Genomic DNA, 72,089 nt, shown 5'->3' with positions numbered 1-72,089 from the left:
TTGGGCTTAGGCAAATAAAAACACGGCAAAAAAATGATTTGTAATTATACTCCAGCACCCTTTTTAGAAAATTTCTTAGATTTTAATTTCTAACACAATAATTTCGAAATACTAATGTCGGGTTTTTTTAGAAACCTAATCCCTAATGGAAATGTCAAAAAATTCTCGGTGTCCACCCGAATTCCGGAGTGGTGTGGGTCATAGCTGGGGAGAGCTGATAGGGCTCTAGCCTGGGAGCCCGGGCTGTGGGGGTCCCGGCGTGTCGGGTTGACCAGATAAGTGAGATAAACACACATCATAAATTAGCTTTAATAGTAAAAAAAAAGTCGCCTGTGGCGCTATTATACTTCATGGCCATGAACATTTTAAATTATATAATTGTGCAATATATTTTCTGATTATTATGTGTCGATACTCGACAGCTCCATTATTAAAGTAGGTGTATTAAAAATCGCCAATAATTCACTGTATAAGTAGATACCCTTAATTTGAACTAAAGAAACGTTGAAAAACGTTGATGTAGTGTTTCACACTGCTTTTAATCTTAGTGGTAGGTAGGGGGCCCCATCAAATATCCTAGCCTGAGGGCCCGTTTCAGGATGTGGGGGCCATGATGTAGGTACTGCGAGTGCAATAGACAAAAGACTGATAAACGAGAAATTAGGCTGTGTTGTGTTGAGTAGGTTTGTGTATAAGTTAAATGCAATAATATTTTTTTTTGTCCATTTTCTATTAATATTTTGGAACCTCAATAAAAAAACCAAAAATCGACGATAAACATTCGGCGAAAAGAACGACTACACCCACTACAGTCGGTGGTGGTGTAAATCAAAAGAACATTTTTTTTCAGTGGAATTCGGCATAAATATTGTAGCTCTCTAGACCAAGCGGGTGGCACAGCCGATATTATTTGAGGAATGTTTTACCATACTAGGCGCACATGTCCAGCATGGTCGCTGTAAGTCACTTCCAATCTGCCAGTCGCTGACGACACGCTCAACGGTTACAGCTACTATGCCTCCAATTTAATAAAAACTAGGAGAAACTGTAAAAATATACCGCCGTGTAATATGTAAAAATAATTATATGAAGAAAAAGAGCCTATGGGACTAATTTATATTCTCCTCCTTGGGCCCCCCCCCCTAATATTAAATCGTGAGTGCGCCACAGAGTGGGAATAGCCCAATATAATGGGTCGAATTTGATCTCAAGCAAATACGAATGTCAGAAAATTTGGGTTCGATGATTAAAAAACAAATACAAATATTTCTCGAGAAATCAATAAACCAATCTCATATTTTCATGAAAAGAAAATATTCTTGAATTCGAAAATTTTAGAATCTCGAGAAACTTTAATTAAATCTAATAAGAAAAGTTCTAATTGTTTTCTCAATTTCAATGGAAATAAAGGATAAAATGTAGATTTGTGGAAGAAAAATATATCCGGTAGTCTGTCTTCTAAAACCAAGGATGAAGTGTCAATGTGGGGATTAGGGAAGAGTTGTTTACGTTTTGTTATTGCCTGAAAAAAACATGAATGTAAAGCATATAATGAATCTATCATTGCAATCTTGCATCAGCGCATTGAAATAAGATTGTTTGGAATTATTATTTTTTCAAATGGTTTCCCCTGAGACTTTAGTTGTGACTCACTCATTTTAGTAATGCAAATTAACAATGTCTAATATAAAGGTTTTTGCCTTTGGTAAATTTATTTTTCAGTAGGAAATTAAATGTTTAATCACCACCGACTTCACTAATGCTTCTTATAATTTAATTAATCAAGTATTTTGTTATTAAATATTCAAGCATGTGGTAATTTTAATATTTAAAGATAACACAATCATAAAATAACATCACGATTTTCTATAGCAAAATCAATGTTTAATGACCAACAACTTTGATTTTTAGATTTTTCATATGACCATCGTCTTTAATATCGACAATAGATATATATATTTTTTTTAGAATTAGTAATAACCATGTCCTTGCTTTTTAGTACAAGGTGGTTGTTAGTAATTTTAAACAATCACAAACACCCAGGCTTTGAGAAAAACACATAAATATTGTGTCCTGACCGGAAATCAAACCCAGAACTCTCAGGTGGAAGGCCAGCGCATGACTTGAGAAGAGGTTGAGAAGAGGAAGAGGCATGATCGGTTTGGGTTAAATATCCAGTACTCCATATTGTCAAGAAATAGAATCGTAGAATAACAAATTCAATATAAATTTATGTAGAAATAAGCGATCATACACTGTCCGGCGTATCATGAATGACATATTGAAAATGTATTGTTGCATTCTAATTATTAATCACAGAAAAAAAACAATATGCTTACCGATGAATCCTCAAACTGTTTGTTTGTTTAGACATGCTGACAATGACAGATGACAGCGTATGTCAAAAGTTGAGGTTACTCTACTGCCATTTCCTAACTATCGAGTTGTAGTGTTTGATATGATAAGTTAGTATCACCCGCTGACGTCATTGGAAGATAATAGGCATGTTGGATTGCGAATGACATTATAGGACTCCTTTAACTCGCGAGTGACAAGTTGGCAACACCGCCAGAATTGCTAAATAAACTAATCCGAGAAAATCGATGTCTATGGGACGAAAACGATATTAATATATATGTTGGTTATGTTTGTGTATAATACCTATATATTCGATTGACTTAGTATAATATGACATAGTTACGTAGAAAATAACTTCATATAAATGCGAAACCATATATAATTACGTGTCGAATACGTTGATGTGAAGTCATCGTTATTCACAAAATACACGTTGCCAAATGAAGTTCTGCAGATTGGTTGAATGTGACTTTTTAGTTTGAAAAAAACATCTACTGTTGCAATCAACAAGTTGCACGCTTCTCGGGCTGCAAGTCGAAGACGCCAGGACGCATACAAACACATACGAATTGGTCATTCATATAACGCCTTACCGATCGTCGTATCCAAATATTTATACATTTCGAAGGTCACGTGTGACTGTTGCTAGGTGCAGTCTTCATATGCAACACCGGATCGACGTTCTTGGAAGGTTTCATTTCTAGCTGTGTGACAGACGAAGCGAGTTTAGATGTGAGAGACGGCTTAAAGGTGTGTGCAGCATCTGTAGTTGTTTAGGTCTGACATCGTCTTAGTAACAACTTACTGTAAATAAATCATTCAACAGTTTCACAATGGTTACGGCAAAAGTGATTTGCAGTTGTATTCGTACTGTTTGCTAGGATTGAAACAGGCATTGCAGTAAAAAATACCAATACACTTACGAATCGCTGATGATGCCACTGTAGAATGATTTCCCCGCTACCCAAGACTAAGGTTGCCACGTACCCAAGTGTGCTTAATGAAAAATCGATACAGATATTATAGCCAGCAGCTTAAAAAAATCCTCGAAATTTAATCAGATTAATAATATTGTAAACATTGGATGTATGATCACACATTTTGACAACTACTGTTGATATTGTTTTAATTAAGAAAAATCGCATAAATCTGTGTTGCAATTTAAAACCAGCGCCAGTTCGCAGTAATTTAGCGTCTCTCAATTTTAGTGGACACGTTTTACTTTGATTGACAAAAAATATCAGTCAGTGTTTGCACAGGGTTACTTTTACAAAATGTAAATAATAAATTAATATTGCATCTGCTAACAATAAAAGCACTCTCAAGTTGCCGGGCAACTTTTTATAAGGAATCAAAAATAGGAACAGATTAATTGTTAGGTATTCACTAAACCCATTAACTCATTTAGTGCTAATACCGCGACTGGCGCGTTTGGGGTCTGGCCATTAGATATAATTAACATGTCATTTAAATGTGGTATTTAAAAGGTTAGCAGTGATTGTGTTAATACCATGCCCTGTATCAAAAATTTATATTTGAGTACAGGAAAGATATCACAATGAACAGTTTGATACATATTATAAAGTTTGAATAGAGGAAGCTTAGAACTAGCGAACGAAAATATAAATTTTAATGTTCAGTGTCATTGTCACCTGTATAAGATACACAAATTTTCATACTGACTCTTCAGGTCAAGTGAATGTTTTGGTAACTCACGATCGGAGGTCGCCGACATGGACGTAGCGTGACCCACGGCAGGCAAATGTTTGTCTAAAATCTACATCCACCGTTTGAATAATTAATTAATCAAAGGGTTAATTTTGTCGATTGCGCTGATTGGCTGGTTCAAAATATTCTGATTCGATAAATTTGTAGTTGTCACACCTGTTCGAAGGACATGCATGTATTATTAAAATGACAGCCACTTGGACAAACGATAAACTTTTAATTTTTTAGGGATATCTGTTTCAAAGCGAGTCAGCTTTTTTTGGCACCTTTTATTTTGAATTTCATTACCTATTTATAAAAAAAATTAATCCGTTAATAGCAATAAAATTAGCTCAAATTAAATGTGTAGTAAAACCTCGATTATCCGGACTATTTAGGAATGATTTAGGATAATCGAAAAAATAATAAAATATCTATACTTGCAGAATAAACCTTTTTAATAGCATTTAAAAAAGCGGTGAAAACCACTTTTATTATTTATTATTATTTTAAATTGTACAGTTTTATAATAATCACACCAAACTGGTGATAAAAAAGACATCCGGATAATCGAGGTCCAGATAACTGAGGGTCTACTGTGTAACCGGGTTACCTACCAGATATTCTGTAGTTAATGTATGATGAACCCTAGGACAAATGTAGGACAATTTTATGAAAAATAAGGACAAAATAGAAGACACCATTTATATAGAATATATTATGTAACAATAATAGATACATATCTATTTATATTTAACAAAGTATGTACCTATGTGCTATAATTAATATAAAAACTACAGTAGCCAAATAATAACTATTCTTTGAAAAGAAAGAAGAGAAATGAATGGACAGACCAGAAAAAGCTCATAAGATTATTTTTATCCAATATATATATTATAATAATATGCATTCATATAGATAGAAGAAGTTTTGACCTCTAAAATTATTTAAATTAAATACAATCAGGTACAATTAAATATAAATTCGAAGTGTTCATTAAATAAACGGCTACAGCCGTGATCACCTCCATATCTACCATGCTTTATAGCGCTTCTCCACCTGCATGGATTTTCTGGCACCAATAGTGTGTTAATTAAACTACGAGTATCATCATAATAACTGTTTACATGTAAAAGTACTGACTGTCTCGCCAATCTCATTCTTTAAGTGTAAGCGAGACGCTTTATTGTCATTGTGTGGTGCTATTTGACAGGACTGGTAGTGAAAATCAGTTAATCTCAAAATGGGTCTGCGCTGTGCAGTTCGTTTTTTTTACTGGCAGGTCACCACTATTGTTTTACTGCGCAGGCGCAGATATCGAACAAATCCAACTGTCGCGTGAAAATTCAGAAACTTCTGAACTTTTTTGATTCATGCATGCAATCTTGCAACTTGCACGATGATACACGTTTACAGGTGCATTTTCTTGGTATGGCTGTGATAATACATACTATCAGCAGTAAATCCATGCACGTGTAAACGGGGTATTTCTGCGTTTTCTTTCTTCATTACTCAATAGTTGGCCGGTCATTTGGTGGCTGCATGGTAGCATTGGTGTGTACGTATTATAGGATTGCATGATTTATTAAAAAAAATATTACAGTTGATAACAAAAGTCTTTTGAACATGATTAACTAAATTAAAAGAAATCATTTTCAAAAAATCTGTCAAAAAAAAGATATAAAAGAAAACAGTGATAAAATGCTGTCATTAAAAATTAAGCGAACAAGTTTTATTTTATGTATGTGCTCATCCATCGCCATGCTAATTGCGGTGTCTACAGCAACTCCCACATCCATGGGTATCTCACAAGTGGAAATAATGCTGAAGAGAACAAATGAGGGGTATAAAAGCATAACCGCCACTATCCACAAATGCAAATTGTTCAGTATTTAAAAAAAACGATTTTAATGTTCCCTTTACACCTTTTTGAGTGATTTTGAATTGTATTCACATCCTATTAGATTTGTTCTAAGATTCGCGATTCCAAATCAAGCAATTTTAGTTCAGTTACTGCAATAAAAACAATTATTTTTTTAATAGTGGAGGTTTTGCATCTCATCTTTTCAAAGTGGCGCTTTTGTTACTGAATGTTTGTGGTAGTGGCTGATTTGCACTTCAACATACTTTTACTTAATGACTTAACCATTTCGAGACCAGAACTACGAAATAAAGCTAATATGTATGATAAATTTTGTTATTATTTTATTTTATTCATAAGGTACCTACATAAAATGAACAGGTAAAAATATTTGCAAATAATAATGATAAAATATTGTAAAATAATAGGCTATTTACAGGCTAAAAAAATTCAAAATATATGTAAATTATATAAAAAATTAAATTTTACATGTTATTGTGACAGATAAAACGCTACCTTTGCATTTCTAAAGAAACACTTTTTTTTTTAATTTAAAAAGAAAATGTCTAAAGCGGATAAAAAGGATACAAAAATTTTAAAGGATCAAAACATAATTGTAAGATAACATAATGCGGATACAATTATTGTAATAATTAAAATTTGATTATGTATAGATAATGAAATGTGAGATAGTTATAATTTATAATATATTTTGTTTAAATTAACAGTTCGCTGCCGCCCTGTATAAAATAGAATTGACGCCATGTGCCAATTCACGAAAACGTAAAAATTAGGTCAAGGTAGACGAAACCAAGTGATGACTATATTCATAATATTTTTTATTAGTCGATAATATGTAAATACGTCAGTAAAATATAATGCACCGCTCCGAGTCAGCGGCACCGCCACTTGAACTGTATTTTGTTATAAATAAGTTATGTTATAACAAGTCATAAATTATAAAAAAATTTACAGTACCCATACATTGAAAACATTATTTAAGTCGGTTTTGTGAATGTCGCACTCCAAAATATGTCAACAGTTTTTTTTATGGTTTTTTTTACGGTCTGCTCACCATGTTATGAAAACTATCAAATTTCAAAGCAGTCCATTTGAGTACCAATAATATGTAGACCAATTAATATTTTCTTTGAACAGTGGCGCGCTTGATTAAAAAACTTTTTATCTTTATAAAATCATACTGAAAAATATTCTAAATAACCCAATGCCGCCATTGCTGAACATGTGATAAGTGATAACGATAATGATAATTGGTAGGTAGGTAGTACGAGTACCTTATATAATCTTATAAAACACATGACAATAAAACACCGAAAAATGTCTATAAAAAATCAAATTGCCGGCAGCAACCAATTTGTTAAGAAAGATTCGTCAACTACACTGATTGTCCAATTTCTTCTGGGTAATAGTCACACAAAATATTTTCATCTTCAGTTTCATGATTTGCTAAAATGTTATTTCTTTCAATTATGTCTTTATAAAATTTGAGTTGTCCAACGCCAAAATCTTGTTTCCAGTTTACCCCGAAATGTTTTTCAATGAGTCTTTCAACGTCATTCAATTTCAGAGGATTCAATTTTACTTCGTATGGATTAATAACATTGGGCGTCATATTAGAAATATGTTTACCCCTCTTAACAAAAGACTTGAACTCGCCAAGTTCCACTTTGTAATTTATTTCACCTTTTAGTAATGCCCTTTCAGGATTTCCTTTAACTCTAGCAATGAAATATCTTTTGCAAGGTGCAAATTTAAAATGGTACTGATTGGGAGACTTTAATATTTCTGCTCCAGCCTTTTTCCAATCAAGTACGGGACAATCTATACCAAGCTCAATAACATTTCCATAATTTTCATATATTTGCTTGTATTCGGATGGATCTATTATTTCTTGTTTATTTTTTATCTCCTTTTCAATGAGTCCAAAGAGTCTGTCCGCTGGCATAAACGAATGACCTGGTATCGGAAACATTAACTGGATATGTTTGACTGTTCTTGGAGCTTTATTTATTAGCCAAAATGTACACATCGATATCATCACAGAATTTTTATTCTGCGAGCCACAGCCGTCAGCCATCAATCGGATAATTTTAATATTGGTTAGATCGATCTGACTGAGGCGATGGAAAACAGCTGAAGCAATCTCATTAGCTCCTTTCGCATGCCTGTCTTCTGTCCACGTGTATATAAAAACACTTTCCTTCCTAAGATCATTCTGCACATTATTTTGCACAATGGCAAAATTATTTATATAAAGCTGTCGGCTAGTGTATGCCGCTTGATCTGGTACTTTTGGAAGTACCTGGTTTTTTTGGCAATCAAAGGAAAGAGTTACCATCGCTTTATTGTTTTCTTTCAGGTATTCGAAAAAGCATTTAGCTTTTAGTTTGTGCAAATGTTTTTGCGACATTAATAACGCCTTTTCATGGTCGTCGCTTTCATTTTTAATTTTTGCTGATAGTTCAAGACACTTAGAGCAAACATCGGTACTCGGTGTCTTGAACCCGATATTATAATACCGGGTAAATATATTTCTAAAGTAACAATGCCGCACCTTAAGAATTCCATCATTACCCTGCAAATTTTGGTACATACGCCACATTTTTTTGATGTTTAAATCAGATACCATGTACTTTCTTGTTGCCGTTGCACTCCTGCAATAATGCGATTCAATGCATTTGAAAGATTCGATGAATCTCATTACTGCCGTCTTCTTTTCAGCATTTTTGCTAGATACTCTGTCTCCACCACGTTTATCTTGGAAGAGTGTTCCAGAAAGTAGAAAAGTTTTCGCAATGGATCGCAGTCTATGGACTCCAATGCCTAGAATATTTAAAAAAAACTTTTGGCATACCTGCAGTACCTGAAACGGCTGTGTGGACTTCCTCACGTACAGTCTAGTGTGCGTTTGTGGCAACGCCCTTGTATTGACTTTCGGACGGTGTCGTTGAGGCAATTTCACTTTCAAAAATTTCAAAATGAATGCATCTTGATATACTTTATCATGTTTTGCGTAGAAGGCACTGTGAAATTTTCTGATGTCTTGCGGTCCTATTTCATTGCACTTCATCTTTATGTTGTTTTCATGGCGACAAGTATTCCCAATTACTTGTAGATTCGGCAAACTCTTTGGTGCGTATCTATAAAAAAATAGTTTATTAAAAATCGATTCAGTCCTCCGACCCTTAAAGTGTTAACAAGTGACGGTTGAAAAGCAGTTTTTTAAAGTGAATAATTCTTACCTATTTCACTTTTGTACATTCCGTTTCCATTGATCCCTGTTGACTTGACGCTTTCTAGCACTAGTACTAGGCACAGGTGATACATTGAGATCCATTTTTAAAGTTAATTTCTAAATAATTAGCAAAGCGAACACAACACGTTTGTACGGCAACTGAGCACGGCGGCCATATTAGATTTACGATAAGTATGTGTTTACTGGTTCGTGATTGGTGCATTTAGGTTGTGGCGCTTTTGAACTTCACTTATAGTGTAAGAGAGGCGGTTATGCATTTGATCGCCGTTTTTGATGGCGATTTTGAAGGAGTTAGAGGCGTTTTTGCGTCGGTTTGAAGTTTATAGGGCATAGAGAGTAATAAACCGATCATTAATCAATCATTACTTGAAAAATGATAAAGTATGGATAGTGGCGGTTATGCTTTTATACCCCTCAAATCTAAGCGACACTGTTCTGCAAAATTATAGTTTAGCTGAGAGAAACTGTTTCGCACAGAAGAAGATCCGGTTTAGAGAAACATGCCAGTCGCTGGCGGCAAAGGGATCATGCGGCACAGGCCAGTGGCTAGTTTGCAGAAACCGTCTGAGCCAGAGCAGACTGAACATGATTTACCGAGGCCTATTTGCAAGGTGAAACCCTGCTCAGCGATGGATGAGGTAGGATAATATTTTCTTTTGCCTTCTTTTATACCTGAATCATTAACATTGGTACTATTCATTATCCATTCATGGTATTTGGGACTTTATATAGAGGCTATTTATTCTGTTGAAAAACGCCAAGGAAGGTTAACCTTTAGGTAGAGCAAAGCAAAGAAATTTCGGTTGTTGGATGATGTACAACGAAACTCACACTACAGTGGTATCGTTCAAACAGCCATCTCACAGTTTAATTTAACCCATCTAGTAAGTACATTATATGCTATACTCCTGATTTAGAATAAAATATTATAATACAAATATTAAGAAATCTCAATAAAATACAAAGTGAAGTTTCCTTCACTTCAAAAACTTCCTCTTCCTCTTCCGAACTCTGAGTGCACCAATTTCGAGTATAAACTCTGAGTTCCAATGCGAGTGTAAGCTCTATACAACTATTTTCAATATTCTGTAAATGAGATCTTGTTTACAAATCGACATTTTTAAAATTTTCGATTTAGATAATATATAGATACGAGTTAAGTCTTAAGATACAACACTATTTAATGGATATTATGTTCCTACCGTGACACAAGTAGCAGGGAACATATTGTTTTAATCCAAAATACGATTTCTATAAACGTCGTGTCGTATTCCGTTCCACAGTACAGGACGTCAATGGAATTCCTGTCATTTATCACGTCTCACAAAATATGACGTTTATAGACGTCATGTCCGCGAATGTGTGATTAATAAAGTTTGTAAAGTGAATGAATATTTACAATATTTGAGGACACTCGACTCGTTATTTCTGTTATGACATTTGAAAATATTTTGCAAAGACATGAAGCATGATTAAGTTGGTAAACACCACAAATATTAACATTGTTCAGTTGCCATTCCGATTTTCATACTCACACAATGGCTGCCATTTTTTATGTTCATTGTTATTATTCAAATGCAGTTATAAACGGTTTTACACAAATTTTATATAATTTTTCAACTAAATAATAATGCAGAAACGTAGTATTATTGACTGCTTATCTACTTATTGTGTTAGATCGTTTGATCAAACACCCTGCAAATTGGCAAATAACTGTCATAACAGTAGTGTTAAGTTCTCTGCAAATAAACCTTCGACGCAAAGTCACAGTCTTCATTTCTAAAATATACAGCCCCAAACCTAGGTTTATTGTTTAGCAGATCCACATTTCGTCGTTAATTTTCTACAAACACGTATCTCAATTTTTGTCAGTTTTGAGTTGTTTGATGTAATGAATTCAGAATTTGAATACGTATGTATTCCACTAACACATATCTCAAAACATACTTTACAACATAATATATTTAAGCAATAACATAAACTCATATCACAATAAAAGACTTTAATAAATATTATAAACTCGTATCTTGAGTTATGTGTTTACAGTATACAGAATACTGAACTCCAACAGATGATTGTACTGAAGCTCTTTCTCGTAAGTCAAGATACGTGTTTGCTGCAGTAATATTCACGGTAAAGTTGCAACGCATTCTCGTATCTCCGACAATATGACTGATCGGTCAAAAGTATGGTGCGATATATTGAAGAAACATAACATTTTTTTCATGAAAATATGTGTAACTATACTAAATGGATATTTCATAGAAGAAAATTTATTTCTTATTTAAAAACTGAGAGAATAAAGTTGTTATTTGCCTCTCCTGATAAGTTGTGTTTTTTGAGATACGTGTTTGTAGAAAATTACAGACGATTTGTAAGAATAATCGAAATTTAAAAAAATACATGGCTTATTGTATTTTCTTGGTAGATTTCCATTTCACAATAGGTACCCAGTTTGATATTACATTATTCTATGTATAAAAACATTCATTAACTCAACCTCCACTCCATGGAGAACATAGTAATATAATTACTTATTTGTATACTTTTTTTCTCCAAAATCAAGCAGATGTGTGTATTTTCACCAATAAAATAGTTACGTGACCGAATTTGCAGGTATGGTGGCCATCACTGGAGCGATGCATCAAGAAAACAAAGGCCAAGTCCATGGCGTGCGACGGTGAAGAATTTTATATTGGAGTAGATTTATTTGGAGACGGAGTTTGCCAGTGTGATAATTTATACGGAAGGCTAAAGGTAGTTAGTGAGTTCTGCATATTAACTTTATAATATGAAGGTGTTTTAACTTTTGAGGTTAGAAATAGAATATTTTTGATAGAAAAATTCTCCAACAAACCAATCAGGCACGGCAATAATTGGAGGAAAAGATACAACACTGACCTTTACAGAATGTATATCGATTCTAATGCAGTTAAATCAATCAAGATTGACAGACTGCCCTGGTTAGGTTATGTAGATTGCCAACGTTTAAATACTTTTTTTAAATCGGGGATGCTATAACATGGGTAGTGAAATATATTCAGCAAACTTTTCAATTGACACATAATTTTGGAGATCTGATTGAGTGGTTCAGGTTTCTGCTTGTATGTATATTATGTAAGTATATACATAAACACACATTTAAATAAATTGTCGCACCATGAGTACTTTAGTGTATTACCTCCAAAAGTATAGTTTTGAGATTTGAAGACATTTGAAGTTACAAATTATTTATATCTGTAATATGCTTAATACTTTAATACATCAATTCAAAATAATACACTAATACACCAAAATATACATCACATTGATGCATTACCATAGCACCAAAAATATACATCAGATTAACTCATTCCGTGCGTCCAACAACGCAACTAACAGGTCTGCAGTGAATGAGTTACGAGTACCATAGAATATCTTAACCTCTTCACCGCGGAGCAGTTTAATTACTATTTAATTAACATGCTAATTATATCTAATGGCCAACTAATGAGGACATAAACGATGTGCGTCAGCACTGAAAGGATTAATAATATAGTAGGTAAAGCAGTCAAAATACTTTAGTGAAGTAACTCAATAACAATGCATTTCACATTTTGTCTGAGTTACTACGTCAAAGCAATAATAAACCAAAAAAATTTGTGTAAAACTGCGTTATTAACAAAATCTCTTTGATTATTAACTACAAATTGATAATTTTTGACTTAATATACTAAAGTACTGTGCGTTGTATTTAACAAGTAAGTGTCATTTCATATGTTTTTAAGTGTCGGTATGTTCTGCTTGGATAAGATTAAAATCGCAATACAAATAGGTAGATATTTTTATTAAAATATGTTATTTTTACATTTCACTACTGTTAAATGATTTGCAAATGGCAACTCATGGCAAATTTTTGAGGAGCAAAGGATTAAAAAAAATAACATGGGCAGTTCAATTTGCATACCTAGGAACACTACAACTTAATGTTAATGTCTATATCTATGTCGCTGAAGCATAAGTGAGTGTCTAATGAAGTGTATTCACAAGTCGTTTAGAGAGCATGCGTGATTTAAACTGTATTAATAATCCTAAGTAATAGACCTTCCACTAACAATTAAATACTATTAGATATGTTTCTTTTCTACTTTCCAGGATGATAATCGCTGCCACATGTTTTACCAACAAGGGCCTTGCGATATCGGCCAGGTAGTTACATACAACAGAGTGACAGCCTTCGCTGTGTGTACATCAGATCTGTGTGCCGTCGAAAATAATGAATCTGCTGACAGAAGTAAGAGGTCAAAGGGCAATAGTAGCCAACACTTTTCTCGTGATGAAAGAATAAGGATTCCACAAGCGGACGGCTGGTCCACTTATCATTCTAGCAAGAAGTTATTGGCTCCGATGAACAGGAATGGAACTTGTTATAAAATTGGTTCGGCGTGTGAATCAGTGGGACCTAATTCAAGGTTTGTAGTTAACAGTGATTCGCACTTGCCGAGTTGTAGCAAGAATTTACAACTGCATTTGATAGACGGCACTCCAAAGTGCAAGACTGATGAAAACAACATGTGTCGGGACGTGGTGCACTTGAAAGCAGAGAGTGATTTGGAATTTTACAGATATTTGATGAACCAAATAAAGGCAGCTAGGGCAGCTAAGAAAAACAAAATGGCCAAGACAAACCACACCACCAGTGTGCGTTATATGATATGTGAGCTATAGAATTAAAACCCAGATTCAAAAAACTGTGTAAGCGTGTCAATGCATTAGACTGTGCAAATTTCGATACAAGTTTGATTAAGTTTGTTGTTTGATAGCAAATGTGATGAAAAAATAACATAATATAATGTTTTCAAAAATCATTGTTCTATTTCTTTTAAATATGGACATGTCTGGGTCTATCTCTAAGCAACTCGATTTAGATTCATCTGGGTCTTTATGCATGTAGAAAATTTAAACAATTCATATTAAATGTTACTAGCAGAGCCAGCTGCTGGCAACAACCAACTATATCGCTTTGTAAAAAATGTCAGTAATTTAGCTAAAATTGAAACCATGGGGCTTGTTATAGTGAGAGCAGAGTATTGCACTCTCCCTGTCATACTCACGGCGACAGTCAATTGAGGGAGTGGCTAACGTCTCCATCACGCATTGTGGAACGATGACCCACCGGTTGTTTGCTACAGTTCGAATGAGGTGGAGCATGATACACGCAGTGTTAATAACAATTACAATCAACGACTTACATATCAAATTTTAGTCATCATAAACAGTTAATTTAATTTTAAAATTATTAGCATCTTAGAATTTAATTTTAAACTATTCTCTATAACATGTATTACCATTTACCACTATATGATTGTTACATCTTCCCGTTTATTTGTGTTAAGTGTACCATTTTTAAGCCCGTGTTTCATTTTTCGGCATCTTCACTCACCAAAAAAGGTAAATACACACTGATAACGAAAACAGTTAATTCTTACTAATATAATAAATTAATACAATAAAGTAGGTAAAAATTTTATCACTTACCTATTATGTCAAGGATCAAAATAAAAATATAACAAGCAATTAATTATGAATAGTTGAAGTGGTAAAAAACCCCTACCTTATCACTAATATATTATAACCAATAGCCGTATAAATCGTCGTTTACCTTTTGGTGAGTGAGAATAGTGCCTGAAAATGCCGAAAGGCGAAACCAGGGTCGCTAAAACTGAAATCCATTAGAATTTAGATTCATATTTCATCATCATCGGCCGGGGTCGATCCACTGCTGGGTGAAGACCTCCCTTAGCTCCCTCCACTCTTCTCGGTCCCTAGTTCTTCATTGCCACGTACACCCGCCGAACTTTACGACTTCGTCTATCCAGCTGATTTTAGGGCGTTCTTGTGGTCGTTTAGTGCCCTTTGGGTACCACTTACTGTATAACGGCAATTATCCAGAGGTTATCTGCTCACCTAGCGACATGTCCAGCGTATTGCCATTTCATCTACTTAGAGACCTCTATCAGATTGCGTTCTCTTGCCAATCTCATTATCTTTCTTTTGTGGTCTTTCCGCGTAAAGTAAGTAGTAAGTACATAGAGGTTGTGATTTCTCGATTTTTATATTCGTCGAGATTCGAGAATTCTCAGAATGAAGAATACTTGTTATTTCTAGAATTCGAGATTGGATTTTGATTTTTCGAGAAATTTAACAAATCATGTTCATAATGAAAGTCGAGAGATTTTGTTTATAGCTCTTTCGAGAAAAAAAAATAAATTCAAAGTCGAAGGTTTTTTTTTCTTTTTGGATCTTTCTCTCAAAACAATTTTAACCTATGTATTTAAAAAAAAACCCGTTTATAATGAAAGTCGAGAGGTTTTTTTAGCTCTTTCAGCCAATATAATCGAGATATCAATTTTTTTTGGGCAGCCAACCTAGTGATAATTTCTGGATTTCTCCAAAATCTCATTGATGATTTATCGAGAAATGAGAATTTTCAAAATTTTATTATATGGCATTTTTATAATTATTTCTCGATCACAGCCTCTATGTAGTAGTGGGTACATTTTATTACAAATTAATCTACCTAATAAAGGATGTTTTTTTTGCTTAGATAGAACGAAAACCGAGCTGTGATACTGAGCTCATTATTTGACATAATATAATATGATCAGTACCTATAGTCTGGTAAATCACCATGAATATAATCACGCTTGAACAACGCTACCAAATTATCTAAATTTACTTTGAAAATCAGTCGTCGGTTCGTGCGACTTATAGACGACTTCGTAATTTTTATGGCGTCCATAATCATTCATCTGAGGAAGCCATCCGTCGAACTGTGGACAGATTTCGTATCACATATTATCTCTCTAAACCAGGGGTAGTCAACCTGATCCCTACCGCCCACTAGTGGGCGTTCCAGCTTTCACGGTGGGCGGTAGGGATTTAAAAAATATTTTAATTATGTTTTCATAACATTTCCCGTGACAATTTAAATTTCAGAAAATATACTATTTATATCGCCCTCGCATAAGTTTAGTTCACATTGCGTCGATGACATTGAGCTACTTTACAACCTACAAGCCAGCGAATTTACAATCTGCTTGTAAACTCGCCCAGTGTCATCATCTAACTAGCTAACAAGCAGATTGTAAACAATCTACCGAGAAAAGTTGAAAGCCGGGCTACTTTACACGCTACACGCTGGCGTGTGGGCGGATATGCGTCTGCGCAGTAGAGCGATAGTGGCGACCTCACGGTAAAAAAACGAAATACTCAATACGTCATGTCAAAATAATACCAAAAATGACGGTCTCAACTCGCTAGCTTGTTGGCATCTAAACGAGTGGAAAGTTTTGTGTGTCATCATCACAATCGCACTAGCTGACTCGTCCGCTTTTAAACTCGCCGACAAGCAGCTCAATGTCATCGACGCATATGTGAAACTAAATAGCACTATAGTGCGACTGCAAACAAAAGAACCTTTTATTATTATTATATGCTTTAACTTGCTGTAGGTAACTCTGCTTTATAAATTTTACAAAGTAAAGTTACTTCCCTACTTTATAAAGGCTTCAAATTATTGGGTAAGTATATATATGCATTAACAGCAAGTATTTTAATAAAAAATCGAGCAAGTATTTTATTAAAAAGGTGGGAACTATTTAATATGAACAGCAAGTAAAAAATGATTATTGGTAAGTATTATAATATAACAATGGAAGTATTTAAATTATGATAGGGAATTATTTAAATAATTAATGGTAAGAATAAATATCAATTTGTCAGTATAAAATCTATTTTGGACAGATTTTTTCTTTTACAGAAATAACTTATTTAGTAGCTTCCTTATTATGTTAAATTTAGTAGGATAGTATTCTTCTTTCTATCTGGCTCTCCAGAGCAGATTGTACTATTAGAATGGTATTTCTCTATTATTTCATCCCTTACGCCCATTTAGTGTAGCAGCATTTGTGTATCTATAAAATGGCTCAATGATGCAATGCGAGTCTCCTGAGCAAGCTTCTAGTGCCTTTAAGATACTAGTTCATTTTAACTATCAGCTGTAACTTAACTTAACTGCACCTTCCGAACCATCAGTTGTAGGTAGCTGTTAGGCATACACGCTTGATCTAAGCGCACTTCAAAGATATAATATGTAACCTTACCTTATGAGATTCAAACCCTTAATCTCTACTTCATTGCGGAGCTAAATAAATTGTAGTGTCTAAATAACTTCAGACTTGTATAGTGCTTATTACATATTTTTTTCAGTATCAGAATTAAATAATAAGACAGACTTCCGTTGTTTACAATAAATGTATTTCTTGTGTTCAAAAATTCACAATAATAATCAATGGTAACAAACATATGAGAGAATAAGACGTTTCCTTCAATGATATATCAATTACATACAACCTATTACTAAAGACGACCGATGTCGATCAATGTGAATGATTGAAAATGATAATCTAGAATACACACCCAGTCAAACGATAACATAAAAATCTTTTCCTTCAATTACGTACAACCTATTACTAAAAACGTTCATGAAATTCATAAAAGTTTTTACTGTTATATTATTTTATGCAAGTCTACATATAAATAACACAACATTTTAGGATTATCGGAAAACATTCCGATAATCGCAACTTTTGACAGCTCGATTTTTTTATTCGTCCGTTGATCAGTATCAGAGCATAGCCAAATCGGACGACTTATTAATTGTCCTCGGACTTTTGGCTCGCCAATGGCAATACGTTTCACGGTATTAATTGAGTTAGCATTTACTTGGTAGAATTCCATTTTACAAGAAATGAAAATATAATTAATATAAAATTCTACAGGTTTTTTTAAAAAGGTTTTTCGATAGCTATTTCGGTTGTAACACCATTATCAAGACTAACGTTTCACGGTCTTGTTTACATTACATACTGTAATAAATTAACAATATTAAATTATTATCTGATTCGGCATTTACACTAATAGTAAAAATAATAATATACATATTATATAAATAATTAAGATACTTACTTAAATTAGTAATTTTAAAAGACGTTGAAAAAAACCTTTTTTGTAGTGATGAGTAAAAAACATGTAAAATATAAAAAATCCACGAACCCTAACTAATTAATTTAGCATACAATTTTAATTGAGATAAATTTAATATCATACTATTAATTATTGTTGTACCCAAACTGAGATTCATTTTTTTTATAAAATTAGACAATAATAGGTAATAAAAATGTACTTAGTTTAAAAAAATGATTTCTGTAATATTTGTAGTACCTACCTAGAGAACCTATATTTTTGATCAATTATTAATTTAATCTTTGAGGTTATTCGCATTTATTTTGTGAAATGTCCATTTAGCTCTTTTTTCTGCACCTCTACGACTTCTTATTTGATCTTCTTTTAATAATAATATAATCATAAATAGTTTGTTCTTACCGATATTCATGAATGCATAGACTAATATACTTTATATGCGATAATGGTAACCCTAAAATGCCGTGCGCCCCATTGAATGTTTTTTACTTTTCATACTATCAAAATAATAATGGATATTGGTTTTATCTATTGGCCCATGTCATTTAAATAATGATTATTTATTTTTATTACTGATTTTTGAATATTATTTCTTGCTGTACCAATATTTTACATTCAACATTAAAACTGGCGGGCTTATACCGATACTTTGAAATAAATACTTACCATTCATTTAAAATTCTGACAGTTGTTATTTAAAAACTTTTCAAAATTGTCTATTAATACTGGCTTCAAAAATGCACGCCCTTTATAAATCACCGTTACTGTGGAACCGATGGGCGGTTAGAAAATTTTACTAATAACAGAGATACAAAAGTGGGCGGTAGGTATAAAAAACGTTGACTACCCCTGCTCTAAATGATGCAATAACACCAATACGTCGAAGGAATGTGCATATTGAAGATAAGAGAATATTGCTGTTATAAACGAAAGTGTAATAAGAAGAAGAACAAGCCAATTGGGGTTCTGTGTGTCCAGAGGTACATTTTGCGCAATGATCTTGGTCTACACCAGCATTTTGAAACTGATTCATTATTTTATCGCAAAACATCGTTTAGTGATGAAGCTCATTGTTTCTTAACGAGTTCGTTAATAAGTAAAATTGCCGCATATATAATGAGACCAATCCAGAAGAGACCCTACAGATTTCATTACATCCACAATAAGGAGCCGTTTAGTGCGGCTTATAAGTTGTTGGTAATATCCACAGAACAGATAATAAATAGAATACCGATAGGCAATATTCAATACGCCGCATGGTGAAGCAGGCTTTTGAATGTGAGAGTGTCCTACGAAAATGAAGCACGCATTATGCACGTGAAACAGTGTGTGTAATACACCAGCATTAATGAGCGTAAATGCATAAACCGAGAGCAGTTTTTAGTATTCGACGTAAAACGTATTCTTAACACGTGTGTGTAAGTTTAACCCGGATTCTTCCTTACTCGAGTCGGTTACCTGCTATCGCCTTACCCGTTGTGTATTTCAGTTCCCATTATTTTGAGTTCCCTGGTAATATCAGACCTGAACAAAAACGATGCATGAGTGCGAGTGCGAAGTATTCGGCACCCTTACAATCTCTGCGACACGCGCTAGGGTAAGATAAAAGGTCTACATATCTGTGAGCTAGTTTCCAAAAGTATCGCCATCAAATCGGGGCGAAACGCTCCACATAGCGCCGATAACTTGCGAGCTCGAGTTGCTAAAATTGATTTTTTGTGTTAAACATAAAGTCAATGGTAAATATTTTTAGTTAATTAAGTAGAAAAGATGGTTCTGTGTGTTGTCTTAAAATGTGGTAGCCGTACTGATAAGCAAGAAGATGGTATTACGTTTCATAGGTACGAGGGTGGGTCAATAATTCCTTAGAAAAAAGCATTAAAACAGTTTTTATTTTTGTATTTTTTTTTTATTTCTCAACATAATCTTCTTGGAGCTCAATGCACTTGGTAAGACGTTTCTCAATTTTTTTTAAACCGTCAGAAAAATAAGTTTTCGGAAGGTCCTCAAAATAAGCATTTGTCCGATCGATGACTTCTTCATTTGGAAAAAAACGTTGTCCACTTAGCCATTTTTTTAAGTTTGGGAAAAGGAAAAAGTCACTGGGGGCTAAATCTGGCGAATACGGTGGGTGGTCGACCAATTCGAACTTCAATTCTTCAATTTTAGCCATTGTTCGTAAACATGTGTGAACACGGGCATTGTCCTGATGAAAGAAGATTTTTTTCCTGTTTAAATGAGGCCGTTTTTCTTCAATTTTGTTTTTTAGCTGGTCCAATAAAGATGCATAATAATCCCCTGTTATTTTTTTTCCTTTTTCCAAATAGTCAACGAAAATAATTCCACGTGCATCCCAAAATACAGTAGCCATAACCTTACCAGCTGATTTTACGGTTTTCGCCTTCTTTGGTCATGGTTTGCCTTCGCAATCCACTGCTTTGACTGTTCTTTCGTCTCGGGAGTATAGTGGTGTATACATGTTTCATCTACAGTCACAAAGCGATGAAAAAATTCATCCGGATTGCGTTGCATGAGCGACAACAGGGCTTTAGAGGCCACCAACCTATTGCGTTTATTGTCGACTGTGAGCAAACGCGGCACCCATCTTGCAGAAATATTTTTCATGCCCAATTTGTCATGTAAAATAGAAATGACGCTACCTTTTGAGATCCCTGTAACCTCAATTATCTCACTCAACTTTAATCTTCGGTCACTTAACACCATATCGTGGATTTTATTGATCATTTCTGGTGTAGTCACCTCTACAGGACGTCCTGAGCGTGGTTCATCCTTTGTTGATGTACGACCACGTTTAAATTCAATTAACCAGTTATAAATAGTTGCAAGTGAAGGAGCAGATATGCTGTGAACTAAATCCAACTCATTTTTTATTTCCTTTGCTGTTTACCCTTTTATATTAAAATGTTTAATAACAGCTCTAAACTCAATTTTCTCCATTTTCCATTTTTCCATTTTCCACAAGCAAATTTTTTTTTTAAATGTACGAGAAACACACAACAACCCGACCAATCTGATTGAAACTTCGCAGCATACTGAATCGGTAGTGCCGCTGCATGAAAACAAACCGCTTACAGTACTAGTCGCGCCACCTGTCGGCTTTTCTAAGGACTTATTGACCCACCCTCGTAAGTTGATACATGTTCGTGATAATTTATTTGTATTTTATTATATATTTTAATATCAGTGACCTAGTATTTCTTTAAAATAACTTAAATTATGGATATATTTACCTAATGGTTGCATTTTGACCGCTTAAAAATACTATATAACGTAAAAAAATAGAAAATTATATTTTAATTCTGAGCATCTAGTGCGAGCACTAGCGAAATGGTCTATGGTCTCGAAAATTTGTAGACGAATGCGTTCGCTCGCCCACAAACCAAACGCAAGGCACCCGGCTTCATTTAGCAATGCAACGGGTGGCGTCTAGATGTATAAGTATCAGACCTTATTTCTTAAAAAATAGACCGAAGCGCTTGTTATGATCAATGCAAATCGTTACCGGACCATCAGCATTTTTTTTTTTTTTTTTGAAAATATGGATGACATTGATGGACGAGAATATGTGGTTTCAAAATGATAGCGCTACATGCCATACGGCAACCGTAACCATCGATTTATTGACATCATAAAAATTAGCCGATAAGTTATGAAGTTACGACAAGAAATGAGCCTGTCATAATATGGCCTCCAAGGTCGTGTGATTTGACACCTCTGGATAATTTTCTGTGGGGCCACGCAAAGTCACTGGTTTATGCTGATAAACCAGTAACAATTGATGTGTTGGAAGCCTACACTGCCACGGCCAGCACTGCTCGAAAAAGTGGTCCAAATCTGGACGTCCACAAAGCTGCAATGGGCATATCCCCGAAATTGCCATGACATGGATCTTTCGAATAAAAAAATGTATAAAAGTTAATTTTATTTGTTGTGTTATTTTTTATTATTTCAAGTTCTATCGGAATTATGAAAACACCCTTTGCTTATCTGCACGCATAGCTATCCAGCATCCATGAATAAAACATTTCGCGGCCGTTATAATGTCTATTATTTACATTACTAGGTAAATTATTTCTAGATTAAATATTTGAGATGCGAACATTATATTATTATTGAACATTTTCCTTATTGATTTCTTAAAGCAGATGGATTTGATGGAATGTTTAACAAATCAAGGTGAATTTGACCAACTATATAATTATATACCTACCTATATTGTTTTTCATATATTTATTTAATAATTATTTATGGGGATATGTGCTCCAACATTATTTATAAATTATTAATATTATTCGATAATCTTAACTCAGTGAAGTTTGTCAGTAGATATTACGTTGTATCGAACCGAAGCTTGAAAAAATCAGCGACGTCGCAAATAAAGTTTTATGTTTTTTTTTTTTTTTTAGAATTATTAATAACCATGTCCTTGCTTTTTCGTACTAGGTGGTTGTTAGTAATTTTGAACAATCACAAACACCCAGGCTTTGAGAAAAACACATAAATGTTTTTGTCATGACCGGGAATCGAACCCAGAACTCTCGGGTGGAAGGCCAGCGCCTTACCCACTGCACCACGAGAGTCGCCGTTTTATGTAAATTAATTAGGGCCCCTACATCCGGAAGCGGGCCCCAGGCAGACCGTGCCCCCTCTACCTATCGTTAAGGTGAAGGGCGGTGTGATTTTTTATATTAGTGTTCCCCAAATGGTATTCCGCAGAACCCCAGGGTTCTTTGAGTTCAAATTAAGGGTGTTTCATGTATTTTTAGCGATTTTTGTATTTTTAAATAAATCCAGTTGATTTATTGAGTTGTAGACATCATATTATTATGAAACACTAATCGCGACCCCCTTTGTGGTGGCCAAGTAACATGCGACCCTTCGACATATTGGATAAATAGCCATTTTTACAGTCAGGAAACACACTAAAAATAATTAAGTATAAAATAAAATTCTACACATGAATTATTATCATTTAATTACATCAATCTTCATATACCTAACATTAAATTGCATCGAACATAATAGAAATATACCGTATATATTGTAATAGCGCCGCAGGCGACTTTTTTTTATTATTAAAGCAAATTTGTGCTGTATCCACGCTGGCCTCCAGGCTAGAGCCCTGTCAGCCCCCCCCTTGCATGCATGGGGTCATACCCTAAAGAGGGTGCGGAGAGTCAGATATAATATGATGATTTGTGAAGAATGAGATAAGGGTTTGTAGAAAACATGTAAAATACAAACTCATTTTTTTTTCAAAAATAAAATATTTCGTGGGAACATTTCATTTTTAACGAATTATAGGGGGTTAAAAAGGAGACGTAATTTAGACAGAGGATTCTGTGACAAACTGTGAAGATGAGGGTGGTCAAAATACCAAAAACCGTGTGACGTCATTTATGCACGATCTTTAAGTAGGTACATAGATACAAAGAATAATTTTATTGCATCGTCATTTAGTTTCGGGGAGGGAAATAGGTACAATGAAAATCTTTGAAATTATGATATAGATATCTGAATCTAGTGGATAAGTGGAATGAGTGGATAAGGAGACAGACAAGGGATTGCGATGTAATAGAGTTCGTAAAAAACCTCAAATGGAAATCGGCTTGACACATAGCTCGAAGAAGGGACAATCGTTGGACAAATTTAGTCATCCAGTGGTGTCCAAGAGGTACAAGACGTCCGCAAGGTAGACCTGGAGGCCGCTGGGTCGATGAAATGATTAAGTTCTGCGGAAGTACTTGGCAACGCAACGCACATGACTGAGAGAAGCGGAATCAGCTTGGAGAGGTCTTAATCCAGCAGTGGATAGATTCAGGCTGATGATGACGATGATCTGAATCTACACACGCTTTGACCTTCAAACCTTCATCTCTCATCTATGCAACTCAACACATATTCTCAAAATGTTTTAAACATAACAGTTATTTATCTGCCGTTTACTTCATCTGAGAATGTAGTTAAGTACAGTAAGTAATAATGATTTACACTCAACTGACATGTTTTTCAAGCGTTTTGAAAATCATAAAGATAGGTAGGTACCCATTAAAAACCTTTGTATTACAGTTAATGTTAAACTGTGGGACTAAAATGATTTATAATACTTAATTGAAGGTACATAACGATTCGCCAGCCCCTAGATACGACCCTGCCTACTAGATCTAAGTAATTATCAATTAATGTAGGTACTGATATAGGTTGTAATCATTATCTATAATGGTTAATTTGATATTCAGGACATTGAACTAGATAACAGTTACTTCCTTACTCCCTTACTTTCTAAATTATAAATTATTTTATTATTACCAATTAATGCTAATTTCTAATACATGTGAAGGAGCTTCCCAATAATTTATTGTAGGTATGTACCTCCTAATATTACAAATAAGTTGAGATATCCTCGATTGATATAAATTAGATATTAGGTGGATCGGTACATGTAATCACATTTAATATCTATGGCCAAAGACTATGGGCCAATAGTTACGATGGGCTACTTATTTTAACAACACCATAGCTTCCGGCTCTTTCGGTAAAATTTAATATCCGATTTGGTATAACTGCTCGTGGTAACTGACACACCATCCCCATTTTACCAGTCTGAGCAATGTCCCCTTCTTCTTCTTACTGTGCCATCCCCTAGCGGAGGTCGGCCACCATCAAGGCGATCTTATCTTTGTCGTCTTCTACCCGAAACAGTTCGGCGGAGCTGCACTCGTACCAATCACGGAGGTTCTTAAACCACGAAATGCGGCGCCGTCCTCTGCTACGCTTCCCATTGATCTTTCCTTGAATGACAAGTTGGGGAATGCTGTATTTTTGTCCTCTCATAATGTGGCCGAGGTATTGTAGTTTCCTGGTTTTGATACTACGTAGAACTTCTCGGTCCTTCCCCATTCGATTGAGAACTTCAACATTTGTCACCCGGTCAGTCCAAGGAATTTTGAGGATGCGTCTATACAGCCGCATCTCGAAAGCTTCAAGTCTCCGTGACATCTCTTGGTTTAGCGTCCATACTTCCATACTTCCATACCATAGAAAAATGTTCCCTATCAGCTTGCTAAACATACCCCTTCAATAAACTTCAATATACCGGCGTCCACATTCATATACTTAACGTCCTTATTTTAAGCTCCTGCTCCATTGGCACGCAAAAAACACCAATATTCAATTATTTCCTTACAGAATCCTACGTAGATAATATTACAATATGTAGCATCAAACACAAAATGAATGAGAACTGACTAACTCTACGTATCGGTCTCTATAACACGCCCCTGATATCGAGTGTGGAAAAATAGAAAATAAACTTAAACACGTTAAATAATATGTTATTTTAATATTTCCATATGAATCATAATAATATGCATTACATTTTACCATGGCAATGTAACGTGCATTCAACATTTGAGTGCAGTCGGCGCGATTTATTCTACTTGGGTTTTATGGCCTGATCGTTATACAGTACTCTGTTTCAAAATCTTAGTCCACTGCGATCACGGCTTTTATGCCGGGTTCACACTGGCAACATGTCGCGCGACAACCTCGTTAAATTTTACGATAATTATCATACTTATCGTAAAATTTAACAAGGTTGCCGGCGACATGTTGCCAGTGTGGACCCGACATTAGATTTATATCTTATTGTATTTTTTTAATTGTTGTTTTTTTATTATTTCTTTTCTATAAAATAATTTTTTTGCTTTGTTTTTTTTCTCTAGTTGATTTACTTGTACTTTTTATTCTAAGTGTCATGTCAATGTCTTGAATTAATAATTTGTTATATAGTTAACATGTCTTTTTTTTAAATAATCTGTTCTGTAGTAGCATCCCTTCAAGAAAAGGTTACCGCATGCACCTACCACATACAAATTGAAATAAGCTGTATATATTTATAAAAAAATATAATAACATCTAAGATAATTTTATAATATACCAATTTACAAGCGTAAACAGTTATGAACGTACCCTTTGACAACCGTTGATATCGTTTGACATAAGAAGCGGTATTAAGTTAATTAGCAAACTTCTGTATTGAAATTTAAAACCAGTGCCAGTTCCCAGTCATTTAGTGTCTCTCAATTCGTGTGGACGCGTTGTTTTACTTTGATTGGCAAAAAATATCAGTCAGTGTTGTTTTTCCAGTGCTACTTTCACAAAACGTAAACATTAAAATTGAAAGATAATAAATATCTCGTCTGCCAATAATAGAATTGTTCTAATGTCCCCAGGCGACTTTTTATAAGGAATTAAAAATAGAAACAGGAAGTTGAACTTTCTAGATTCGAAAACAGGTATTTTTGAGAAGAATACATATTTGTTTAACTAGATATTCGTTGACAAACTTGTTTTGGCTAATTTTCGTGAATAAATCAGCGAGGCTCGTGCGAAGTGGTTTAAAATAGAGTGCATTATTAACAAATCTTCTTCTTCGTGTGCCACATCACGCACCCCTGACGTTGGCGATTATCTATCTATTTTGGAGAATACGTTGTTTCTGTGCTATGTGGAAAAGTTCCTCGAATCTCCTATTTCTGGTCCAGTCTCGGAAGCTCCTCAGCCAAGAGACAGACATACATATCGTCAAAGTAATTTCTGGGGAAGTATTAACCGATGTGTGTGTCACATTAATTTCTCCGGTGGATTTTCTGTAGGGGTAACCTTAAAACGTTGGTACTGTTCGGTTAAAGTGGATACAGCGGAAAACGCATTTTGAAAATAGCCGATAAACTGGATTATTTGTTAGGTTAACCTAACCAAACCTAACCTAACCTTACCCAACCTAACCTAACCTAAACTAACCCAAACTAACAAATAATCCAATTTATCGGCTATTTTCAAAATGCGTTTTCCGCTGTATCCGCTTTAACCGAACAGTACCAAAACGTTAAATCAATATTTTTGTTTTGAGACTGAACATCTGGACCAGTGACGTTCCGTGGGGGTAGGCAGATTGAGCGTCGCTTGGGGGCGGCAAATCGAGGAGAAATAGCTACCTAAACTTAATAACGAAAATATCTTTCCATTAACTCATTTAATTCTAACACCGTGACTGGCGCGTTTGGAGTAGTTGGCCATTAAAAATAATTAACATGTTATTTAAATGTGGTAATTAAAATGTAATTAAAAGGTCAGCAGTGATTGTGTTAAAAATTCAGCTTACTGGTTGGAAACATAATGTATTAATTAACATAAAAAGTTTAAAAGGACTGTATTTTTTTTGTTGGGTTCGCGATGTCTAGTTTAATTCCGTTTCCGTTCGGCGTCCTTGGTGACCATAAACGACACGAGCAGATTTGTGAATAATTACAGTCTATATTTTCAATTTTGTTAGTAATGTATCCATTCAACACATTTCTTAGATATTTGAGTCATTGAAGGATGATAAAAAGTACTGGACAAGAATAAGGCGGCATTTTGGCGCTGCCTAGGGACGTCACTGATCTGGACCGCCGTGTAGAGATTTATCAACTTACATTTTACAAAGCTTGTTAACTACAATTCGCCCAACCCGTTAATTCCACGCTCTGGATTCAAAACACACCACACTATAATTGGAAAATAACCAAGGTTTGACACATCCGCGGAATTTTAACCCAATTCACCGATTCGGACGTATGATTTCTTCAGGAAATACGTTTTCTTCAATTACCCCCATAGTAATCACACGCCATGAAGTGCTGTACCTACACCCACATATCGATACCCCATTTCAATAAGGAAACAACTAAAAATTTCAAGGTTTTGAGTTAATAATGCCATTCGATGTAGAACGGTCTTTTCTGTACAATTCAACAAAAAACAAAAAAAATCTTCAATGCGTCAAAAAATCGAAAAACCATTTCTGAGATTAGGTAATCATTAATTCAGTTATATACTGGAATTTCTGGGTTATTTCCTTATTAAATTGCTGAATTCCACTAAACTAAATATAAAAAAACATATATTTTTCTCAAAATCAAAGGCTTTAAAATTAAAATGAGTGTTATCTTGGAACAAGGTTTTTTGAGCTTTTTTCCCCTATTGAAATATGGTAGGTACCTATCGATATTCTTTTTGTTTAATAACTATTTCCACTCAGTGGCGAAGGGTGGAGGTAGGCTGTTAAGATTTGACATAAATAGTGCACATTAAACTTTGTCAGTCATACGTATTTGTTTTTATTGAACTCATGGCTCTATTTACTACAGGACGTACGAAACTATAGCCTAGGGTCCGATAATTAATACAATTTGAAAACCATTAGGTACTTCTAAAATACAAAGATACATCTGCTTCCATGCAAATGAATTAAGCTATACAAAATTAAGTAGCTACGTCAATAAGATATACTATTAGTGAAATTAATTGTAAAAAAATATATCTACCATCGGAAAATATCTGAAGCCAACATATTCAGTTGTTATGGCAACCTAAAAATATCAATTCTACATGCCGAAACAATAGTACCTAATCGAAAGACGTGTAATATCGTACAACAAAATAATAAAAAATTGCAGTATTACATATTATGTAAAATACCGTTTTATTCAATTTATTTTTTTCTGGGAGGGGTCAATATATATTAGTCCAGTTTAAATCTGTCCGCTTCTACTTCAGATCTACTATATCTACATCAAAAAATATGTGGACTTTTGGTACATACCTACCTACTATAAATTCGTTATAATTATCTCAATTATTGGAAGGAGCTAAAATATGAAACTCGTATCTTTCTAAATAGTCTATAGCAGTGGTTTCCAAACTTTATGTTACTACGCCTCCCTTTAAAAAAATCTAATCTTGGCGCCACCCCCCTTTATTTCATTAAATAATACAGATACCTTTTTAAATAGTCAACAATGTACTAATACAAAAATGAAAAAAAAAATAAGAATAAAGAAGGTTTTACTAGGTACTTATTCTTTTCTTCTTTCGACCATGTCCGATCCTAATAGGATCATATGGGCCTCCAAGGAGTGGAGGTTTGTATTAACAGATTTTATTTTTACAAGAAATGGATGTCAGCCACTTGCTCAACCTATTAGGTCCATACTCTGACTCATACACAAATTGAAAAACAATATGTGTACTTGCCAGACCCAGGATTCGAACCTGGGACCCTCGACACTATAGACCGGCGCTTAAGCCACGCGGCTTAATTATATTATAATAAATAAATTATATTATATATTCATTTTTAAATTAATTTGTTTTACATGCGGTGAATGTGCTTGTTTATTAGCACAATCAATTTCAATAGTAGTCAATACAAATTCATCATCGTTCATTGACAAATCGATTCTATCATGTGCCCCACATCATGAAGCGGGCCCCCAGGTCTGGATCTTTGGTGGACCCACTTACCATTCGCTGAAGTTAGGGGCAGTATTGTGCTCTTATGTAGTGCTTCCTAAATTATACACGCAATCATCATATAATTTACTAAAAATAAATAAATAATATGAGTATCGAATACAAGCAAGGAGCCGGGATTGTCGGTGTTAAAAAAATCCCAGTAACGTCAGACATGGCGTGTGCAATTATTTTTCTCATTATTTGCCAGAGTTTGATACTCAGATATAGTTAAGTATTACTTTTTTTTAAGAAAATTTGTGATACGATAGTAATGATGCAATGAAATAACCTTGATGTAAAATTATTAACTCACTGACATCTCAGCAGCTGATGTGTAAGCATAAGTCATTATCTTATTTAGTCGTAACTACCTGACCCTGTAAACCCCGGTAGATCAACACATGAACAAGACTCATCAGTCATTAGCGTACGTTAAAACCACTTTTAAACAGTTTTGTGTTAAAAAGTGGCCCGAAGTAAGTAGATTCTGTAGGTTAACAAGGTAGGTACCAATTTATTCAATATCAAATAAAACATTTCCTTCTAAAATCAACATCGTTTATTATTGATACTTCCGTATTATACCTGCTACCTAGTGGTGGCGAACCTATGCTATGACACGCGAGATGATTTTGCATGGCACGCGTTTGAAAAGAAAAGAATACCTACAATAATAATAATGAATGACAGTTCGCATTGTATAAAATAATTACAAGATAAAAAGAACTTTTTATATACAACGTTTTAAAATTTTCCGTTGAATCATATAAACTTGACTTGACTAGTTAAACGATCAAAAAAAATTGTACTTGATAGAAATACTTACTGAATAAATTTAATATAGAATACTGAAATGTCATTTTGACATTACATATTCATTTCCACAGTAACGCAAGTATATATTAATAATTTCGTTGCTAGGACCCCAGACCCCTAGCCACCAATAATAGTGTTTTACTTTTTACGGATTTCTTCCGAAATAACTTTTCATACAAAACAGAATTAACTGAAAATGAATTCAATTCTACTTAAACATGGCTAAAAGTATAAAAAAAATCCATTGGCATCGTGTTCTGATATATTCTAAAAGTTTCAAATGTCTAGCTAGTCGGGAAGTTAGTTAAAAATCGATTGCAAGATTTGTACTGGATAAACAACCACCTGACAAACAAGAATACGACCTAATAAAAACGTTGTAAAATAGCAGGCACATACTCTTCAAGAATAAGCTTTATGTTTAATTTAAATATATGATTGCATAGATCAGTCCTGAGGTTTTATGCGACACATATAATATTATCGCACTAACCTCATCAGGCGGCGGGGGATGCCGCACCGCAAACCTCTAATTTTGATTGACTTACAATGCTTAAGACTACTGTAGCGGGAGAATGCCTCATCTGATCGAAGCAATTATGGTGTCAATTTGTACGTAAAGAACCAAACTAATAAATACATTAACAATCAATTTATTGTGCTATATTCTGTGAGAGGTATCTAGAATATCATCATAATTTTTTTGATAGGATTTTTAAAAACTTTTTTTTTCTCCACGAAAAACTGCTCGACACGTAAGACAGTCAAACAATAATATGTGGGAAATTTTGGCACGCGTACGTAAAAAGGTTCGCCAGCCCTGTAGCTAACCAATACAAGAAACGGGTATTTAATCACGAAACCACAATTGATTAAGTTTGTAAATTAAATTGTGGTCGGTATCTACCTAACAATAATTGTCCTAACTACCTCCTTGCCGATATCATTTTGCATTTGTATATTAATTATTAGTAACGACCTATATTTTTGCTAGTTACTTTTTTCAATTTATATAATCTTGAACGGGAAATTGCCGTTTTTAATTATTGTTAGAATACATTTATTGTATCAGACATCAAAATAATTGTGTGCTCTCTACGGTTAGCAGTGTAGGCACTGCTATGTTTTGATGTATAGGTACTTCATTGCTATCCGGATTTAACATCTGCAGTATGTATGTATAAACACTTATATTATTGTATTCGCAGTCGAATCTTGTTTCTCTCAAAATTTATGAACCGTACCACAGATAAAACTGGGGCAAATGTCTACGATCTTACGATGATTTTTCTGCAGTCTCTCAATATATTATTGACCATGGCTTTATAATAAGTACCATATTATAATTTTCACCAGTTGAAGTTTCTATAATATAATTGAATGGATTTGCTAATTACTTGATTCATTCTTTCTTCTTTTTTCTTTCAACCATGTCCGATCCTAATATGATCATATTATGGGCCTAAACAGAGTGGAGGTTTGTATTGACAGATTTTGTTTTTACGAGAAATGGATGTCAGCCACTTGCTCAACCTATTAGGTCCATACTCTGACTCATACACAAATTGAAAAACAATATGTGTACTTGTCAGGCCATGTTATAGCTAATTTTTTTTTTTATAAATTAGTAGGTCGTTCACACACATTGGGGGGGGGGGGGGGTTAGGGTCCAGCATATAAACGGGTTGGCCACACTCCTCACGGCATTCTACGACACGCTAGGTGCTAAACATAATCTGGGGCATCCGATGTTTGCTTTGATATTCCGATGCAGCATGTCTAAAAGACAAGACAGCGCGGACGACACAAACGGACACCGACGATCCTTATAATTATAACAGTTAAACAACGCGTATTCGATAACCACTTGTCGATGCGACAACTCGCAATAACTCGCAGGTGAACACCATTAGACTTATAACTGCAAGCGTTTATCGCTGGACTCAAAATGAGTGTCTGAGTATAGGGAATATACATGGAAACGTGCGGTATTCCGCCGTTGAACAGACGAGAAGATATACGTAGTAGGCGGAGTAAATGAGGATGTCGGCAGCTAGTAGATTTTCTTTACCCCGCCCCCTTAAAAGTTAATAAAACTATTTTAAAACTACAACATATCACCGGGCTTAATTGTAGTACTCCAACAGTAGTGTAGTAGTTAGTCGCAGTGAAATACTCACAGAAACACACAGGCTTGAAAAAATCATATACAATGTATAATACATGTCATGTAGTATTGTTATCTCGTCGAGTATCGAATCCAAAACCACTGTGTAAGATGCCAGTGCATAACGCATTAGACTACGAGTGGCTATTACAATTCCACAATCGATGGACTTTGCTGCAAATACTTTAATTTGTTAATCTATATAGGTACCTACACACTCTGGACTTTATCGTCTCACCTAAGCTTCTTTATTTTTATTCTTGGCATATTGTGCCATCGATGGACATATGGACACCATGCGTTATGCGGTGCCTCTAAGGCATAAAGCCCACCAAAGCGGTGCTCGGTGCGCTCTCTACGAAGTAGGCCCCCTCCCACCCGCGCATTACCCTTCACCTATGTAATAAGGGGCTCAAGGAGCACAAAATAATTATTATTATCAGCGTCTCTCATAACAAAGCAATAAAAATATTATTAAATTTCTCGGGGCTTGTAATAATTATTCACGATGACATCATTCTACCAGCGAAATATCGGACACGCAATAACTAAACAAAGAGTTCACTGTTATTAAATAATGCCTTCTCGCCCGTCTATCGACGACGCTTCCAGGAGCGTGATTTTGTTTGCCGTGTTCAATGAATGGACTACGTTGTGTTTTCGTTAATCCGTGCCACTGAGAAGCCACACAACGATGACTCATGGGGCGGGCGGGCACAATGCGTCGTCAAATCCAGTGTGCGCTGTCGTATTTGATTACGTTGTATTTTCGATGATTCACATAGAATATGCGCGAGCGCCCCGCAAGCCCGCTTTAGTGAACTTTATGCCTAAGAGTCCATGTCCTTCGTTAGCTTTATTGCATACCTATTCCCAGAGTATGTCAGCATCGTATGTATATATTATATAATATACAAACACTCTATGAATCGTATTTAGTGGCTTTCTAAGGTGCCGGCATCCGGATTGAAGAAAATGCAGTTCAGATTGATACAGTCTTTAGACATGCCCCCTAGCCAGATCCTTCGGAGACAGACTTTCCTCACCCCCATAAATGCACTGCATCATGTTTTCTTTTATATATAATAACAACACAGAGTTATTATGTGTCTACGTTCGAAAACCAGGCAGCCATTCACATCTTTAAATTCCACAATGGACAATTACTAGGTACCTACTAACTGACCTCCGGAGTAGGTTTCTATCTTAGTAGGTACATATTATATTATATTTAATATTGCACAATCAATAATGAATGAAAAATTAAGTACGTAGGTATAGTATGCAAGAATAATACTATAATAGGAATTTAATACCATACATGTAATGCTTATGGCTTATACCAATTAAAAACGAATCTGGCTATAAACAATATTCGTAACACCTACATTACCATTGCATCGCATTGTTACTATAAATAGGTACAATGTACCTACTAATTTACGTGTATTTACGGTAATACCTTTTTGTATTATGTTTAATTTTTCATTCAATGTTTTGGTGAGTATTTTTGGACTTTTTTGATCAAATCTTTTATAAAACGTCGAATTAACCTTAGGAGGCTCAATTAATGTTATAATATAGTAATACTTATCGGCATTAACGGCTAATGATATTAATATTTATATAGAAACAGTAGAGGCTGGCAAAACCCACGTCTTTCAATAAAAAAAATACAAAGTTAACTTAAATTATAATTATTTTTCACAAATTTATCGAAATCTTTGGTTTCTCAGAAAGCATTTTTAATTTTACTTATGTAGACAAGTGGTAAGGTACCTACACCTATTTTGAAGCGTGTCCGGAAACTTGTACGTACCTATACTGATCGGCTTAGAGATGAGACATTATTTTTACGAATTCGGCAGAACAATAGGTAGATCCAAATTAAAAACCTATCGAAAAACTCAAATTCACAATCAAAAGATCATGAAAAGCGCGCAAACAAACGTGGGTCTATCCAATTGTGAATTTGACTCTGTCAATAGGTTTCAAATTTGGAAATATCGCAAACATGTTTCAATACGTCATGTCCGGAAATTTGGACGTATGCAGTTCGCCGTATCACACTTCACCGTGAAATGTTGTATCGGAAATATATGGCCGTATATTAAAGACCGTCTAACCTATTTGGGTCGTATAGTACTGACATAAAATTCATGTCTAAATAAAATACGGTTCTTGTCGGTTTATACTTTACAGGAAGCGAGCAGGAAACAAATTTTGAAAATAGCCGATATACTGGATTATTTGTTAGGTTAGCTTAGATTTTCATTCTTGAATTCATGAATTTTGCCAAAATCAGCTATGAAAATCGAATTAATATTCATGTTGAATCCAATAAAATTGGAGACCGTATAGTATACGGTCTTCTCTTTCCGATAAAAAAACTCACGGCGAACTGTGCCACCGTGAAATGTTTTCATTGAAACAATTCCCATGTAACCATTTTTAAGTCAATTTACCTAAGCAGAAAACCACAAAATAATAATCGAAAAAATTCGACCGATTAAAGAAGAATAAAGACCTCGTTCCAAAATCTTTATTCTTATTAAATTGGATTATTATATATTAAGTATACATAGTGTATTTTATTACAGTTCCTAAAAAAGTCTTGCGATAAACATGAATGACTAAAGTAAAATAAATCATTTTGATGCCAAAAACTGACATAAAATATTAATAAAAAGTGAATTATTTAGTTTTAAAAAACAGTGATAAAATGCTACCATTAAAAATGGAGCGAAATAGTTTTATTTTATGTTTGTGGTCATCCATCGCCATGTTAATTGCGGTGTCTACTGCAACTCCCACATTCCTTTCCGGTGACACATTGAACAATGAATATGACTCCGTGACAGAGTCAGGATATACCACAGATCTTGAAGGAAAATATGCTATAGAGCAAGTAAAAACAAACAGTATAAATCCTAATTTACATCGAAGATATAAATTTAAATCGGTTGAGTATGAATGTGGAGTTATTGAAGATGACGTGAGGCAATCGCCTGATACAAAATATATCTGCAATTTTTATAATCATATCATGAAAACAAACAATGACTTCACGGAGATTAAAGACAGTTTAGAAAAATGCTACGGATTTCTATGCAGTTGGTACAAAGCTGCTTGCAATTCTGATGAAAATATGAAAACACACTTAGATTTAGAAAATCTTAAAGAGAGACAAGGAAAGTGTGCATGTATGCTTAAATTCTGGAAGAAATATTCTTGCGCTAAAGTATTCAACAATGGAGACGTTTTCGAAGAAGAAAATATCGAAAGTATTGATTCAGACGAACAAAATAAAAATGTAGAAGAAAAAACCAAAGAAGAATCAAACATTGATCTTGGGATGCTTAGAAAAAAACGCCAAGCGGACGATTCAATTACGTTCGGAGATCCAGAAGAAATAGCCACTGTACAAGCAAGTGTGAGTGACGTTATTCTGCAAAGATATAGTTCAGTCGAAAGGAACTGCTTCGCTGAAATGAAGATCCGGTTTGGTGGAGCGTGTCAGTCGCTGGCAATGAAGGGACCATGCGGCACAGGCCAGTGGTTGGTTCTGCAGAAGCCGTCTGGGCCGGAGCCCAGGGACAATACGCCGAGGCCTGTTTGCAAGACGAAACCCTGCACAGCGATGGATGAGGTAGGATAATATTATTTTCTTCTGTGTTATCTTGTACTCCAATTATTAGCACTATCATTATCGACGTTTCGGGCTTGATACAGAGGATAGAGCTAGAGCAAACCAATGAAAGTTATTTTATGTTTTATCATTTCCGCCTCTACAATGTGCTTGACACTATAATACAGTGGTATGATTCTAATTTTGAACAACAGGTTCGCTGTTTAATTTAACCAAACTAGTAAGCTGTATATTATGAGACCCAAGTGAAGGTTTCTTTACTTAAAATACTTCACTCTTCAAGAGTATTCACAAGAAACCCAAACCCACGATCAGTAACTCCAATATCTAAGAAATGTGTTCTATGGATACATTACTAATAACATATATCTACACGTGTCGTTTCTGGTCACCAAGGATGTCGAAAGTAGTAAACTAGACATCGCGAAACCGACAAAAAATTACAGTCCCGTTATGTTAATTAATACTTTTGGTTTTCGTTATTAGGTACTAAGTTTAGGTAGCTATTTCTATATATATCAAATGATTCTCTTCGATTTACCGCCTTTCGAGTAACTGCTGCCCCCAAGCGACACTCAATCTGCCTACCCCCATGGGACGTCACTGTCCACGTAAATTGATCGCTGCGGATAGTTGTGAAGGCCTAACTACGTAAACGAGCAATACATTTATTATCATCCCGAAATAGTGCATAGATACGCGAAAAATTGCATGGATGATTATTCTAGCTACAGAATTACTTTCCCTCATGGGCTATGTATGGGTTCAAGTCCCATTCAGTGTAAATATATGTATATTTTAATAGGTCGTTTATGATGCTTTACGAAAAATATATGTTAACGCACAGAACAGATTAATACGATAGAAATGCGAAAGCCAACAGTCATGATCCAAGTCTTTGAAGCCCACTTTCGGTTTATTACTTAATGACAGTCAGATCACAAAACGCAAGAAATACAAAGTGTCGAGTGTCCTCAAATGCGTTTCATTCACTTTATTAATAAAATTATTACGATATGGGCGTAACTATTGAAAATAACATATTATTTCTGATCCTAAGATCATATGGGCATCCAGAGAGAATATTATGTATGTTTTTAATAAGTATATATCTTCACGAGAAATGGATGTGAGCCATTTGCTCAATCTAATAGGTCCATAATCTGACTCAAACACAAATTGAAAAACAAAATTTGTGTTTGCCAGACCCATGATTCGAATCTGGGACCCACGATACTATAAGCCGACGCTTAAGCCGCTCGGCCATCGTGGGGCCATAAAGTTTACTTATCACTTCTCCACACTTGAGAATTATACCTCCTTACTTTCTCACCCAGAATGCAACCCGCTTTCTTTAGTTTTATGTTCATCGTACATATACGAGTATAAGTAAACTCGATAGTTGGGTACCTGAATTTTTCGTTCGCGCACAATAATCGCACGATCAATTATTCTCAAAACAAAGTTTATATGAACTACAGGCCTGTATATTATATGCTAAATCAGTACTTCTTAAACTGGGGAGCGCGGCCTCCTAAGGAGCCCTGGAGCGCCGCGAAATATTTCAGTATTTGAAGAAAAAAATCATAAAAACGTGATTAATATCTCGCATTATACAGAGCATCTTCTTTGCAATACAACTCGATGAATGTACTGATATTACAAACTACCCACAGTAAAGTTAATGGTTTTTATAAGATATCAGTATAATTGCCAAATTCATGACGATTTGCTTTTCTGCAGGGAACTTTTGGTGACACGCGACACCAAAAGGAATAGATGCACCATAATCTAGAAAATCATGATAAAAATATACCTATAATAATAATGGTACAGTTCGGTTATGAGGAATACAGCGGAAAACACATTTTGAAAATACCTGATATACTGGATTATTTGTTAGTTTGGGTTAGTTTAGGTTGGGTTAGGTTAGGTTAGTATATCGGCTATTTTCAAATTGTGTTTTCCGCTGTATTCCTCATAACCGATCTGTACCATAATAATTAATGGTAAATAAAGTACTGTTGGTCACTAAAGACTAAATTTTTGGGGGCGAACTTTGGATTTTTTTTCTGATTTCGGGGGCCGTGGTATAAAAAAGTTTGAGAAGCACTGTACTAAATGACTTGTGTGTTCGTAATCTGGTGTTTTTACCATGTATGGTGATTAGCCCTACGATGAACCCTCGTCCTTCATCCGGGCTTGGGACCGGCAGCAACCTAGGTGAATCCTATGGCTACAGGATAAAAATGAACCACGAGTTAGAAGAGTTAATAAAACATGAAACAGTGGTGAAATTCTGTCGATCCCAAAGACTAAGGTGGGCTGGACACGTTGAGAGAATGCCTGAGCACAGGACGCCAAAAATCCGAGTGGATCCCACAGTGGAAACGGTCTAGGGGCAGACCAAAGAAGAGGTGGGCTGACTGTATCGACGAGGACTGGAGAAAGATGGGGAGGGCTGGCGACTGGAGAGGAGCAGCCAGGGAAAGGAGCGTGTGGAGGACAATTGTCGAGGAGGCCAAATCCCGCCCCGGGATGTAGTGCCGAGAAAGAAGAGAAGAAGTACTAAATGACTCAATTGAATGAGTATAATAGCAAAGGACTCATAAATTGGCAGAGATCTGTAAAATTACTTAATTGTCGATGGAATTTTTCCCCAGATTGCTAACCATTATAAACACCAGCAAATAAATAACCATTGTTCAGAATTGATGTTATCTCTCTAATGACAATATAACCTGAAACGTATATTTGAAATAAAAATAATAGATTTTTATTAGATACATGATTTTTTAACAAAAAACTAGAATATTATATTTTTTAAAACATATTAATTGTTAATAAAGTACATTTAATATATTTTGGCACTCAAAATGTATTTTCCATACAACAGATCAATAAAACAGAAATGTAGAAGCTATCGCCATGGAGCAAGGTTTTGAAGCAGGGTAGAGTCTCCGTCACGTAACCTTGCCATTTGGAATAGATATAAACGTGAATAAGCCAATCGAGTGTTTGGAATTTACTAATACAATTATACGGCGTACGTGTGTAAACCAATCGAGTGCCCGGCTTTTACTAATACTAATACATTTATACAGTTGCGTATACGCACAAATCCTTGTCACTGTGTACAATGGCAAGGTTACGTGGAGGATAGTTTACTCAGTGACGTCCCTCGGCAAAGTGCCTTCTAAGCAACTAAATACTGTCCCCTTTCAATTTTACTTTCAAATTCGTTAGGTCAGGTAAATCTATCTACATAGGTGTATCTTAAATCAACAAATACCTACACAAAAAATCTACTGAGAATTATAGCAATTCCACGAAATCTACACTCAAACAGTTGTTATGGGTTGGAATTATTAAAAGATATTATTAATTATATTTAACGTTTTCCTTTATTTCCGATTTATAACACAAAATCACATAATATATTATTACTGAAGTTTTAATACAAGGTTGAATATTACTAGGTACACAATGCGTGTTTCTTGTGAGACGTCCGACTGAAGAGTGTTTTGTTATTCTGAAATACTTCTAGGAAGGAAACAATAAATATGATGCAAAAAAACTTAAGAAATGAACAAGATGCAACATGTTTCAGCCGGTCGAACCCACTGGCTGACTTACTAACGGTAAAAATTTGAATGGCACATAACACAGTAGTGGTTTTACGTAAAGGTCTGTAGCGCTGCCAGGTTTGGAGGCATCCTTGTGACAAAAAAATCCTGTGCGTATATTATTACAATGGTTATTTTTGCATGATTTTGAATGCTTCGATTATTTTTTAAACTAAGATGTTGACATTTCTAACTAAACGACCGGATCTGTTCTCAAAAGTTGCAATGTTTGTATTCGTTCCTTCATTCGTCGCCCTTTATAATACTCCGCTCATATGCAACGCATGACTTGCATATCCAAACGGGTCGTCACTGAGGGTACTTTATGACTGTTAGGATATAAAACCCAAGTAAAATAATCTATTGAATGCGCGTTATATTTTCGTGACACAGTTTAATACATATTATTATGATACAGTCCTAACTATTGAAAATATCATAATATTATACGTGTTTAAGTTTATCCAATATTTTTCCACACCCGAGATCCATGTCTGTTATTTAATTTTTTTTTTTAACATACTGTGGACATTACAAATTATAAGTTTAAGACGTTCACAACATGACATGAAACATATAAAAAGAAAACATAATATAAACATACAAAAGCAGTGAAAATACAATTATATATCTATAGAAGTTCAAAGAAGTACCTACACCCAGTTTGCTAAAGAGCAAATTTTGCTATTTCAAGAATTTTATAAAATAGCGTCCACCTAAACTCACCCTCACGCAAGTGGAATATATCAACACCCGAAGCAATTCGGTTGAATATAGTTATCTCCCTCCCAATTTGCATTACCAGTGGCAGGTTGGTTCTGCACCTTGGTAGAATAAGCAACTAATGGTCTCTATTTCTAAGATAGTTATAAGGGACACACAGGTCAACACTGCCCAGAATGGCAGAGTCCTCTTTTATACCTCATATGAGTCGAAAAAAATACGTAGCTAAATAAAGACCTCTTCTAAATTGCAGACTGCAGTATGTAAGCACACGTAGGAGAAAGTCAGTTGATTGTGTGTTTCCTGCGGGTCTATTCTATACACAAGGCTGCTTTCGATCCGCTACGGCAGCTAAATAGGGTAGGAAAGTATCGAGTTATTAACAATTACAATAATTTAGTTATAATTGTTACAATAAGTGCTATGTTTTAACAGCGCCTGTCTTGGCTATGATAAATTTTAGACCGAGATAGACAATTTTGACAGTTCAGACAGCTAACTTATTGTAATTGTTACAATAAGTGTTAATATTTCGATACTTTCCTACCCTATTTAGCTGCCGTAGTTGACCGAAAGCAGGCTTGTGTATAGAATAGACCCGCTGGTATTCCCCGACTAATAATAAATTCGGCCCTGATTAACTATTCACCTATGTTTTAGCATATAGGTACATTTTCTTTGTATTATAAATTCATAATGTTTACCTACCGACGTTTTTTTTTTTATTCTGGGTGGGTTACTTGATAAATAATATTCGTAATGTACCTATATAACGTTATCGTCAAATTATCGCAGGACGTGGTGAATCAAAATAACTTATAGGTACTTAATAAAGCAATGTTAATTGTGCAATTATTTGACCTATGAGCATGAATATTTAGTATGGTTGTGGTCAAAACGGTTTACCTACAGGGGGTTTCAAAGTAATTACACGATTTTCAAAATATTAATAAATCTAGGCAAACTTAATAATTCAATGCACCGATCGCAGGCCCGCCCCAACTGGTTCGGTCGCCCCTGTGCGAAATCCAAAAAGCCTCCCCCCTCTCCACTTACTATGAAAATTTTCAATAAAAATCGATTTTTTTTAAATTACTTGACCAGATAAGTATATTTTATGTATTGTACATATCCCCTTATTTAAAGTACTTAGGTGTTATGAATGGTATGGCGGCACTATCAATTAGTGTAGGTATTTGCAAACTAAAATAAGCATATGGATTGGTACGGGACTCAGCAAAAATTAGTCGATACACCTGTGTAAGGAATTACTTAACAACTACGATAAAACAGATCTTTCAATAATAGTTTTATGATAGTTTTGTGTTTTTTCGACTGGGAGAATATCATTGTAAAACGCGACTGTTAAGTTGTGATCAAATTGGGGTGCATGTCACGTCACTGTCACGCTGCCACGGTGACAAATTGAGTCTATGGTTTCGTCAATTTGCAAAATATTTTGAACGATCACCACCTCTCTAAATTCAATTATAGAGAGTGCCTACGTTGCGTACGTTAATGCGTACGTTAAAATTAATTACGGTATTACATCCATAGATAATATTTTGAACAGGACCCAACCTGCAGACCATAGATAAAATATATAGTGCCAACCACTAAAAACCAAAAACGTGATTTTGACATGATTCGAAACGGTGTAGACTTCTAGATAATTATAAAAAACGTCATGATGTGTCGATGCAGTGCGGTTCAACGTGAGACCTTGTTATGATGATTTCGGCAGATTTTGCCAACTGACAATGTTTGTTTAAAGGTACGGGATAGTACCATCAGTCTGGTAACATTTTAAACACCAAGAAAAACGACATTACACACTTTTTTCCTGTAGCGGCAGCTTACTATGACGTCACGTGATAGTCCGCGACATGCACCATAATATATTTCGCGCTTAACTAACTTTTAAACATGTTATTATATCATCATCAGCAGCAGGGAACAGTCCACTGCTGGATGAAGGCTTACCGTAGCTCCTTCGACTCTTCTCGGTCTATAGTTCTACGCTGCCACGTACATCCACTGAACTTTATGAGTTTATCTATTCAGTTTGTGCATGTTGGGTATATATTAGTAATTCGATACGTACTATTTAAATTTTATAATGACAACAGAATACGGGTAAACTTATAATAGTACTACAGTGCGGGTAATATTAATATTTATATGTAGTTATAGGCAGGTACGTGTATACATATAAATTTAGGTAAGTACCTTCTAGATATATCACGTAATTTTTGTTACTGCTCCGGGCGTTAAAATACCTTGCTATGCTCCTGATTAAGTGTACAAAGGCGAAAGAAGCAAAAGGAAAACACAAAAGGTGACAAGTTCAAATACCAAAAACAAAAAAGGTCCTCTAACATTGGTATTAAGAATTTGATATGGTTTCAAAAAATTTTCAATAAGTACTTATATTTTCAAGGAATATAGTAATATACAATGAGATTATTTTTATTGACATTTAAAATACAATCTGTTGACAAAATGACCTTTTCAACCACAATAATACAATTATTTTTGTATTTCTCTTTAATTATGTCAATATATTGATGTCATAAGTATTGTCTAAATATAGAAAATACACAATTAAGTGGAATTTTTAAGTTTTTCGTGAATTACACATAGGAACAACAAATTTATAATGATAATTACTTCCAAGTAGAGAAACATGACAGCCCGATATTTCAACACACTGATTTGTTATTACGAGGGTGGGTCAATAATTCCTTAGAAAAAAGCATTAAAGCAGTTTTTATTTTTGTATTTTTTTTTTATTTCTCAACATAATCTCCTTGGAGCTCAATACACTTGGTTAGACGTTTCTCAATATTTTTTAAACCGTCAGAAAAATAAGCTTTCGGAAGGTCCTCAAAATAAGCATTTGTCCGATCGATGACTTCTTCATTTGAAAAAAAACGTTGTCCACTTAGCCATTTTTTTAAGTTTGGGAAAAGGAAAAAGTCACTGGGGGCTAAATCTGGCGAATACGGTGGGTGGTCGACCAATTCGAACCTCAATTCTTCAATTTTAGCCATTGATCGTAAACATGTGTGAACACGGGCATTGTCCTGATGAAAGAGGATTTTTTTCCTGTTTAAATGAGGCCGTTTTTCTTCAATTTTGTTTTTTAGCTGGTCCAATAAAGATGCATAATAATCCCCTGTTATTTTTTTTCCTTTTTCCAAATAGTCAACGAAAATAATTTCACGTGCATCCCAAAATACAGTAGCCATAACCTTACCAGCTGATTTTACGGTTTTCGCCTTCTTTGGACATGGTTTGCCTTCGCAATCCACTGCTTTGACTGTTCTTTCGTCTCGGGAGTATAGTGGTGTATCCATGTTTCATCTACAGTCACAAAGCGACGAAAAAATTCATCCGGATTGCGTTGCATGAGCGACAAAAGGGCTTTAGAGGCCACCACCCTATTGCGTTTATTGTCGACTGTGAGCAAACGCGGCACCCATCTTGCAGAAATATTTTTCATGCCCAATTTGTCATGTAAAATAGAAATGACGCTATCTTTTGAGATCCCTGTAACCTCAATTATCTCACTCAACTTTAATCTTCGGTCACTTAACACCATATCGTGGATTTTATTGATCATTTCTGGTGTAGTCACCTCTACAGGACGTCCTAAGCGTGGTTCATCCTTTGTTGATGTACGACCATGTTTAAATTCATTTAACCAGTTATAAATAGTTGCAAGTGAAGGAGCAGATATGCCGTGAACTAAATCCAACTCATTTTTTATTTCCTTTGCTGTTAACCCTTTTATATTAAAATGTTTAATAACAGCTCTAAACTCAATTTTCTCCATTTTCCACAAGCAAATTTTTTTTTTAAATGTACGAGAAACACACAACAACCCGACCAATCTGATTGAAACTTCGCAGCATACTGAATCGGTAGTGCCGCTGCATGAAAACAAACCGCTTACAGTACTAGTCGCGCCACCTGTCGGCTTTTCTAAGGACTTATTGACCCACCCTCGTATGTATAATTGTAGATTATAATATTATATGAAGCATTTCAAAACTAAATGTGACCGCGTGTGATGTGATCATAACTTAAAACCATAATGCTTATAATAATTGATTCACATCTCACTTATCGTATACCTAGTACCATGGCCCCCATGCTAGGATCTTTGGCGGGCCTCCCTACCTATCACTATATAAAGATAAAGCCAGTGTGACACAGTATGGACAATTATGGAGTTGTCGAGTATCGATACACAATTAAAAATTGTATCATACAACCACATAATTTTAAATAATAACATTATAGTAGAAAAATAGCTCCGCAGGTGACTTTTTTGATTGAATTTGTGATGTGTGTTTATATCACTTATCTGGTCGACTCGCCAAGTCAGGCCCTCAGGCTAGAGCCCTGTCAGCCCCCCTTTGTGGGGGCCATGCCTAGTACGGTTGTGATTTTGCTACACAACCCATGTTATATCTGTTGGTGAACATAGAAACTGTATAAACACTTATGAAGTTTGTTCATTGGCTATAAAAAAATTCCACATTTGAAAACACTTGTAGGTAGGAAACCGATTTGTTTCTGTGCCTACCTACTATTTTAACTTTGCATAATAGATTAGCTATTGATGAACCTAAGGTTATCTACGAGGTCAAGCTACAAATCGCATTTTTACGCATAGGTATAAATGTCATGACGTGATAGCAAAATTGCAGTAACATAATATTAATATAATAAGATTTTAGTTGCGTATTATGAATGAAAATATAAATATAATAATGAAATGTGAATATAAAAAAATATATGGATACTGCTTTTATTTTTTGAATTAAAACATGGTGGAGAGATTAGGTTGATTTTTGCCATTTTGGTTGATAAACCTATTGTATAACTTTAAACTTGTAAAGGCCTAATTACACCAGTAGACTAGCAGACTCAACCAGATTCAACAATCATCGTGAGCAATCGTCAACTTTAACTAGCAATTAACACAGAACGATTCAGCTACCAAATTACGATACAATTAAAAATACCCGAATTACGAAGCATATACGTAAAATTATAATAGAATCTAGTTCCAATTATAATTCAATTAAAATTAACCTTCGAGGCATCTTAACTAGATGTCACTGTAATTATAATAATTATATATTAATGAAAAATTCTAAAAACCGATGTTTTACAGCAATTATAAGTAAACCATAAAATATCTATTCTTCAGTCTTCCCTCATATTATGTTAATACTTTAAATGCGAATGAAAACTATTGGAAATAACATTTAGACAAGTAATGAGTCGCTGATTGTACTTACCTACTAGGATATTATTTTTGTTCTCTATTATTATTAATGAATAAAGTCTGGCAGCATTCATTATGTAAACGTCAAATTTGTGTTGTTATGTCAAACGCAAGACAGTCCACGGTACATGCGGCCATACTCGGAGGCTGAAGGTTAATTCGGAAATTCTCGTACATTCTCGGTAATCTTCGACACAATCAACGGGTGAATTGTGCCCAAAAATAGGAATTGTTCCAATTCGGTGATGACTCCAAGGAATGACTCAAAAGTGACTTTTCACGATCGAGGTCGATTGTGGCAGACAGTTGGGCCAGCTGATCGGCCTATGTAATTTGAGCTTTAGAATAATCGAAAGTTACAAAAACATAACATGACTTATTGTAATGAGAAGAGTTTATATCAAACTCGAGCACGGTCAATTTGAATTGAGAGATTGTTTGGCGTGCTAGTTTAAGGGGGGACATGCTCGTCGAAGGTCAAAATTGAGTTTTTATTGTATTTTCAAACCATGATCCTGGACACTCCTTAAACGTTGTAGATAATCTATTTAAATAATTTTGAAGCCTTATTATCCCTTATAGTTATTTTAAACATTTGATTAATAAATGTAAAAAATCTTAACACCACTGCACAGTTATGTACCGAAATATGACTATATTCTAAAACATTAGAGCGAGAGGTTTAAAAGAATACTATTTTATGTAACAAAAATACTTTATGCAGTCATCAAATGTTTAAAATAACTATAAAGGATAATAAGGCTTCAAAATTATATAAATAGATTATCTACAACGTTTAAGGAGTGTCCAGGGTCATGGTTTGAAAATACAATAAAAACTCAATTTTGACCTACGACGAGCACGTGGGCCGTTAAGCGTTTATTGTAGGACTATCTGACAGTTACCTTCAGTCAGTTCAGCCGATAACATGACACTGACTGAACATAACATGAAACTGTAAAAAAAATACCATTTTGTGCTATACAAATATGCAAAGACAGTTTTATGAAGGTAAAAAAAACTGATAGGATTTGTTACTAAGTGGATGTAAGACAAACAATATTAATTCTATATTTAATTTGATATATACTCAGTTGAATGATCGGACGTTTTTTGTATACTGAGTCAATCTGTGAGCTAAGCAGTGAATGGCTTTTATTATGAACTGGTTGAATCCAATGTCCAATAATGTAAGCTGCGGAATAGAACAAGGTCAAGTTTCCTGCCCCAATGCACAAGCTCAATCCATCTGTATTACTATTTAATCTATGGTCAAACTTTTAAATATGTTTACCAATTGCATTTGGAGAGCGTTTATATAAAAACAGTCGAACTTGGTTATTACTAGGAAGATGGGACCGATTGAATTTGCTCGTTATAAGCATTACTCGTTATATTGTTATATAAAATTTTTCGCGCCACATTCTATTTAAGCATAGAACATAAAAACTCTGAAAACCATCGTAAAAAACCCGGAAACAAGCATGGCATCCATAAACTACAAAAGAAGTTGTTTATTGTAATGAAGTGCTGAGCCGCCGGCGCTGGTAGGTACCTAGTGACTTCACAAAGCTTGGATTGTTTACATGCAATTTCAAACATATGCGTGGATACTTTTTCAATGTTGTCGGCGAAAACACCATTAAGGTACTTAGACACTTAACTAGTGTCATAAACGTAATGCGATCCCGGCGGCATCGGTCTAGTTAACTGTCCGGTCAGATTTTATTGCTTAGGGTTGAAAATGTTGTTTTTAATCGATCGACACATTAACAGTTTTACTCGGTATATCCGAGGAGTAGCTCGTTCATAAACTAAATCATAAACTAAAATGTCAACAAATGTTTCCTCATTACATCTGAGATCTCGCTATTTCCGTGATCGTAATAACCAAGTTCGACTGTACATTAAATAATTATCAAACTATCATATTATTTTACTAAGTGAGACTATTGTGTTTTAAAAAAAGTTATTGTTAAAAATGTTATTTTAACATCTACCGCTCAGGAGCGAAAGTAGTAATTTACATATTTCTTATGTACCTATTCTGCATCCTATTTTTTCCAAACTCCGGCAGATGTGTGTATGGTCACCAATCTTATAGTTACATGAATGAATTTGCAGGTGTGGTGGCCAATGCTGGGACGATGCATCAAGAAAACAATGGCCAAATCGATGGGGTGCGAAGGCGAACAGTATAAGATTGGAGTGGATCTATTCGGAGACGGAGTTTGCCAGTGTACGCCAGGATACGGAATGCTAAAGGTAATAAATAAAATGGCAACATTAATCATTAGTAATAGCATCATCGGAAGAAAAATTCTTCAGAGAACCTTTGGGTGCGGTCCTAGTTATCAGGAATGACAACAATTGCAGGAAAAAATGAATTTTACAGCTCTAGTGCGGTTAAATCAATTGGGATTAAGATTTAAAGACTGTACTGGCTAGCGCTAGATCATATTTACGCTATAAAAGTCCTCGATCTGATCAAGAGTGTAATAGCCCGTTTACACATGCACAGATTTACTACTGGCAGTACGTATTATCGTGGCCATAACAAGAAAATGCAAGTATAAACACATTATCGTACAAGTTGCAAGTCTGCATGCATGGTTTAAAAATATTCAGCGGCATCTGAATTTTCACGAGATAGTTGCAACTTGCACTATATTTGCGCATGCACCGTAGAAATATAGTGGCAAACCTAAGGGAAACAATACAAACTACCGACTTTCACAACCTGTCCGAACCGATCAAATTGCAGCAAATAATAGCAACAAACACGTATACCCAGTTTACATGTACATAGATTTACTGCTGACAGTACGTATTGTCGCGGCCATAATAAAAAAATGCATGTGTAAACATGTATTATTGTCCAAGTTGCAAGATTGCATGCATGAATCAAAAGAGTTCAGAAGCTTCTGTATTTTCACACAACAGTTGGTATTTGTATGATGTCTGTACCTGCGCAGTTTAACGATAGTGGCGAACCTGCCGGAAAAAAACGAACTACTCCGCGCAGACCCATTTTGTGGTTAACTGATTGTCACGACCTGTCAAATAGTACCATAAAATGACAACATCACGTCTCGCTTACTCTTGAAGAATATGATTGTCGAGACAGTCAGCACTTTTACGTGTAAACAGTTATTATCGCGATAGTTTAAAATACACACTATTTGTGTAAGTAAATCCATGTACGTGTACAGGTGCTATTATGCTTGAAGAATGAGATTGTCGAGACAGTCAGCGCTTTTGTGTGTAAATAGTTATAGTTGCAATAAATTAATTTACACGCTATTGTTGGCAGTAGATCCATGCACGTGTACAGGCGCTTTAATCACAATGTATCATGTTATCAATGTTATCAATTCAACTCTTGGTTGAAAGACATTAATTAAAATACAAGGCAGCATAATATTATAGTCGTCATATTATAATCATGACTGGTTTCATCTGCTTAGATTTACATTTTCAATTAATAAAAAAAATGTTTTTTAGTTGTTTATAACAATAATTAATTTATCAAGATAATTATAACATAAGTATACAATATTCCAATAATAGCATGTGTTCAATTACAATAAATTACGGGAAGATCGATATTTTAAACATGACACTGTTTTCGATCATAAAAAGGAACGGTGACGATCATGTATTGTAACTGAATCAAGTGTAAATATTGACTTTGCGAAAGACACCATAGTAAGCTTAACTTGACGACTTTAACTTTGCATTACGCCCTAAATACTAATCTACTAGGCTTAAAAAATAATGTTTTTATAAACATTTTTACTGTCTCACTTCTGTATCTACTATGTATTACAAAATGTAACCAATATCCCAACATACGTATCCTTGGATATATTAACGTAGGTACATGATTACCATATCAACAACATAAACAAGAAATAATTACTGATGTTATGCATGGGAGAATTTCAACAAAAGTTCAACAATATGCGGTATTGTCATTTATCTACTGTTGGGTAAACACCTTATATAATATCATGCACTCAGATAGATTTGTTTCATTGATCAGATTGCAAAATGCAAAGAACAATTGTATTGAATTTACTATTAGTGCTAATTGCTTTTAGACATTATTACATACAGATTGTTAATAATGAACAATATAAATGGAAACATCTGTTTATTTACATACAATACTTTTATTACTGATAAGATCAACATCCAAGTAACAAAAATGTTACCCGATCAACAGCGTGTTTAATTTGCCGTTACTCTACAACTCAAAATCGTTAATGTCTATTTCTGTAAAACTGATTTTGATATGCCTCATGAGTACTGACTTTGCCAAGACTGTCTTCATGGTACGTTTAAAGAGCAGGAATGATTTAAAATGAAACATTCTACTTGTAATTAAACAATATCATTAAGAACTAAATACTACTAAATACTTGTTTTCTAATTTTCAGAATGATAACGGCTGCTACATGTATTACCAACAAGGCCCTTGCGATTTCAGTCAAGTAGTCACGTATGATAGAGCAACAGGTTTCGCTGTATGTACGGCAGATCTGTGTGCCAAGGAAAATAATGAATCTGCAGACAGAAGTAAGAGGTCTAATGAAGATAATGACGGAACTTCAGAGGGCAACGGTAATCACCACGTTTCTCATTATGGCAACACGGCAATTAAAAAACAACAAATCGATGCTGAAAAGTACAATTTATTGGGATTAAACCGAGATAAGAGAGAGAATTTGATAGACGCTGTCGGGTTATATGATAAAGATTTAATGAAGATCGTACCGAATGAATATCACAGTGAAGGCGTACATAAAACACACGCTTCTGTGAGTAATGAAAGAATAAGGATTCGACGACAGGCGGACAGCGGGTTCAATTATGACTCTAGCAAGAAGTTATTTGCTCCGACGAACGGGAACGGAACTTGTTATAAACTCGGTTCGTCGTGCGAATCGGTGGGACCCAATTCGCGGTTCGTTATTAACAGTGACACACGCTTGCCGAGTTGTAGCAAGAATTTACAACTGCATTTGATAGATGGCGCTCCAAAGTGCAAGGCTGATGAAAACAACATGTGTCGGGACGTGGTGCAAGTGAAACAAGAGAGTGATTTGGACTTTTACTTGCATATGATGAACCAAATGAAAAGTAAAAGAGACACTCGTCGACAGGGTTAAGATATATATAATTTAGTTCCCATTGATTAATTTTTTTAAATGCAGTCATAACTAGATTTTACAAGTTTGTAAATAAATTTCAATGATATTCTTCTTGTTGTTTCTCAGGAAAATATATCACGTACAAAATGTCTATCCACATTAGAGTGAACTATAAATCAGTCTGCATAACAAATGCAATAGGACTGATTACAAAATTTGATGTAAATCCTAGAATGTGGATGGATGGGTGTTGTAAATGATTTAAAATATATTACTTTTGATAAAATGGCATAATATCTACTGTGAAAATTACAACCAGAAATGAAAAAAATAGGTACTAATAGATTTATTTTAATGAATAAATGAGAGGGTTTATTGTGATAATAAATAGGAATCAGATAATTGAAAAGAAATGCTTAGATTTAGATATTGCTGAGCGTTGCAAGTTTTATTTTCTTAAGTTATTATATAATTTTAATAAAAAAACTTGAAATAAAAAGTCTCTGTTTATTACATTATTATAATCGAAAATGAATACAGCGAATCCCTGATTTTAAATGTCCGGAATTCATGTTTTCCCACTATTTGCGTGTACTGCAGTCCCCTTTTTTAAACACATTTAATACTGGGTTTTATGTTTTTATTTCTTGCAATTTACGTTTGAAATATTGACAATTTAAATAAAACTATTAAAATTAAAAATTCAATTTATTTTGACACAGCAATCATTGAAATGAATATTAAGGTGCACAGCCATGGATGCGTTTATGTTTATAGGCACATGCACATGGTATTACACACGCTATTTTACTTGCATTGATGACGTACAAGACGAAACCTTCAGTAATGTGCCGGCTGGACTACAGCGACATGCCTGCACGGTATAGTGACTTGCCTGCGGGTATAGTTTGTCCAAAAAATACGGAACACTACAGCGCTTTTCGGTTTGCGCGAGTTACAGTTTTCGCGTCCATTCACACACGGGCTTCCCGATACACAGTTTGCGCAGGACAGGTAAGCTTGTTGTAAAGCATGAGCGTCTAGCCGGCGCTTTAATAAAATTTATAATATTGAAAGAGTTTTATATAACCAACCCAAAAAATCCCCACCCACGTGGTCGCTGGGCTTGAGCGTTGGACTATCACGCCGTGGGTCTCAGGTTCGAATCCTGGGTCTGGCAAGCACACATATTGTTTTTCAATTTGTGTATGAGTCAGGGTATGGACCTAATAGGTTGAGCAAGTGGCTGACATCCATTTCTCGTAAAAAACAAAATCTGTTAATACAAACTTCTACTCTGTGGAGGCCCATTTGATCCTATTAGGATCGGACATGGTCGAAAAAAAAAAAAAAACCCAAAAAATTACGCCAAATCAATTTGTACTTTTAATTGTAAAATTATATATTCTAATATACACAAGAAATTATTCTAATAATGAGGTGCTGAGAATTGAATTAATACAATTGCTCCAGTGACCGAATTGAGTAAATCGACTTAAAGTTAAATAACATGTATATCATAAAATGTCTACCTAATATAAAATATAGATTATTAATGAATTGAAACCTAACAGAGAGGGTGTACAATTTATAAAACGCGATAGGACATGGTCAAAAACCAACCACCAGAAAAACAAGGCGGCTGACAGTTATTTTCTTACTTAATTGTCTTTCTGGTTGATATTAACGTCGTTTTACAGGTTGTATACCTCGTCTCTAATTAATGGAAGTCATTACTGTATATTCTGGATTAGGATTTCACAAAAGACATATTGCATGTTTTCTGGAATAGATAAAAATAAGGGGTCCTATACAATAATCACTCAAGAACTGTGTTTCTAAAGACAAGACGTCATATATTATTCACCTACGAAGGCTGCGCGGCTTAAGCGTTGGCCTATAGCGCCATGGGTCCCAAGTTTCAATCCTGGGTCTGGCAAGTACACATATTGTTTTTCAATTTGTGTATGTGTCAGGGTATGGACCTAATAAGTTGAGCAAGTGGCTCACATCCATTTCTCGTAAAAAAAAAACTGATAATACAAACTTCGACTCTGTGGAAGCCCATTTGATCTTATTAGGATCGGACATGGTCGGTCATAGTCACCAGGATAAAAATTCCACAAATCGACTGTTGTATTTTCAAACTTTGCATGAATCGGGTTCCAAATTGGTTTCTTATCCACCATATTCCCCGGATTTAACCCCCAGCGATTTCTTCCAGTGGAAAGAATTAGGATGTCATCGCCATAGTCAACGGCAATTTTGCAAAATTCAACAAAAACTATTTTTCAGATGGTATGAAAACATAGGAAAATCATTGGACCAATTACATATTATTATTATGTTCCAATAAAATGTGTTTATTGGATTTTTAACAAACTTTTCTAACTAACCTCATATAATAAACACAATATTTAAAAGGATAATATTGAAACTAGAAAATTGTGTAATGCCAAAAACACTACTTTACAGGAGAGACAAAAGATATTATGGTTTTGTATACAAATATATGGTTTTGTAGTTAAATCATCCATGATTTAATAAGTTACAATTTTTTTTGAATTACATAATTTGCAAGACAGATAGATATTAACAACGGCCACTAGATGGCATTAAAAGTCAATTTTCGATTAAAACGGAGTTATGCATTTTTCTAGTTTCAACGACGATAGGTACTTTCATCAAACAATGTCTCATAATAAGCATATATTTTACATTATCTGTATTCTGGACAAAACATGGGTGAACTATTATATTGATATTTTCAATTAAGAGAGATATAAATTTGTAAATTACACAAGAATGTAAATTAAATAAATGTATTATTTTACAAAACAGAAAAAGAAAACTTTAAACATCTATTATTGGTAAATAATCTTTTGTGTCAAAGTTAAGGAGACTCATTAGTTTTTTTTAAACAGAAACCAGCTATTTAAACAAATCAGACCTTCAATATCCAAATGAATAATAAGTATGGTTTCATTTGATTTTCTTAAAGCTATCCTCATGTTTCAATAACCAAGTTTTCCTGTCTTTACCGCTGCTGTAGCCACCCTGACTCCCGGAGGCCACTAAGCGATGGCACGGCACTATGATGACAAGATGATTCGCCCCAGCTGAGCTTCCTACTGCTCGGGCGTGTTTACTATCTCTCCCGAGCTGCTTTGCCAGGTCTGCGTAAGTCATGATGTTGCCATAAGATAGCTTGGATAACTGCAGCCAACTTTCCTGAAATTCATAAAAACTGATTTATGGATCCAAAGGCTAATTTTTCATTATTAAAAAGTTTCCTAAGATTGACCGATACTACCTCACTCATTTTTTACACTATGTATTTATCATAAAACTTTAATGCAGGTAAGTGGAAGTACCAAAATTATACAATTGAAACAATAATAAAAACCAGTGGCATAGCTAGAAATATTGGATGCTTAAGCAAAAATCACTCAAGGAAAGTATAAATCAAGTTCCCTTCGGACATCATCTTCAGTACTAAACTGTTTCCCATAAATATGATTTTGTAGACTGCAGAAAATATGGTAATCATGATACTTAGTAGTAGGTCAGGAAAATATAGTGTATGTGCCATGACTTCCCATTTATACTAAGTCTGTTTTTTGACAGTGTTTTGTGCCTAGTGTGAGAAATGACACCTCTTCTGTTGGCGGAAGAGAGCTTCATTTATTCTTCAGCTTGAAACAGAGAGGATTCTATCGCCAAGGAATTGAAAATTCAAGGGCATGATAAGAAGAAATCTTAAATAAATAAAATATATCTCAGATTAAACTTTTTTGGACCATTTCAAACATTTTTAAAATATCAGATTATTTACTTATGGGAAGACCTAATATAAAAGTGCACATATGAATTCCCACACATCACTTTTTTGAATGGCCCATATTTTTTCATAGAAATAAAAATAAACATAATATAAATCATGTTTTTCGTAAAACTATATAACATCTAATTTCTATCGTAATCCAGAAAAAAATTGTAATTAGAATTTGTTTCGTTCTTAAACTTTTCTTTAAAATTCTTTATAAGTGCTATGATATTGATGTCTTATAAGAATATGGTCGTACAGTCATATTGTAGGCAAAAACAGAGGTAAAATGTATCTAATAAATTACCGTAATGACTTACATACAGGAAATAAAGATGTAATGCAAGTTTTTTTTATTGCTTTCTATATGTAGAAGTTGGTCATTCATACATTTTTGTATTCATGCTTTATAATTATACTCTTGCAATAAAGTAGATTATCCTTATGTGACATCAAAACGGCTAATCGAAGATCTTCAGAGCAACCATGAATTAGCTTATTTATGTATAATGAATGCCTACTATACCTACATAGCCTAAATGTGTAAAAATCACAAACTTTATTTGAACAAATACGCACTTATGGCATACATCCGGATACAGTAGAATCTCAATATAACAGACAAATGCGGGTGAGGCGGTGTCCATTAAAGCCGAAAGTGTGTTATATAAAAACACAAACAAATTCCTGTTTATTCGCGTATTTGGATGATATATCTATATACACCCGTTGTGGAGTGACGTTAATGATCGATCTGGATGCGCTTGCTTTCGGTAATCCTGCTTTGAAAAAAGATTAAAGTTCTGTTTGCACTTTTGAAGTCTAGTGGTTTTTTTTTTAATCAACTTTTTAAAATTACGTAAATGCTCTCCCTCCTCACCCTGCAGTGGTGCTACAAAAGAGATCTACGCACTGCAGGTCTGGCATGGCGGGAGGCCCAAGATTTGGCGATGGATCGAGGAAAGTGGCGCGAACTTGCCCTATGCCCCAACGCTGGGTCGTGACAGGGTGCAAGAAGAAGTAATGAGAGTAATGTATTAATTGTAATAATTTCGTTATATGATGAATGGTCAATAAATATTAGATTATCATGCGTGTCATGACACTTAGATTTAAACATCTATAACATTAACAGGCTGTTTTTAATAATTGTCAAATTTGACCGGATATTTTGTCCGTTATATCGAGGTTCTACTGTATTACCTACTTAATTTGAGAGAAGTAAAGATTTTTAGAAAGCCATGTCTATTAAATACTGTCTAGAAGCTGTTATTCGGTGGAACTACAGGAAGCTGACATAACCTATGAAGACACAAAAAGATTGAGCGTCGAAGATTGATTTCCTGAAGGCATCGCCTTGTGTCCACAGGGGAACGAATATGGACGAATGAGAAAATGGTAAGATAGTAAAAAGTGTGCGGGAATTTAAAAGTAATATAATTGTTGTAAATCATTAGGTACCTTTTGAAATTCTGTGCCAAAAAACTTAACAGGTGTTGAAAACTCCTTCAAAGTTCCTTCAAAATATTTTCCAAGCTCGTCCTTCAATAAATGTAGTATCTTTGTCTCACCGATGGATAATTCACAAGACAACTCATTCTTTATAGCTTCGATTTTCTTATTTAACTTCTTCCCATCGTCAAAGTCGAGTAAATAAAGGCAGTCTTCACCAGCGATAGCTGTCATGCATCCCAACGGAGTGTCAATTTTACATTGTGTTAAAGAAGAGGAATTATCAACTTTGCGTTTTAACGGATTACTTTTCGACATTTTTTTATACGTTAAAATACCAATTGTATTCAGTATAAAAGCAGAAATAAACAGGAATAACAATCAACATATGACTTTAAACTTCAAAATAGCGAGGGATAATAACGCGTGTTGCCATTCCTTAAATATTGCCATCGCTAAAAAATATTAAAACATTATTATAATGTCACAGCTACAGTAATAATCCATAAATAGTACTTACCATAAAAAATGATTATTTAGTAATATTAATGGAACTTTAATACTTAAATTTAAATATACATCAATATAATAATAATTAGTTGTAACATAATAATAGTAGGTACGTACATTAAAAACGAAACAATGATGCGGTTCGTCGATTGTATATGTATGTATACGTACGACTACGCGGTCATCGGCTGCCAGGCATTAATAAATTATCACGGCTCCCCATACGCACACGCACACGCACATTATCGACCGACCGCATTATTGTTTCGTTTTTATTGTACCTACTTACTAATCAGGACTGAAATTAATCTTGAAGAAGCCCTCGGATAATTTTATCGTATTGGGAGCCCAAAAACATCAAAATTACACATAGCAATGACATATTAACACAATATAGGTACCTAACTAAAAAAGAGTTATTTAAAAAATAATAGTCTTCTTCTTGCTTTGTTTGTAAAATTATGTCTAATTATATTGAGCATTTTCAGGCTTTCGTTTCGTGTTGGGTCCATAGAGTGTTATGTAAATAATTTTTATTTCGTGTCAGTACCTACGGACAATTATTATAGTTAATATTACCTGTTAATGTTGTTTGCGGATATCTGTAGGTTACAGGCACTTAATAATAATTACGTAGGTACATATTATAAGTACCTATTGACAAATTCGAACATTTGGAAAATAAATTTAGAAAATAATGAATAATAATTATTGGATTCCCATCTTCTAAAAGTTGCGCAATCCAGGGCCCTTACTAATTTGGGAGGCGGGGCGGGGCAAGGGTTCTAATATCTAATATCTAGTAGACCCATGTGTAAGTTGCCGATTCATTTTATTTTTTCACATAAATTAATAAAAATAAGAAAGGTTGGAAAAAACCAATGCTTCGCACTATTAACAAAATAATTCCACCATGATCTCATACGTTTTACGGCAGTTTCATATTTGGCTGACTAATTATAATATGTATGAAGCGGAAAGGCCATATTAAGTACACCATGATTTGCTTTACTATTTGAAATCTCGCTAACCCATTCATTGAGTCTTTACTATCAGAAACAGCAATCGCACATTAAATTCACATTATTATTTATATTACAATATTATTTACTCCATTAAACTTATGTATTTCCAAGATTAAACGTATAAAATATCAACAATAGATAAAAAAAATTATATTAACAATGGAAAAAATGCCAATCCCGGGACCAGTCCCGGGATACCGGGATTGTCAAATTGTAATTCCGAAATCCCGGGATCAGAATTTTGGCTCGGGATTGGATTCCCTACTCCTGGTTATACCTTATTATTAATTATAAAAAGTTCTTATTCCGACTATAATAATATTATAAAGAAAATGGAAAAAATTCACCATTTACGCGGAAATAACCATAAAATTGTCATATAAAACGATTTAAAGAGAAAAAATTAATACCGAACTAAACCAGAGAATGATCGCAAAGAATATTTTATTGGTAATTACAGTAAATTATTGTCGGTAGTAGAACTACAAATAATTATTCTGCCTCTTTATTTTATGTTTTTAGTAGACACTTCAATAGTTCGGTAGGTAAGCTGTCGTTATAACGTTTTAAGGAAACGATTTTCAAACCCTGACATCCAGTTGCAGTTCCTTGAGAGAATTGGTAGTAGGTACAGCCCACTTAAATCTTTATAAAGGATTATTTGTGGCATCCAGTCAAAAGATTAAAATGCAGGGTTGGGATATTTATAGGCATACGTTGCATTTCTTACTAATTTCTTTATTAGTAGATACTTAATTCAGCTACGTAGGTATATATTATGTAAGTATTGATTTTAAACTATTTAAACGTTAATTAGGTATGTATGTTTTATTGAAGAGTGAATTTTCACACGAATTAAAAAAGTAGCGTTCTCTATTGAAAATACATAACTTTTAAAAGTCTTAAAAATACATAATATTAGAAAAAAAGTCTATAAAACAGATTTTCCAGCCTATACATATTTTAAATACCTACCTATGTTCAACACTCACACACTGTGGAGTTTATCCAATTATCGATGACGTCGTAAAACAAAACCGGTGTTTTTTGGAAAATGTGGTGAAGTAAGTACCTACATATTACTAAAAAATATATATATGCATAAAATTAACACTACGTTCACAAAGAGGGGAGTAAATTATAATTCAGTGGTGGTTGAACACACATGGAGAACGATGGCGCAAATTGATTTCAAATACATTTAATATCATAAAATCTAGATAGGCAAGGTCCACCCCAAAACAGTGACGGCAGTATTAGAGCGCCGTCGCCTTTAATTTTTAGTATCAAATTGTCGTATTGGATGTCTACGTATCTACCTAACTAAGCACATGTTATATTTTTTTTGGCGATCTTAAATGGATAAATACACAAAAGGTCCTTAAATTGATATACACACCATCCACCAATTATTGTTGTATTGGATGTCTTCATATCTACCTAACTAAGCACATATATTTTTGTGGCGATCTTAAATGGATGGACAGTGATGGTTTTGATTTATGGATGTCTGCAATGCTACAATATTTGGAGGCACCCCTATGAAATGTTTGCCAACACGATAAATCGCCATTATAATGTGTATTTGTTCAACAATAAAATACCTAATATGGTTATGTTGTTAGTATTTAATATGGTTCGATTATTTTTTAAACAATATTGTCTTTCTAATGAAACGATGACGTCATCGTCTGATCCGTGGAATAGCGATATTGCTCTCAAAAGTTGTCAAATTTGCATTTGTTCCTTCACTCGCCCCCCTTAATACTGTGCCGTCCATATATAACGCATGACCTGCCTACCCTCATGGGCATGGCTCCCACAAGGGGGGGCTGACATGGCTCTAGCCTGGTGGCCCGGGGTTAGGGGGGGGGGCGTGGCCAGTTAAGTGAGATATACATACACCATAATTTGCTTTAATAGTAAAAAAAGTCGCCTTGCTAGGGGTTAACACTAATGTTAAAATATCACTCTGCCCTTCACCTTAACGATAGGTAGGGGGGGGGGCACCAAACATCCTAGTCTGGGGACCCGCTTCCGGATATGGGGGCCATGCTCACGGGACATCACTGCCCCAGGCTGTAGATGTAGAGTATCGACCGAGGAATAAGCATCGAAGTTGGCTATATATAAGTCATTTAATATTTTTTTTATTGAATTTTAATTGTAAGAAAAAATAATATACTTAGCCAAACCCTGCATTAAAAGCCAAAACAAAGACAATGAAAATGTACCTATCTTCCCTATCTTGTTCGCGAAATATAACAATGCCTAACCACTTTTGTTTTTCCGAGAAGTGACAAGCGCTCCTCTCGTCACTTTCTGAGCACCTTTAAGTTTTTTTCTTCCTCCCTCTTCAGCGCAGTGAGACGGAGACATTTTTTTTAAAATGACGTTTAAAAAGAGGGAACTTCCATCCTTAATTGAAGGATCAAAAAATTAACCTACACAATTAGTGCTTTCCCTATTGTGATTCAATAAAGGTTATCCATGGATAATATTATTATTAATAACATTCGAAACAATAATAAAAACCTAAATAATAATTAAGAGCATAACTAATAATAATTGAGAAACATTGATCAGGGCCTGTACCTGCGCACATAGAAAAATGGTATGGGAGAGGTCCATTTTATTTTCGTAAGAATATCCATAATAATAATTTATTTTTGTTTTTTTAAGCGACAGGAGGGACTTCTACAAAATACTTTGCATTTATCCCGCCGCCACATTTTCCGGATAAATTCCCCATACCCATACACTCCGCACTTTGAGTCTAGCGGTGGGAAGTTGGAATCCAGCTATGAGTTATTGCGACTGGTCGCATTTATGAGTGATTATCGAATGCTAGTGGTTATAATTGAGTGGTTGACAAGCATAGTGAACCAAGTCCATTCTGGTTATTTTAGAGTAAGCTAGGTTCAAACATGATTTTTGAGTATTTCTTATTCTGTAAGGGTATGATTTCCCTTACATAATAATAACTTAAATGTACTCAAAATAACACATCGGAATTCCAATCATAAGAGAATTAGAAATACTCAAATATTATGTTTGAACCTAACTTACTCAAAAATAACCAGAATGGACTTGATTCACTATGCTTGTGAACCACTCAATTTATAATATATTTTGTGTTCGTTTGTGTCGTCTTCGCTGTCTTGTTTTCAGAGATGCCGCGTCCGAATATTACAGCAAACATTTAATGCCTCAGATAGTTGCACGAATTCGTGATACCATGACCATATGCGCGCCTGATCAAGTATTTATTTCCAAACATTTTCTTTTGTTCTTTACCATATTTTGTAAATAATTTAGGAAAGAGGTAATGGGATGACTCGGCGCTGCCAGCTGGACGCCGGGCCAAATGAGCGACGGACAACTGGGTGAATGCAATACACAAAGGAATATTCAATAGACATACCTATCTACTACTACTCTATGGCTTGAAATAAAATGTAGTGTAGACTAATATATAGAATCAATCTTCCTATTATTTTAAATACATTTTGCCAATATTTCGGATTCAGCAATTATTTTCAGTGGCGTGCTTAGGAAATTAGAGGTCTGATGCATTGACTAATTTTGAGACTTCCACGTTGAAAAATAAAATAAAACCGTACAATACAAATACCAATGTAGCTGCTTAATGAAAATAACAGTGTGTTTCTTCCCTATACAATTATTATGGAAGATGACATTGATGATAATATATACTAATATTATTCGTTTATTTTCTTTAGGATAAGTGTTTTGGTATATTTTAATAATTATTTTATGACTGGTTTGAACTGTTTCGAGACCATATTTTAAATATTCTGACGAATAGATTCTTTTGCGTCAAAGAAAGTCGCCTCTGAATTTATTATGCCTGACGCTGTTAACAAAAATAAAGAATTTTTTCCCTACAAACTCACATTTAAAGAAGTCGGACTTGTATGTGGTTGAAAATAATATTATATAAGTAATAATATTCTAGGTGTGTATTTTTGTATAAAATTGTATGTGTACCTATATGTATGTTTTATATTGTATATAACTGGTACATTAGTAGTCATAGGTTTAATTACATTATTTATTTATTTAAAAAATACACATTGAGCACATAACAAATTGTTAATTCAAGACGTTCACAACATGGCATATGGAATAAAACGTACAGGTAAATCAACTTAGTAGAGAAAAAAACAAAGCAAAAAATAATTTTATAGCAAAAGAAATAAAATGAAAAAAAACAACAATAATAATTCAAGAAAATTACAGATTAAACAATAAAATAGGATTTTAACAAAATAGATATTGCATCGGCATCATGATCTAATGATGGGAGGGGGTGATATATTGATATTAGGATTAGAGGGGGGGGGGGGCGTTAATTGTAGAGAACGTGTTACAAAACCAACAAAATTAAAACTTATTTTTTTACTGAGAATAAAAAATTCATTTACTATGATGTAAGTAGGTACTCGTACCTAGTGAAATCTATCATTTTCAACGAATTTATTTTTTAAATAATAGTAAGATCTCAAAAATTGGGTGACATTAAGACTGGGAGGGGGGGGGGGGCGGATGAAAAAAATGCAAAATCATGTGTCGTCATTTTTTATGGACGAGTCCTGCAAAGTGTGTTGGTCATGGCCCCCATATCATTGAAGCGGGTCCCCAGGCCACGATTTTTGGCGCCCCCCGTCCCTCCCAACCTATCGCTAAGGTTCAGGGCAGTAAAATGTTCTACAGTAGTGTTCCCCAAATGATATTCCGTGATTTTTGGTATTTTTAAATAAATCCACTTGAATTGTCGGCACTCAGCATCATTTATTATGAAGCAGTGATCGCGACCCCCTTTTGTGATAGCCAAGTAACATGCGACTTTTCACCATATTGGATAAATAGTAATTTTTAATAATCAGGAAATACGCTAAAAATAATTATAAAATTAAAGTCCACTCGAGAAATAGCCCCTCAGGCAATGACATTAATATGGACGAATCATCTAGAAAATAAAATGACACTCACTTTGTGTCGGGTCTGCCGGATGGCGAAATTCATATTTTAATATCGGTATCCTACGCTCAAATGAACATTCTGCTTGCAAGCGGTCTGGCGACACCGCTGGGTCGGCCCATACAAAATTTCTGACTGTCAGGTTTCGACTCCACCGTTATTATTGTGTTACAAAATGCCAATGTGCCTATTTAAAAATTGTAAAAAAAATCTACTAAACACTCCAAGAAAGATGGGATATCACTTTGCATGTGTTAGTATTATTTATTATTTATAAAATGCCATTTTAAGATATTGATGAATGTTTATTCAATGCAATTGAATGACAGGAACCATTGGACAGTCAGTCGCCTGTGATTCGTGGGCTCACTTGCGTCTAATCTCCGAGAAGTCGTAAGTAACTGAGAATCTGTTTCTAACGCAATGAGTCATGACACTAATACGCCATTACAATAAAGGTTATATTACTATAAATTCTCGAAGCTTGTATCGCATAATGGAAACGGATACGTCAATGGTCACGTGACATCTACCTATACATCTGTGAATGACTTTCATGCACAATTTCTCGTGCGCGCCGGGTATGAAGTGAGTCGTCCATTTAATATGTCATTGCCCTCAGGAGACTTTTTTTTTACTATTAGAGTAAATTTGTCGTGTGTTTATCTCACTCGACCCGCCGAGCCCCTTCTAACCTCGGGCACCCAGGCTATAGCCCTGTCAGCATCTCCCTTGTGGGGGCCATGGTGTTGGTATAGTGAGTAATACTTGATAATATCGACGTTTGATAGGTAAAATTCACCCAACTGCATTTATTTCAGACAGTCCTGCACCGCGATTTCCTAACTATCGACTCGTGTGTCACCAGATGACATGACGCAATTGTGACGTCAGCCAATACACGCTCGAGGCATGCCGCCCAGCGCACAGTGCTCACCGTAGATATTATTATGATGAAACACCTATATGTGTATGGTGACAATGAATAACGCCGCTGTCGGACCAGCGTTATTTTCTCGAATGCTATTATCACTCCGGTAGTACGTCACAATTATGTCATATGATGTCATGTCGAGCGGGAAGCTTGCACTCGCAAGTTCTAACATAGGGCCGCTGAAAACATAATGTTATTATCCAAGAAGAATTTTTTCCAAAATATTTATTGATAAATTATAATATTATATTTATACCAGCTTTGTGATGTTTTTCTCATGTAAAATTTGCAAAATTTGATGAAGTTAATGTAAATTTTCCCTAATGTCCACATTGTAACTTAGTATATTTTACATCTGAAACGACAATAGAGTATAGGTACCTTCTCACAAAGGTAGAAGACATGTAGGTATAATTATACGTTTATATTATAAGAGTAAAGTACCTAATATCAAGTCGGTATATTGTATTATATTGTTGACATCATAAACGATTTAATGGTCCGTGAAATCCGACCTCTAAATAGGGGAACGGTATTAAAAATGACATTTAATAGAGACATTACGTCGCTAATGATTTCACGGGGAAATATTTCGCAAAATGCACTCTGTATGAATGCGTATAGGTACACACTGGTAGGTATAATATTTTTGCTGGTTTTTGAAAAGTGATCGGTTAGGTTAGGACAGGGGTCGGCAAACTCTTGGATGAAAAGAGCCAAATATGAGTATCACAACGGTTAAAAAAATTCGAGAGCCATACATATATTTTTATAAATATGATTTATTTCAGTGAATGTTGTTATTTATTTATCATGTGAAGATGATTTTAACGCAAATGTAAGTTTTTTTATTGTTGACATTATAAATATAATTTTTACAGAAAATTAGTTACATTCAATTTTCACGCATTCCTTAAAACTAATGTGACCAATGACCTTCCTTGCACTTCTTTGGAGAGTATCTGTATGTTTGGTATGTAACTTGTAGTTTTCAATTTTATGCGTGACTCCAAATTCTCATCGATTATTTGGTTTCTCTAAATGGTATTTATATTGTTCATCGTAGTATCTACCTTAGTATGTAGATCTTTTAGAGCGATCTGCTGTGTTGTGAAATTAAATTGCATTTTTCTCTCTCCAAATCCTCAATTTTGGTGGCAAGACCTACAAATTTGGAGCTACATAACACTTTGCTTGGTAAATCCACCAAAAAAAAAAATATTTGAAAAGTGCTCGTGTCAATATTTAATTTGTCGACTTTTGCAATGGGCGGATTTAAAACGAAAACAATCATACCTTTTTTGTAAGAAATGTGAATTGACAATTTGGCAAAGAACTGCACGCCAATACCCGAAGAGCCGCATGTGGCTCGCGAGCCGCGATTTGCCGATCCCTGGGTTAGGAGATTCCGAGTAGACTTATTATAAATGTAACAATCAGATTACGTTATAGTATTCTATGTGATAATGACAGTAGCAGTTGTTATTTAAAATAGCCACTTAGCATTATAGCGCCTGTACATGTGCACGGATTTACTGGCAGCAATAGTGTGTATTTTAACTATGATGACAATATCTGTTTACACGTAAAAGTGCTGACTGCCTATCCAATCTCATTCTTCAAGAGTAAGCGAAACGCGATGTTGTCATTTTATGGTACTATTTGACAGATCGTAAAAATCGGTTAACCTCAAAATGAGTCTCTTCGCGGTGAAGTTCATTTTTTAGCCGGGAGGTTCGCCACTATCGTTCTACTGTCGCAAGAAAATTCAGAAGTTTCCGAACTTTTTTGACTCATGCATGCAATCTTGCAATTTGCATGACAATGCGTGTTTACACGTGCATTTTCTTGTTATGGCCGCGATATTACGTACTGTCAGCAGTAAATCCATGCACGTGTAAACAGGGTAGGTATTAGGTATATGAAAATAAATTACGGATATTATGAACGCCCTATAAATTAGACCGCCCCCTTGAAATGCACATTTTGCCCGTTTGTACGGGACGGGCCTGGGTATGGTGATTTCCCCTGACACTATAGATGCGCGGGGTCTGGTATAAAATAGAAAAAATGCCGAAATTATGTTATATTATTATTATTACTTATAACTTTTGACCAAATAAAAATAGCGAAATAAAAAATTTACCACTATGTAGCTAACAATGGGTCCCTTGACAACATGTGGGTCTATTCTATACTTATCGAACACTAAATTGATAAATAGTATCAAACTTAGGGTAGGTTTGTATCAAAATATTAGCACTTATTGTAACAATTACACGAAGCCGGTTTTTATTGTTGCAATAAGTGCGATATTTTAACAGCAGCAAGATAGGTGCTGTTAAAATATAGCACTTATTGCAACAATAAAAACCGGCTTCGTGTAATTGTTACAATAAGTGCTAATATTTTAATACAAACCTACCCTAAGTTTGATAATATTTTTCACTTTATCACTTTAGCGGTCGATAAGCATAGCATAGACCCAATGGTATGTAAAACTCCCACCTCCGCACCCGTTATGTATATGCAGCCACGTCGATGCGCGGCCGCCTAACATAACCCTTACATGTGCCAGATCAAAGAATGTAAGCTCTCATTTTGTCCCGAGCAGAGCCGCACGGGACTGGTGATGCAACCTTGCATTGAAGTGCGACTGCATGATGTCAATCTATATGGCAACTATCAAAGTGACTTTAATTTGAAGAGTCGCAAGGGGAGTCGGGAGTGTCCCGCTCCCCGTACGCTCTGGCGAATTTAGTAAAGGCCGCAACATTGGCCTCGGTTGCCACCATGTCCGCGTGTACTATTGAGCCCGAATGGGGTTGGACCCGGGCAAACAACTCCGCTCGTTCGGGGCCCATAAGTGGACAGTCCCAGGGTCCCTTGACAGTAAATATCAGGTTCAAATCGGTCAGACTCTTAATTTCGGCACAATGAATAAGGGAAAACAGGCATCGATATCTGCGTTCCGGCGGCCATTTTATGCTTTGTAAATCATTAATTAATTTAATAAACATAATAATTAAAAAAAAAACAACATTTATTTCGCTACAACCGCCCTCGCTGATAAACATAGGCTCACTTTTTTCTCGGAGACCCATAATATTGGAAGCGAAAATGATAAATTAAATATACTTATTGCTATAAAGCCAAGTATCTAAAAAATGGAATTAAAGATTACATTATACCTGGTGAATATTCTGGTAATTACAGCAAAATTACTAATGGTGTTATTAACCGGTTAAGTACCCAGAGCGTCTATGAACGACTTAATTACACCGATTCTTACGTTAATTACTATCAATTAACTAATTGCGGCATAGAAAGGATTAAATCCACATGGGTACCACATTATTATTATTTTTAGAAGTGAAAAAATAGAAACTTTTCCTATGTCCATATAATTAATTATTTCTCATAAACGGTGCAGTATACGCGCCGTTTTATTGTCACGAAACATCAGTTAAATGTCAATTTGTCCCGAAGGAGTTTCAAATCTCCCCTAATAGTTTGAACTTAAAAAGTCTAATACAGGCGCTTATATAATAGTAAAGTCGTTAGCTTATTTTGCATGAAATAATAACGCAAAACAATGGCGAATTATGCCGATGGTAAAACCGTAACTATAATCGATTTATTGATAACAAAGTGCCAATAACGACGATTATAGGTTAATTATTAGATATAACAATAATGCAGGCCGTAGCGGCTATATTTTATTCTTAACCCACGGTCACTTCAAAGTGGAACATAATATAATATGGCTATTGGCTAGGTCACCGTCATCTTTAGATTAATAAAGCCTGAGCATAACTTTTTGCGCAAGCAACGAGTGGTCCACTGCCATACTATTTATTGATAACGTACTTGCAAGCAGAGTTTGGTATTATATAATGACCGAAGAATATAAATAAGTCATTAGTTATTGTCGTTTAGAATCGACTGTTACATTGACAAACGTCCTAGTGTATAATGATATTATTATACACAGAAGTTTACTTACTTTGATCGTCACTTCCAATTATTAATACCTAACACATAACCACTAAATCAGATGAACTCCAATGTATCCAAGATACGTTAAAATAGTCTGAAAGAAATCTGAAACTAAGAATACTCCGACAAGTGAACACGACAGATGCGTCAGTATGAGCACTCTATAGACAATGACAGGTCATCCATAGACAACGGGAGGGGCGAAAAGTAGGACCAGTCGTGTAATGTATCGGCTTCCTTCTTCAGTGGGCAATGACTAGCTACTATACTATACGAATCTAAGAATCTCTATTCTCTATTGATCGTCAGAACGCTTATACGCCAGATAAAAAAATCCAAGCTAGATGCCTATTTAAATATGCTAGGTCTGTCATCTGGTAACAAAAACGCTAAGTTGGCAATGATGCTGGAAACACACTTTTGTTGAAGGTAGTACCTATTAGGTATCTCCAACTTGGTTTTTAATCGCGATAAGTTTTGTATCGAAAAAAATAATGAATTGTGATAAAAATTATGTGCCTGTCTCGCCATTCATTACAAAATCGCCTCTGTTGCAATATTTATCCAAACAAACGGGCACTTAGGGCCCAATTAGGCGTAAGCAGCAAATACGCAAAGCACTGGGAGCCCCCTTTTAGGAAATCTGTCAAGTATAGTGGGCAAGATTAGACACGAAGATTCAATACTCAACAAGAAGAAACGTGACAAGTAGTGTACCATATTGTTAGGTACACACTGCTTTATATAAAAAACGTGGGAAGAATGTTTCAATGTTGACAGTGTGTATTATTGTTGGTTGGTATGAACAAGTCCGGTCGAAGGGACTGTGCCACCCCTGTACGAAATTATGCATCGTTAAAAATTACATGAAAATATTCAAGAAGAAATGTATTTCCACAGATATTATTATAATGTCAATAAAAACTAAACATCGCTGCTCTAAAATTATTATTGTTACATAGTTAAATAATCACATGGGTCGGGATTAGGGATTCCAATCCCGGGATTCCGAACCATTTTCGATAGTTACATTTGAATCCCGGGATCGGTAAACATAATTCCGAGACTTTCGGGATTGATTTTTTTATCATTTTTTATGGAAAATAAAATAAAAACGAAAATATAACAGAAAAAATACTTTTAATAACATATAACTACATTAGAAATAAACTGAGTTGGAATGAAGTTTGATTTAGTACGCATGTGTTGCCAATTCATTTTATTTATTAATAAAAATGTGAAAGATTTGGAAAAAAACAATGCTTCGCACTTTTAACAAAGTGATTCCACCATGTTCTCATACGTTTCACGATAGTTTCATATTTGGTTGACTAATTAGATTTATGAAGCGAAAAGGCCATAAACCATGGTTTACTTTACTATTTTAAATCTCATTAACTCTTTACTATCAGAAACAGCAATCTCATATAATAGATATATGTAAACACAATATTGATTCTGTTTCTACGAAATTTTATAAATGAAAATCGTTTAGATTTGTAAATAGTTTAACATAAATTAAAAATTCCACATAATATGTACGAAGCAGGTAACATCCGTGAAGTGAATTTAAGAAATATAATAAATAAATCAAGAAACATTTAGTTAGAAGTTTCAGCCATTTACACCTAAGCTTTCTTCTTTTTATAGAAAGTAAACCATTGCGCACTACCAGAAAATGCTATTCTGGAGCCCCATTGGTCACAGGAGGATCACCGGATAATAAATAACCATTTTTTGCTGCCTTACGTAATCGTAACAGAAAAATAATAAATCCGTTTATTTAAATGAATTTAGAGGTGGGAAAGTAGAGCTAGTAAGAGAGTAGGTAGAGAGTAAAAAATAAAGCTAGCTAGAGTAAAATATTATACTAGATTTATTTTTGACCGATTTTATCAATGTTATTATTTGTACTCGTATATATAAATTTTTTCCTCCCGGTATCGTCAAATTGTAATCCCGAAATCCCGGGATCAACATTTTGGCTCGGGATTGGATTCCCTAGTCGGGATGATAGACGGTATTAATTTATATGTTGGTAAAACTAGCGATGACCCGTTACTTTTGCGTGTGAAATACAGAAAGAAACAGATAATATACATACTTTACAATAATTGAGAAATAAAGTGATTCTTGTGATTAAAAGTTTGATATCTAGGAGTGATCACTTATTTACCCACGCCTCATTGCATGTTGTTGCAAGTGCGGTATTTTCGAAATTTCGAGAATCAAAACGGAAATCCTCCTTATAATATAGTATAAATTGTACCTATACTGTAATCAGTTTAATCAATAGGTAAAATATGAAGTGTATGTATGAGAAAAAACGTGTCGGACAATAGATATCTGTTGATGATGTTACCGGAAGGAACACGTTGGTCGAGTAGACTGATTTAAGGCGATGTCTTTACCTACCAGAGGCACCTAGCGGAAAAATACGAAGCTTGCAATTTGAGACATTTTTTGATAATTTACATTTTCAACTGTATTAATTAATAAATTAATATGTAACTGAAAACATTAAAAAGAAAAATATTTTTTATTTTAAGTTAAAGATAAACTCACAATAATAATTATTGTAAAAAATGTTATAAAATGTGAATTTGTCAAAGGACCCCATCTTATTATTACATAATTATATTGTATGGTCATAGTTATTATTAAAATTAAGTTTATCAAGTTTAGTGTTCTATGATGTATCTAAGAGATTTTTGACTAATTCATAGTTTTAATATTTTTTATATTTATTTAAAAAAAACATTGATTTTTATAAAAATATAAATGTGTATAACTTGAAATCCTTTTTATTTATATCAAATCTTATTTGGGTATGGTCCCAATATTGAACATGAAAAACTCACCCAACTGATAATTATATTATCGACAGTAGGTACCTATTATAATCGAAAAAGATTTTAACCATTTTGATACGGTGGCCATAACAGACCTAATTGGCGTGTAGGCAATGATTTTTATCCCCAAAATTAAATTCATCTAAAAAAATAATGGAAAAAGACGAAGAAAAGTTCTACGAATTCTGTGTTGTGATCTCAAAACATATCTTATCACCGTATTATTATGCCATCAAATCAATGTTCCCAACCCTTAAGTCAGCTGTTCGTGCGCTTAGGGGTTGCAAAGTACCTGTCACAATTCAACCCCTATAACGTTAGCCCGCTGGATCAGTAGCGTTATCAACAAACAAAGAATGGGTTCATGCACTGACGTATTATAATTATTATATTATAATAACAAAGTGTCTGAAAAATAAAATAACTACAAATGTTTAGTCTACCCGGAAATATAGTAAGAAATTTTCATTCATTCATTCCGACCATGTCCGATCTTAATATGATCATAATGGGCCTCCACATGTTTGTATTAACAGATTTTTGTTTTTTTACGAGAAATGGATGTCAGCCACTTGCTCAACCTGTTAGGTCCATACTCTGACTCAAAAACAATATATGTACTTGCCAGACCCAGGATTCGAACCTGGAACCCACGACACTATAATAGGCCGACCGGCCATCGTGGGGAAATTTTACCCATTTGTAATAAACAGATAAATACAGATGAAAGTGACGGAGAAATGAACGCTACTTGTATTGTAATAAGGGCTAATATCCAAACTGCGTTAATTTTTATACGTAAATTTATTGTTAAGTACATTAATTTAAAATAAACGAAAACTATAGAGTAGTTGCAAGTATATTATTTTCGTCAATTTTCAAGTTTCATGCAGTCGGTACGAATAATGCAGTTAAAGGTGTGCAAGTTTCATCAATATTGGTCCCGTAGCTTTTGAGTTATTTATTAATCAAGGAAACAGTCTATCAATGCAATCGTGACAGTGTATATAATTATATTTTTTATTTGTTAATAATTTAATAATAAATAAGTATGTAAAAAAATCCTTTCCTTAGACGACATAACAATATTATTAAATTACCCTCAACGCTTCTATTGAATTTACTTATATGGCACCGCACTGATTATGGAGTGTCTCAGGTCTCGTTCAATATGTCCCAATTTACTTTCAAAATCTAACTAAGCATCACCCCTCTCCTGATTTAGATTCGATTTCAACGCACGCCCTTCTAGACACTGCTTATTTGCAGTGATTTTTTACGTAGATAGGCTAATTTAATTTTTAAATAATAACATAGCAGTTTGATTTAATAAACTCCATAGTTTTATTAGGTATTTTACTTGATGACAAAAATATAAGTGTGTGGAGGCCTTCAGTTTCAAGAATGATCGTGAAGTTAATAACGATCCCAATATTTTTATTGGTTTATGCGTTCAATTG

The 72,089-nt window shown here is 34.6% G+C and overlaps 3 protein-coding genes across 11 annotated transcripts; 2 read left to right on the top strand and 1 right to left on the bottom strand.

The window, feature by feature from the left end:
- The first annotated feature begins 5,668 nt into the window (after window positions 1-5,668).
- Window positions 5,669-14,044, top strand: LOC147065184 (uncharacterized). Its single transcript, XM_085956670.1, has 4 exons — window positions 5,669-5,909; window positions 9,629-9,841; window positions 11,820-11,960; window positions 13,338-14,044. Exons 2-4 carry the CDS (start codon window positions 9,704-9,706, stop codon window positions 13,908-13,910), a joined length of 852 nt encoding a protein of 283 aa, XP_085812796.1. The 5' UTR covers window positions 5,669-5,909; window positions 9,629-9,703; the 3' UTR covers window positions 13,911-14,044.
- A 12,269-nt stretch (window positions 14,045-26,313) lies between these two features.
- Window positions 26,314-52,360, top strand: LOC147065183 (uncharacterized). 9 transcript variants are annotated; one of them, XM_085957299.1, is made up of 4 exons: window positions 26,314-26,377; window positions 35,172-36,220; window positions 47,996-48,136; window positions 50,314-52,360. In XM_085957299.1, exons 2-4 carry the CDS (start codon window positions 35,294-35,296, stop codon window positions 51,043-51,045), a joined length of 1,800 nt encoding a protein of 599 aa, XP_085813425.1. In that variant the 5' UTR covers window positions 26,314-26,377; window positions 35,172-35,293; the 3' UTR covers window positions 51,046-52,360. The 9 variants fall into 9 exon arrangements, with proteins under 9 accessions (XP_085813425.1, XP_085813417.1, XP_085813424.1 ...); XM_085957291.1 differs by having other exon boundaries at window positions 26,314-26,413; XM_085957298.1 differs by having other exon boundaries at window positions 26,314-26,413; window positions 35,157-36,220.
- Window positions 52,361-52,388: 28 nt separating this feature from the next.
- On the bottom strand, window positions 52,389-56,708 carry agt (O-6-alkylguanine-DNA alkyltransferase). Its single transcript, XM_085957300.1, has 2 exons — window positions 56,315-56,708; window positions 52,389-54,258 (listed from the first exon to the last, which is right to left on the bottom strand). The coding sequence occupies exons 1-2, from the start codon at window positions 56,621-56,623 to the stop codon at window positions 54,010-54,012; spliced, it is 558 nt and encodes a 185-aa protein (XP_085813426.1). The 5' UTR covers window positions 56,624-56,708; the 3' UTR covers window positions 52,389-54,009.
- Between the last annotated feature and the right edge of the window lie 15,381 nt (window positions 56,709-72,089).

This window comes from Rhyacophila brunnea, unplaced genomic scaffold (assembly GCF_057557595.1).
Source record: "Rhyacophila brunnea isolate RB1 unplaced genomic scaffold, BYU_Rbru_1.0 scaffold_6, whole genome shotgun sequence".
In the NCBI taxonomy this organism is placed as follows: domain Eukaryota; kingdom Metazoa; phylum Arthropoda; class Insecta; order Trichoptera; family Rhyacophilidae; genus Rhyacophila; species Rhyacophila brunnea.
This window is presented reverse-complemented; position numbering and strand designations above follow the sequence as displayed.

What these genes read in the sequence shown, in the direction of transcription:
- LOC147065184 (XM_085956670.1), top strand. Translation starts at nt 9,704, where the DNA reads ATGCCAGTCGCTGGCGGCAAAGGGATCATGCGGCACAGGCCAGTGGCT. An exon ending in CCTGCTCAGCGATGGATGAG is followed by an intron (nt 9,842 to 11,819) that starts GTAGGATAATAT and finishes CCGAATTTGCAG; the next exon opens with GTATGGTGGCCATCACTGGA. An exon ending in ATTTATACGGAAGGCTAAAG is followed by an intron (nt 11,961 to 13,337) that starts GTAGTTAGTGAG and finishes TCTACTTTCCAG; the next exon opens with GATGATAATCGCTGCCACAT.
- LOC147065183 (XM_085957299.1), top strand. Translation starts at nt 35,294, where the DNA reads ATGCTACCATTAAAAATGGAGCGAAATAGTTTTATTTTATGTTTGTGG. An exon ending in CCTGCACAGCGATGGATGAG is followed by an intron (nt 36,221 to 47,995) that starts GTAGGATAATAT and finishes ATGAATTTGCAG; the next exon opens with GTGTGGTGGCCAATGCTGGG. An exon ending in CAGGATACGGAATGCTAAAG is followed by an intron (nt 48,137 to 50,313) that starts GTAATAAATAAA and finishes TCTAATTTTCAG; the next exon opens with AATGATAACGGCTGCTACAT.
- agt (XM_085957300.1), bottom strand. Translation starts at nt 56,623, where the DNA reads ATGTCGAAAAGTAATCCGTTAAAACGCAAAGTTGATAATTCCTCTTCT. An exon ending in TTGGCACAGAATTTCAAAAG is followed by an intron (nt 54,259 to 56,314) that starts GTACCTAATGAT and finishes TATGAATTTCAG; the next exon opens with GAAAGTTGGCTGCAGTTATC.